The 72089-nt window shown below is 35.2% G+C and overlaps 2 protein-coding genes across 2 annotated transcripts; both read right to left on the bottom strand.

Annotated features, from left to right (window-relative positions):
• Nucleotides 1-39640: 39640 nt before the first annotated feature.
• LOC127138616 (homeobox-leucine zipper protein HAT22) lies at nucleotides 39641-40790 on the bottom strand. The gene is made up of 2 exons (XM_051065095.1): nucleotides 40284-40790; nucleotides 39641-40125 (listed from the first exon to the last, which is right to left on the bottom strand). Exons 1-2 carry the CDS (start codon nucleotides 40614-40616, stop codon nucleotides 39841-39843), a joined length of 618 nt encoding a protein of 205 aa, XP_050921052.1. The 5' UTR covers nucleotides 40617-40790; the 3' UTR covers nucleotides 39641-39840.
• Nucleotides 40791-57809: 17019 nt separating this feature from the next.
• LOC127135847 (proline-rich receptor-like protein kinase PERK9) lies at nucleotides 57810-58853 on the bottom strand. Its single transcript, XM_051062478.1, has one exon. The coding sequence runs from the start codon at nucleotides 58851-58853 to the stop codon at nucleotides 57810-57812; it is 1044 nt and encodes a 347-aa protein (XP_050918435.1).
• Between the last annotated feature and the right edge of the window lie 13236 nt (nucleotides 58854-72089).

Genomic DNA, 72089 nt, shown 5'->3' with positions numbered 1-72089 from the left:
TCTCGTTTCATTGCTATTGTGTGGGTAATAACAATCTTGTTCATCAAGATTGATTGAAATTTTCTATAGATTTTGGTGGATTTCCAACATCTGGTATCAGGAGCTTCGGTTTAATCGATTTGTGGGAAGAAAATCACCATGGCAACGAATCATCCAAACAGGAATTTTCCAGCAAATCTTCTGATTCTCAAGAACAACAATTATGAGAATTGGTGCAAGCAGATAAAGGTTGTGTTCTGTTATCATGACCTTTGGGATCTTGTGAAAAAATGAGTAGCAACGCTTGCAGAAAATGCGACAGATCAAGAAAAGGCTGCACATAAAGAATTGAAGAAGAAAGATTATAAAGCTCTCTGTATAATCCATCAATGTGTTGATGCAAATAACTTTGAAAAGGTTAGTGATGCAGAGTCAGCGAAAGAAGCATGGGAAATTCTGGAGAAATCGTTTAGAGTCGCAGAGAAGGTGAAAGATGTGAGGTTACAAACTCACAAAAGGACGCATGAATTGCTTCAGATGGAAGACAATGAAAACATAACTGATTTTTCACCAAGGTTACGAAACTGGTGAATCAAATCAAGGTATGTGGAGAAGTGTTGACATCAAGATCTATTGTTGGAAAGATCTTGAGGTCGTTGGCTCCAAAGTTCAACCACGTGGTAGTAGTCATAGAAGAGTCAAAAGATTGTCAAAACTGACAAAGGAAGAGCTTCAAGAGACACTTGAGTCTCATGAACAAAGAATGGCTGAAAGAGCTGCAGGAAAGTCAAAGAGTGATATGACTTTGTAGACTCAATCAACAAAAGAAAGAAAAGGCAAAGGAAACTGGAACGGAAACAAAGGAAGAGGAGGTTACAACAATTCGACTGGTCGAAATCAGCAAGAAGGAAACTAGTCAAATCAGAGAAAACCCTGGAACCAAGGCAACCATATAGGTGGTATTGCAGGTAGAGGAAGAGGTGGTGGTCAAAAGCCAGACAAGAGTCACATTCAGTGTTACAATTGTCAGAAGTATGGTCAATATTCTAGTGATTGTCCAGAAAAGAAGAAGAATCAAGAAACTTATGCAAAGCTAGCGAAACATGAAGAAGAAGAGACGTTGTTGATGGTTACAACAAGAGAACAAGAGAGATTCAAGGACCAGTAGTACTTGGACTCAGGATGCTCATCACACATGTCTGGAAGAAAAGATTGATTTGTCAACATAAATCCCTCAATGAAGAACATGGTGAAATTTGTAAATGACAACACTCTAGCAGCTAAAGGCGTTGGTGATGTTCTGATTATGAGGAAAGGTGGCAAGGAGTTAGTAATTTCAAATGTGTTGTACATACCAGGCATGAAGAGTAATTTGCTCAGCATAGGGCAGTTGGTTGAAAAGAACTACAAGGTGTCAATTAAAGACAAGATGATGAGAGTTCTCAACTCAAATGGAAGGTTGATCTTGAAGGCTCCAATGTCTCAGAATAGAACCTTCAAGATTGAACTAAATGTGATGGAGCATAAGTGCCTTGCAACAACAACCAGCAGAGATGAATGTATATGGCATTACAGACTTGGTCATCTCAATTTCAAAGACATCAGAGATTTGAAGAGAAGAAATATGGTTCCAGGATTACCAGAAATCGACATTCCAAACGAAGTGTGTGAAGAATGTGTGAAGGAAAAGCAGCATAAGAATAACTTCAGTAAGGATGCAGGAAGCAGGTTGAAGACAATTCTTGAAGTCATATACTATGATGTATGTGGTCCTCTCCAGGTGGATTCGATTGGAGGTAACAAATACTTTGTTACATTCATAAATGATTTCAGTCGAAAACTGTGGTTTTACCTGATCCAGAAGAAAAGTGAAGTGATCGAGGTATTTTCCAAGTTTAAATCTATGGTCAAAAGACAGAGCGGTCGCAAGATCAAGATTTTGAGAACTGATGGTGGTGGAGAATATGTGTCTAAATACTTCAATGCATTATGTATGAAAGAAGGGATTGTGCATGAGGTGGTGCCACCCTACACTCCACAGAAGAATTGAGTCGCAGAGAGAAAGAATATAACCATTATGAATATGGTTAGAAGTATGTCGAAAGGCAAGCATCTACCTAAAGGATTATAGGGAGAAGCTGTGTTGACTGCGACATATATCCTGAACAGATGTCCGACGAAGAAGCTAGAAGGAATCACGCCAGAAGAATTTTGGTCTGGTGTCAAGCCTAGCTTGAGTCGTCTGAGGGTGTTTGGATCTATAACACATAGACATGTGCCAAATTAGTTGAGAAGAAAACTTGATGACAAGTCGAGTCAGATGATCCTGATAGGATATCATTCGACTAGAGGATACAAGTTATTCGATCCAGTGAATAAGCAAGTGGTGATCAACAGGGACGTGATCATAGATGAGCTTAAGGAATGGGATTGGACTGAGAATGTCAAGAAAGATTCAGTGAGAATCTTTTATGATGAACCAGCTAGTGAAGTCGAAAGAGAAGTTCGACAGGAAGAAGTCAGAGGTGAAGCAGGCCCAAGCAAACCTCAAAGAAAAATACACATGCCTGTAAGGTTGCAAGAATGTGTGATTACATCAGATGATATGGTCAATGAAGAAGGTTAGCTAGTACATTATGCTTTCTACGCAGATGTCAAACCTCTCAATGCAGCTGAGGCATTAAAAGATTCGAAGTGGATGAAAGCAATGGACGAAGAGCTGAAGTTAATCGAAGTCAACAACAATTGGTCACTTGTCTAATTGCCCCAAGACAAGAAGGAGTAGCCAAAGGAGAAGTGACTCGACACAAGGCGAGACTTGTGGCAAAAGGATTTCTTCAGAAAGAAGGAATCGACTTCGATGAGGTTTTTGCACCTGTTGCTAGGATCGAAACAATCAGGTTGGTTATTGGTCTAGCAAACATGAACAACTGACAGATGTTTAAGATGGATGTGAAATGTGAATTCCTTAATGACCCCTTAGAAGAAGAAGTTTATATTGCACAACCAGTTGGGTTTGTGAAACAAGCCGAAGAAAGAAAGGTGTACAGGCTGCATAAAGCCCTGTACGGACTTAAACAAGCTCCAAGAGCTTGAAACAAGAAGATAGATGGCTTTCTAAGGGAAAAGGAATTTGTAAAGTGAAAATCTGAACATGGAGTTTATGTAACAAGAAGCAAGAGTGAATTGCTTATACTATGTCTCTATGTCGATGACTTGTTGATAACAGGTAGTTGCAAGAAGGAGATCGAAGACTTCAAAGGTGATCTCAACAAGGAATTTGAAATGTCAGATCTGGGTGACATTTCATACTTCCTTGGCATCGAATTCTACAAGAGTGGTAGAGGTTTGATGATACACCAAAGAAGGTATGCAGGCTAAATACTTAAGAGATTTGAGATGCAAGAATTCAACCTAACGTTGACTCCAACTGAGCCCAGATTACAACTGTCGAAAGATTTAGATTCAGATGATGTCGATCCAACCCAATACAGAAGACTTATTGGGTCACTTCGATACCTTTTTAATACAAGGTCTGGCTTAGCATACAGTGTAGGTATGGTGAGTAGGTTCATGCAGAAGCCAAAGGTATCACATATAGCAGCGGCGAAGAGGATACTAAGGTATCTGAAAGGAACTCTCGACTATGGCATTTTGTTTCCTACAACTTATGAAGTAAAAGAATGCAAATTAGTGGGATACACCGACTCAAGTTGTTGTAGTGATGCTGAGGATCAAAAATCCACAGTTGGCTATGTGTTTATGTTAGGTGGTGCACCAGTTGCTTGAAGTTAGAGAAAGGAGCCAGTAGTGGCATTATCATCATGCGAAGTAGAATACATAGCTGCTTTTCTTTGTGCACGTCAAGCAACATGGATGGTGAATCTGGTCGAAGAGATAACAACGAAGAGTCATGGAACAATTACCATGAAGATCGACAACATGTCAGCTGTCAATTTGGTGAAGAATCCGATAGCACATGGTCGAAGAAAGCACATCAAAATGAGGTTCCATTATCTTCGAGAGAAGGTAGCAGATGGGAAGATGAATGTGGAACACTGCAAAATTGAGAATCAGATTGCAGACATCATGACAAAGGGAGTCTATGTTGAAGTGTTCAGAAGATTAAGAGCTATGATGAATGTAGATAGCTTAAACATAATGAATTAGGTGGTGTGTTGAATTTTAATTCCTTGTGTCTAAGCAGGTTTCTCGACAGAACAAGGAAGTGTCGAACCACCTAGTATGTTAAGTTGTGTTAGTGTGTCGAAGCATGTTGCTTCACACAGGATTTCGAGCCTATTTTAGTAATGTTAGCTATTTTGGGCTTTGGCTTGAGGTCCAAGTTAGCCTAAATCTATAAATAGAGGGAGTAACCCTTATTTTTGTAATGAAATGAATAGAGTATTCATAACATTGTAATTCACTGTATTTTGTAGTTGCAAAATGAATAACAAGTTTTCCACAGTTTGTGGGCAAAGAGAAACTCTACAGAATTATATTACTCTTCTCCTTCATCGTTCTTTTTTTTATTTCTCCATTGTTCTTCTCGTTTCATTGCTTTTGTATAGGTAATAACAATCTTGTTCATCAAGATTGATTGAAATTCTCCATAGGTTTTGGTGGATTTCCAACATATATCATAGAAAATATGTCTCAAATTGTTTGTTGTTAAATGAGCAATTTCATAGCATATGAAAGTATATGATCATCTAAGTGAACTCAAAAGTATTTTCTTTAAAATAAAAACTATTGGAGTCATGAATGACGGTGAAGATAATATTGGATAGTGGTCGTAAGAGTATCTAAGTAAATGAGTATTAGAATAGAATTGGAATTTCTCATTTCACTTGGCCGAAACTGGGAATCTATCTAGCCTAGCATGTATAAAGTTTTTCCAGGTTTGGTTGTTAGCCAAGTAAAGGTTTCTCCGTATATCCTATGTCGTTTAAATTACAGCTATCTACAGTGTCATTGAATCTATTGGTAATACTATAATCTATAGGTTTACCCCCTTCTTTTTCATAAGCATGAAAAACAATATTTAAATCTCCACACAAGATCCAGTTATCAAAATTGTTAGCATTATAAAGATCCTTTATAAGCGAGCATATCATCAATTTTTTTCCATGATTAGAAAAGTCGTAAAGGCCAGTAATTCTGCATGTGTTAGTAAAATTATTGAAATTCTGGTATTCAGATATCAGATGTCGTATGTGATTGTCACGACACTAATATAAGGACTTCACACAACAATAATAGTAAGCAGATAACAAATGTCGTATATGATGTCATGACACCAGTTTCAGAACATGTTACACCAGAAATAGTTATGCAGATAACTGATGTCGTATATGATGCCACGACACTAGGTTCAAGACATGTCCCACCAGAAACAATTATAGTGTAAAAAGCAGAAAGGAAATAAATAACATAGGTCAATTGTTAACCCAGTTCGGTGCAACTTCACCTACATCTAGGGGAATCCAAGCCAGGAAGGAAATCCACTATAACAGTATTAGTTTGAAGTTCTAAATAACCTCTAGTTTTATAAACTTCTCACCTAATCACTACCGTGGAATTTCTATCTAAGACTCTCCTAGATATGAGACCCTTCTCACTTTCATTCAATCACACAACAATGATAACAACTCAAAAACAATCAGAAAAAAAAAGACACACTTCCAATGAAACATACTGCACTCTTGCTTAAAAGCTCAAGAGTGATTCACAATTATAACTCAATAAACTAAGTCAAGTTCAAGTATCAAAGAGATACTAGAATGGATCCCAAATAACAATGACAACTAAACCCTAACAAAGATAATTTCCAGCGTTGCTTCTTCTGTCAATTAGGTTTAGTAACGTCCTCTTTAAATAGCCTTTGCTAAGCATGGGATTTGGGCTAAAAAAACAGCAGACCAAAACAAACTAAATCAAATCAGATGTCTCATTAAATCTTTTGACATCCGTTCTTCATAATATTTGATCAAATCAAATATGATGTCTCCTTAAATGTTTTGACATTTGTTCTGCATAATAATTGATCAAATCAAATCTGATGTTGCCTTAAATATTTTGACATCCATTCTGCAGAATCACATTTGATGTTTCCTTAAATGTTTTGACATCCATTATGTAGAATCAAATCTGATGTCTCCATAAATGTTTCGACATCCAATTTGCATAATATTCTGCAGAATCAAATATGATGTATCGATAAATATTCCGACGTCCAGTCTGCAAAATCAAATGTTTCGACATCTGTTCTGCAAAATCAAATCTGATGTCTTCAAAAAATGTTTCGACATCCAATCTGCAAAATTTTCTGCAGAATCAAATCAAATCAGATCTAATGTTTCCTTAAAATGTCTCAACATCCCTTTTTATGAAACAAGTGCACAGCTGGAAACGAAACAAGAGTTCCTAAAATAAACCTTCTTGGACAACCAGATATGATAGCTAAATATTCAGAGAATCTTCAGATATCTCATAATAAAATAAGTCTTCCAAGAAGTAAAACAAAACATTCAAAGATGTCTGACCAACATTTCACGGCATCTTGCTCAACATCTTGCTGTGATACATGTTTTAACAAAATTGTTGCCAATCATAAAAAAACAGAACTAACAATCTCCCCCTTTGGCAAATTTTGGTTAAAACAACATTTGCATCATATAGTTGGAGAAAATATAAAACAACAACATTAATCACAAGCACAGAAACCAAACACTTGGTATAACACCAAGACATATCAGAGGCACATGCAACATATATAAGTAGTAGAAATCCAGCCTCACAGAAAAGACATAAAAAGAAATAAACTCTCACACTTCAAGCCTCCTTCATAAACAAAATGTCAAGGCATTCTGTCTGACATCATAACAAGCACACAACAACCTAAGCACAAACATAATTCTCTGAAACAAAATGTCAGGATATTCTGTCTGATGTAACACCCCGATAAAAATAAGATAACTATTTAATTTAAGTTAATATTATATTTATTAATTTAATTAAATAATTGGAATTATTGGATTATTATTATTATTATTATTATTGGAATAATAATTATTGGAAAATATATATAAGTTGGAAATAAGAAAAAGAGTCCATTTTTGGTAAAGAAAGGGTTTTACGTGAAAAGCAGAGAAGCGGCTGAAAAGAGGAAAAGGGAAAAGAGACAGAGCAAGAGGAAGAAGGTTGGAGAAGAGAAAAGCTTGAAGCTTAAAGATTCGCCGGATTAACTCAGGTAAGGGGGGTTTATCGTCGTTTAATGGGTATTATGGGTTAACATGTAATGGGTAGTGATGAACCGTTGATTTGACCCTAATTGGGATGTTGAATGCTGAAAAATTGTGTTGGATAAGTTGTGTTAAAGCTGTGATTGAATCTGTGATTGTGTGAGTTGTGAATTCCCGAACGTATAGCTTTTTACGGAATTGGAATCGGAGGTCCGGAAGTCCTCCAACGGCGGAAAATGCGGAGAATTCTGCATTCTGCTTCGTGTTAGCGCAGGAACAGCTTTCTGTCTTGCGTTAACCGGTTAACCCAGGGTGTTAACCGGTTAACACTGTTCTGAATGAGGAAATATTGCTGTCTGTCTTGCGTTAACCGGTTAACCCAGGGTGTTAACCGGTTAACACTGTTGTGATTTATGTAAAATTGTTGTTCTGTTTGCGTTAACCGGTTAACCCAGGGCGTTAACCGGTTAACACTGTTGAGTTTTGCCAGAAAGCGTGTTCTGTGTTGCGTTAACCGGTTAACCCAGGGCGTTAACCGGTTAACACTGTTGGAAAAGTGAAAAATTAATATTTGAATAATGTGTACGTAATTGGTGTTTGGCCTATATTGGCGTATGATGTAATAGGGATTAATTCCCGCTGTTTTGAGCAGTATAGGTATTAGTGGAGTGTGCTAATACTGTGATTAATTATTTGACATGATATGATGTTTTGATACGTGTGTTGATGAATGTATGATGGTATGCATAATGCTGTGAATGTATATGTTATGTATGCAAAGTGTGAATGGACTGTTTATGGCTTAGAGTGTGAGCATATGTCCATTGTGGATTATTGTTGATGATTTTGCATTACTAGGTGATTTAGCATGCATATTGTGGCCTTTATGGTGGTAGCTAATTCCCATAGTGAGGAATTAGTGAGTTAGTCATTATGGACTGTTGTTGATGTTTGCATGCTAGGTGAATTAGCGTGCATAGCATGGCCCTTGGGGTGGTAGCTAATTCCCGTGGTGAGGAATTAGTGAGTGAGTTACTAGGTCTCAAATGAGTGGGACTAGTAGGACTTGGTAGCCGTATCCGGATTTGATCGGTGAGGTGAACTATATGTTCACGAATAGTCGGTACCGCATGCATGGAGTCTCATTGCATAATGTACGTATTGTGTATAATATGAATGGATGTGTTCCAATATTATACGTGTGTTTTGATGTTTATGTTGAGCATGATTATGATGTTTGAGTGGAGGTTGCCGTTACCGAATGTGTGATATGATTAGGGTGATTAATGTGTTATTTACTTAGCATTACATGATATTTTATAATGCTTATTATATCGATTGAGGAACTCACCCTTACAACTATGTTTTCAGGTAACGAGCAGTGATTGAGTAGAAGCTAGTGCTTGGAGTCTAGTGTAGTCTCCTTAGTGGGTCATGCTCTGATAGATGTAACATCGGGACGGGATGTTTTACCTTGTTGAATAATTTTACATGTAATGTGTTACATGTTTTGCATGATTGATTTGATTTCTATCTGCTGCGTATTGTGCAAATGCTTTATGTTTTGAATTAATGAAAGAGCATGACAGTTATTATGGTGAATGGTGTGTAATGATTTGTGTGACACCCTTAATTGCATATCTACTCTGATTGAGATATTGTTATTTTAATTAAATATTTGGGGTGTTTTAGAAGGGTGTTACATTAGTGGTATCAGAGCATAGTCGGTCGAGTCGAGTCGTAATTATTCTGTTTCCCTGTACGGGATAGGTGTTGTGTAACCCTATCAGTACTTATTGTTCTAGCTTGTTGGGTTTTCAGAATAGAGATGGCTGGAAGAGGTAGAGACGATGCGGCGATTGCTGAGGCTCTGGGTATGCTAGCTGGAGTACTTGGAGGGAATCCGAATGTTGTGGGAATGGGAGCTGCTCGTCAACTGAGTGAGTTCCAGAAGAACAATCCTCCAATGTTCAAAGGAGCATACGATCCAGATGGTGCTCAGAAGTGGTTGAAGGAAATCGAGAGAATCTTCCGAGTGACTGAGTGTGCCGATAACCAGAAGGTCAGGTTCGGTACGCATATGCTGTCAGAGGAAGCTGATGATTGGTGGGTTGCTACCCGCACTGAGTTGGAAGCTGCTGGGAATGCTGAGATCACTTGGGCTGTGTTCAAAGAGAGATTCCTAAAGAAGTATTTTCCAGAGGATGTCAGAGGAAAGAAAGAGATAGAGTTCTTAGAATTGAAGCAGGGTAACAGGTCTGTTACTGAGTATGCTGCTAAGTTCACAGAGCTGTCAAAGTATTACACTCCCTATGATGAGGCTGCTGGAGAATTTTCAAAATGTGTGAAGTTTGAGAACGGGTTACGTCCCGAGATCAAGCAGGCTATTGGGTATCAGCGGATTAGAGTGTTTTCTGACTTGGTTGACTATTGCAGAATTTTTGAACAGGATACCAAGGCCAGAGCAGAGAGCTATCAGCAGAGGGTTGATAGGAAAGGCAAGAATCAGAATGATCGTGGAAAACCGTATGCAGTTGGCAAAGGTTTCCAGAGGCAGAGTGGGATGAAGAGGCCTAGTGGGGGAGACTCTAGTGCCCCTGCTAAGTGTTACAGATGTGGTCAGGCTGGACATCGTGTCCATGAGTGTACCAGTGCTGAGAGGAAGTGTTTCAAGTGTGGAAAAGGTGGTCATTTGGCTGCAGAGTGCCGGTCGAAGACTGTGACTTGTTTCAACTGTGGAGAAGTGGGTCATATCAGTCCACAGTGTCCTAAGCCGAAGAAAGAGAACCAGTCGGGAGGCAAGGTTTTTGCTTTATCGGGTTCGGAGACTTCTGCAGATGATCGTTTGATCCGAGGTACGTGTTATATTAATGGCTTTCCTCTTGTGGCTATTATTGACACAGGTGCGACTCATTCCTTTATATCTTTGGATTGTGCTGTGAAACTTAGATTAGAGATATCTGAGATGCATGGGAGTATGGTGATTGATACTCCTGCGAAGGGTTCAGTTACTACTACTTCAGTTTGTTTAAATTGTCCTTTGAGTATTTTTGGTAGAGACTTTGGGATAGACCTCGTGTGTCTTCCACTAGTGCAGATTGATGTTATCTTGGGTATGAACTGGTTGGTGTTTAACCGAGTTTCTATCAACTGTTTTGATAAGACTGTGATTTTTCCTGAGATTGAGGGAGGGAAGAGGTTGTTTCTATCTGCAAGGCAGGTGAATGAGGCAGTAGCAGATGGGGCGGAGTTGTTTATGCTGTTAGCGACTTTGGAGGCTAAAGATAAACTGGTGATTTGCGATCTAGCTGTGGTGTGTGATTTTCCTGATGTGTTTCCTGAAGAAGTGAATGAATTACCGCCAGAGCGTGAAGTTGAGTTTTCGATTGATTTGGTACCTGGTACTAGGCCGATATCGATGGCTCCGTACCGTATGTCTGCTGTTGAGTTAACTGAATTGAAGAGTCAGTTGGAAGATTTGTTGGATAAGAAGTTTATTCGTCCGAGTGTGTCACCGTGGGGCGCACCAGTGTTATTGGTTAAGAAGAAAGAAGGTACTATGAGGTTGTGTGTGGACTACAGGCAACTGAATAAAGTGACGATCAAGAATCGGTATCCTTTGCCGAGGATTGATGATTTGATGGATCAGTTGGTTGGTGCGAGTGTGTTCAGCAAAATAGACTTGAGATCTGGGTATCATCAGATACGTGTGAAAACTGAGGATATTCAGAAGACTGCTTTCAGAACAAGGTATGGACATTATGAGTATTCTGTAATGCCTTTTGGTGTGACTAATGCGCCTGGGGTATTTATGGAGTATATGAATAGGATTTTCCATCCGTATCTCGACAAGTTTGTTGTGGTGTTTATTGACGATATTTTGGTGTATTCGAAATCTGAAGAAGAGCATGCTGAACATTTGAGAGTGGTTTTAGGAGTTCTACGAGATAAAAAGTTGTTTGCTAAACTGTCTAAGTGTGAATTTTGGTTAGAAGAGGTTAGTTTTCTTGGTCATGTGATTTCAAGAGGTGGTGTTGCTGTTGATCCTTCTAAGATAGAAGCGGTATCTAAGTGGGAAGCTCCGAAGTCAGTTTCTGAGATAAGGAGTTTCCTTGGTTTGGCTGGTTATTATAGGAAATTCATTGAGGGATTTTCTAAGTTGGCATTACCGTTGACGATGTTGACTAGAAAAGGGCAAGCGTTTGTTTGGGACTCAAAATGTGAAGAAGGTTTCCAAGAGTTAAAGAGAAGGTTAACTACTGCTCCTATTCTGATATTACCGAGTCCGTCAGAACTATTTGAGGTTTTCTGTGATGCGTCATTGTTGGGCTTGGGTGGTGTGTTGATGCAGAATAAGCAGGTTATAGCTTATGCTTCGAGACAGCTGAGGGTTCATGAGAGGAACTATCCGACACACGATTTAGAGTTGGCAGCTGTGGTATTTGTTCTGAAGTTATGGAGGCATTACTTGTACGGGTCAAGATTTGAGGTTTTCAGTGACCATAAAAGTTTAAAGTATTTGTTTGATCAGAAAGAGTTGAATATGAGGCAGAGGAGATGGTTAGAGCTTCTGAAGGATTATGACTTTGGTTTGAATTACCATCCGGGTAAAGCAAACGTAGTGGCTGATGCATTGAGTCGGAAATCATTGCATATGTCTATGTTAATGGTTAAGGAATTGGATTTAATTGAGCAGTTTAGAGACTTGAGTTTGGTGTGTGAGAGTACTCACAATAGTGTTAAATTGGGAATGTTGAAGTTAACGAGTGGTATTCTGGATGAGATTAGAGAGGGTCAGAAATCCGATGTGCTTTTGGTTGATAAGTTGACTCTAGTGAATCAAGGTCAAGGTGGTGAATTCAGAGTTGATGAGAATGGTGTTTTGAAATTTGGTAATCGGGTGTGTATTCCGGATGTTACCGAACTTAAGAAGAGTATTCTTGAGGAAGGACATCGTAGTGGCCTGAGTATTCATCCTGGGGCTACGAAGATGTACCATGATTTGAAAAAGTTATTTTGGTGGCCGGGAATGAAAAGAGAAATTGCGAGTTTTGTTTATTCTTGTTTGACTTGTCAGAAGTCAAAGATTGAGCATCAGAAGCCGTCTGGGCTAATGCAACCGTTGGCTATTCCAGAGTGGAAGTGGGATAGTATCAGTATGGATTTTGTTTCTGGTTTACCGAGGACGATTAAGAATTTTGAAGCTATTTGGGTGATTGTTGACAGATTGACAAAATCGGCTCATTTCATTCCGATCAGAATGGACTATTCGTTAGAGAGATTAGCTGAGTTGTATATTGAGAAGATTGTAAGTTTGCATGGTATTCCGTCTAGTATTGTTTCGGACAGAGATCCTAGATTTACATCGAAGTTCTGGGAAGGTTTGCAGAGGGCTTTGGGAACTAAGCTGAGATTGAGTTCTGCATATCATCCGCAGACTGATGGTCAGACTGAGAGGACGATTCAGTCACTAGAGGATCTTTTGAGGGCTTGTGTTTTGGAAAAGGGAGGTGCTTGGGATTGTTACTTACCTTTGATTGAGTTTACCTACAACAATAGTTTTCATTCGAGCATTGGTATGGCACCGTTTGAAGCTTTGTATGGTAGGAGATGTCGGACGCCTTTATGTTGGTATGAGTCCGGTGAGAGTGCTGTGGTTGGACCGGAGATTGTTCAACAAACTACGGAAAAGATTAAGATGATTCAGGAGAAGATGAGGATTGCTCGGAGTCGTCAGAAGAGTTATCACGACAAGAGGAGGAAGTCACTTGAATTTCAAGAGGGAGATCATGTGTTTCTTCGTGTTACTCCGATAACTGGTGTTGGTCGAGCTTTGAAGTCGAAGAAGTTGACACCTCGATTTATTGGTCCTTATCAGATTTTGGAGAGGATATGGGAGGTAGCCTATCGTATCGCTTTACCGCCGTCGCTTGCGAATTTGCATGAGGTTTTTCATGTGTCTCAGTTGAGGAGGTACATTCATGATCCGTCGCATGTAGTCCAAGTAGATGATGTACAGGTGAGAGATAACCTGACTGTTGAAACATCACCTATGAGGATCGAGGATCGAGAGTTGAAGCAGTTGCGGGGTAAAGAGATTGCCTTGGTGAAGGTAGCTTGGGGAGGACCAGCAGGTGGCAATGTGACTTGGGAACTTGAGAGTCAGATGAAGGAGTCTTATCCGGAGTTATTCGCTTGAGGTATGTTTTCGAGGACGAAAACTCTTTTAGTGGGGGAGAGTTGTAACACCCCGATAAAAATAAGATAATTATTTAATTTAAGTTAATATTATATTTATTAATTTAATTAAATAATTGGAATTATTGGATTATTATTATTATTATTATTGGAATAATAATTATTGGAAAATATATATAAGTTGGAAATAAGAAAAAGAGTCCATTTTTGGTAAAGAAAGGGTTTTACGTGAAAAGCAGAGAAGCGGCTGAAAAGAGGAAAAGGGCAAAGAGACAGAGCAAGAGGAAGAAGGTTGGAGAAGAGAAAAGCTTAAAGCTTAAAGATTCGCCGGATTAACTCAGGTAAGGGGGGTTTATCGTCGTTTAATGGGTATTATGGGTTAACATGTAATGGGTAGTGATGAACCGTTGATTTGACCCTAATTGGGATGTTGAATGCTGAAAAATTGTGTTGGATAAGTTGTGTTAAAGCTGTGATTGAATCTGTGATTGTGTGAGTTGTGAATTCCCGAACGTATAGCTTTTTACGGAATTGGAATCGGAGGTCCGGAAGTCCTCCAACGGCGGAAAATGCGGAGAATTCTGCATTCTGCTTCGTGTTAGCGCAGGAACAACTTTCTGTCTTGCGTTAACCGGTTAACCCAGGGTGTTAACCGGTTAACACTGTTCTGAATGAGGAAATATTGCTGTCTGTCTTGCGTTAACCGGTTAACCCAGGGTGTTAACTGGTTAACACTGTTGTGATTTATGTAAAATTGCTGTTATGTTTGCGTTAACCGGTTAACCCAGGGCGTTAACCGGTTAACACTGTTGAGTTTTGCCAGAAAGCGTGTTCTGTGTTGCGTTAACCGGTTAACCCAGGGCGTTAACCGGTTAACACTGTTGGAAAAGTGAAAAATTAATATTTGAATAATGTGTACGTAATTGGTGTTTGGCCTATATTGGCGTATGATGTAATAGGAATTAATTCCCGCTGTTTTGAGCAGTATAGGTATTAGTGGAGTGTGCTAATACTGTGATTAATTATTTGACATGATATGATGTTTTGATACGTGTGTTGATGAATGTATGATGGTATGCATAATGCTGTGAATGTATATGTTATGTATGCAAAGTGTGAATGGACTGTTTATGGCTTAGAGTGTGAGCATATGTCCATTGTGGATTATTGTTGATGATTTTGCATTGCTAGGTGATTTAGCATGCATATTGTGGCCTTTATGGTGGTAGCTAATTCCCATAGTGAGGAATTAGTGAGTTAGTCATTATGGACTGTTGTTGATGTTTGCATGCTAGGTGAATTAGCGTGCATAGCATGGCCCTTGGGGTGGTAGCTAATTCCCGTGGTGAGGAATTAGTGAGTGAGTCACTAGGTCTCAAATGAGTGGGACTAGTAGGACTTGGTAGCCGTATCCGGATTTGATCGGTGAGGTGAACTATATGTTCACGAATAGTCGGTACCGCATGCATGGAGTCTCATTGCATAATGTACGTATTGTGTATAATATGAATGGATGTGTTCCAATATTATACGTGTGTTTTGATGTTTATGTTGAGCATGATTATGATGTTTGAGTGGAGGTTGCCGTTACCGAATGTGTGATATGATTAGGGTGATTAATGTGTTATTTACTTAGCATTACATGATATTTTATAATGCTTATTATATCGATTGAGGAACTCACCCTTACAACTATGTTTTCAGGTAACGAGCAGTGATTGAGTAGAAGCTAGTGCTTGGAGTCTAGTGTAGTCTCCTTAGTGGGCCATGCTCTGATAGATGTAACATCGGGACGGGATGTTTTACCTTGTTGAATAATTTTACATGTAATGTGTTACATGTTTTGCATGATTGATTTGATTTCTATCTGCTGCGTATTGTGCAAATGCTTTATGTTTTGAATTAATGAAAGAGCATGACAGTTATTATGGTGAATGGTGTGTAATGATTTGTGTGACACCCTTAATTGCATATCTACTCTGATTGAGATATTGTTATTTTAATTAAATATTTGGGGTATTTTAGAAGGGTGTTACATCTGACATCACAACAAGTACACAACAGCCTAAGCACAAACAGAATTCTCTGAAACAAAATGTTAAGATATTATGTTTGATATCACAGTAAGTATACAACAACCTTGGTACAAACAAATCAAACTCCCTCTGAATGTCATGATCAACAACACATAAATAACTCCCTCTGTCACACAGGAAACATACTCCCCCTCAAAGAAACAACCTTCACATAGATAATAAAATAAATCAAGAGCACAACTAGCACAACTCTTCACTATCTACTCCCCCTTTTTAGCCAGAATATGACAAACCAAATAGACATTCATCATTGGCAATAAAACAATAGAGAAAATCAGTAGCAAAACATGTGAATTAGAGGTACAAACCATGGCACACAGAGGAGAAATACTTAGGGAAAATGACCACAAAAAACATGCAAAATCAAAGAGAAAAACAAACAGCTCAGGTGTCAGCAGAAGCATCTGATTCATTCCTTGATGGCTCAATGTTTGACTCAATATTTTCCATATTTTCTGAAGCATGAGTCTGCTGAGATAATGTTCCAACATCTTCATCGACATTAATCCATATTACAATAATTGAATCATCAACCACAACATTAGTGGATTTCATAACGCCCTTGGTTATGACGTTAAATACTCTGTAAGCTCTACTATTTGCAGAGTAACCAAGAGATATCCCTTTGAGATTCAGATGTCCAAGCTTCTGGTGCCATAACTTGACTTTATCTTCTTTACACATTAGGCATATGGAAGAACCAGTAGTTTCATGTGGAACAACCATAGGCTTCCACTCCTTTCTAGTTTTAATCATTACATGATTATCCCTAGGATGTGTTGGATGTTTTCGATAACCATGCAGTATGTAGTAGAAAGGCTTTATATGTCCATATTTACCATAATAATGACATTTCCAAGGTAAAAACTTGACTTTAGTTTGAGTTTCCTGATGTCTAGCAAGATGTTGTAACATTTGGTCGAACATCATGGGCTCATACTTCCTTTCTGGAATAATAAATTTTGTCACAGGGGTTTTTCCTTGTTTATTTTAATATTGGTAATTAAAACCTATACCTTTTAAGTTTAGAGCCTTTTTTCCAACTTGAAGAATTTCATCTAGCATATCAGACCCATTGTTCAACATTCTTATGGATTTGGTCATGTTTTCAAGTTTAGAAGACAATAGAGTTACCTCATTTTCAAGATCAGTTACAGTAGATAAAAGTTTCTATTTTTCATCTTGTAGTTGAGCTATGATTCTCTCTTGCTCTTCTCATGTCTTACATACGTCTTCACTTCTGACACAAAGCTATTTATAGGAAGCAACCAATTCTTCATAAGAGACATCCTCATCACAAGAATCTTCATCAGATTCATATCTACCAGTGAAAGTTGTAACATGCTTAGCAGTTTCATCATCAGTTTCACCTTCAGAATCATCAGACGAAGAAACAGACAAGCCCTTCTTTTGTTTCTTGAGATACGTGGGACATTCTAACTAATGTGACCAAAACCCTCACATTCATGACACTTAATACCTTTTCCTTGAATTGGCTTTTCTTTTGTTCTTGGTTTTCTATGGGAAACACTATTTTTGCTAATGTCATATGAGATATTCTTGACATTTGGTCTTGACTTCCTGTCCATTCCCTTCAGCACCTTATTGAATTGTTTCTTAAGCAATACAATAGCATTATACATTCCTTCATCAATATCCAAGTCACATTGGTCCTCTTCATCTTCAATGTTCGATACAAAAGCTATGCTCTTATTCTTCTTTTCAAATCTGTCACTAATACCCAATTCAAAAGTTTGGAGTGGCCCAACAAGTTTATCTACTCTCATGTTACTGATGTCTTGGGCTTCTTTAATGGTTGTGACCTTCATGTCAAATTTCTTAGGTAGGGACCATCAAATTTTTCTAACAAGCTTTTCTTCTGACATCTTCTCTCCCAAGGCACTAAATGAATTTGCAATTTCAAGAACATTCATGTGAAAATCATGAATACTCTCATAATATTTCATCTTTAGATTCTAAAATCTGGTAGTGAGAAGCTGAAGTCTAGACATATTCACTTTAGATGTTCCTTCATGGATGGTTCTGAGAATTTCTCATGCCTCTTTGGCCATAGTACAGGTGTTTATTAACCTGCGTATATTTTTGTCAACTCCATTGAATAGAGCATTCAAAGCTTTGGAGTTTCCAAGAGCCAGTTCATCTTCTTCCTTATACCAGTCCTCTTCAGGCTTAAAGTCAGTAGTAGTCTTCCCATCTTAGTCCTTCAAAACAAGATGCTCCCAACCCTTGTTGTCAGCTTTCCAAGTCTTGCTATCCATAGATTTTAAGAATGCCATCATATGTGTCTTCCAATAGTCATAGTTGGTGCAATCTAAGATGGGTGGTCTGTTAACAAATCCTCCTTCCATGGTACTAGAAAGTATCTTCCCCGAATCTCACTCAGAAACAGAGCATGATGCATGTTCTGATACCAATTGAAATTATGGCATTTAGATATCAAATATCGTATGCGATGCCACGACACTAATATCAGGACTTCACACAACAATAATAGTAAGCAGATAGCAGATGTTGTATAAGATGTCACGGCACCAGTTTCAAGACATGTCACACTAGAAACAATTATGGAGATAACAGATGTCGTATACGATGTCACGACACTAGGTTCATGACATGTCACACCAGAAACAATTACAGTGTAAAAAGCAGGAAATAAATAACATAGGTCAATTGTTAACCCAGTTCGGTGCAACTTCACCTACATCTAGGGGCATCCACGCAAGGAAGGAAACCCACTATAACAGTATTAGTTTGAAGTTCTAAATAACCTCTGGTTTTACAAACTTCTCACATAATCACTACCCATGGAATTTCTATCTAAGACTCTCCTAGATATGACACCCTTCTCACTTCCATTCAATCATATAACAATGATAACAACTGAAAAACAATCAAAGAACATAAGACACACTTCCAATGAAACAAAATGCACTCTTGCTTAAAAGCTCATGAGTGATTCATAATTACAACTCAATAAACTCAATCCAATTCAAGTATCAAAGAGATACTAGAATGACTCACAAATAACATTGACAACTAAACCTACCAAAGACAATTTCCAATGCTGCTTCTTCTGTCAATTAGGTTTAGTAACGTCCTCTTTAAATAGCCTCTGGTAAGCATGGGTTTTGGGCTAAAAAACAGCAGATCAAAATAAACCAAATCAAATCAAATATGATGTCTCATTAAATATATTGACATCTGTTCTGGATAACATTTGATCAAATCAAATTTGATGTCTCCTTAAATGTTTTGACATCTGTTCTGCATAATATTTGATCAAAACAAATATGATGTCTCCTTAAATGTTTCGACATCCATTTTGCAAAATCACATCTGATGTTTCCTTAAATGTTTTGACATCTGTTATGCAGAATCAAATATGACGTCTCCATAAATGTTTCGACATCCATTCTGCAGAATCAAATCTGATGTCTCGATAAATGTTTCGACATCCAGTCTGCATAATCAAATGTTTCCTTAAATGTTTTAACATTTGTTCTGCAGAATCAAATCTGATGTCTCCATAAATGTTTCGACATCCAGTCTGCAAAATTTTCTGCAGAATCAAATCAAATATGATCTAATGGTTCCTTAAAATGTCTCAACATCCCTTTTTATGAAACAAGTGCATAGCTGGAAATAAAACAAGACTTCCTAAAATAACCTTATTGGATGGTCATATATGATAGCTAAATATTCAGAGAATCTTCAAATATCTCATAATAAAATAAGTCTTCCAAGAAGTAAAACAAAACATGCAAAGATGTCTGATCAGAATGTCACGACATCTTGCTCAACATCTTGATGTGATACATGTTTTAACAAAATTGTTGTTGATCATAAAAACACATAACTAACAACTATCAAAACGAAAAGTCTCATGAATTTTTAGTGTTAATTTCTTGCTAGGTTTTAATTTTTCCCCATACTCGTTATATCTTAACCATACCCCATATTGGTTTGTTTCTTTAGTAGCTCCTTTGTGTAAGACCTCTACATAGCAAAACTCCTTGTTATGTCCAATTTTCCCACATGTGAAATAAAACATAGGGAGTTTCTCAAACCAAAAATTTATCAACAAACGATGTTAGAGTATAGTATTAGATGGTTAACTATTGTTGTTACTATTTTGTTAGTAATTGCAGTTAGGAGTTAGTTTTAACAATTTCTGTTAACTCAATTGTATTTAAGCTAGCTCCAAGAATATTGTAACTGTGCAACTATTCATTTTCTGCATAATCTACTTCATCTTCTCCATTATGCATTCTTTGGTTTGTGCATTATTTCACAAGGGAAGAATGAACATTGAAGTTCATCTCTAATATGGTATCATTTGTGGTTCTGATCCTCTGCACTTCCTCAATTGCTCATCTCTGATCTGCCACAACTAGCCCATTGCATCATCAGGGTCCAACAATGAAGGATCTAGAAAATCAAGAATCAGAAAAAAAATGTTCAATCGCAAGAAATTTCCACCATGTTTACTTCAACAAAATCCACCAATTACTTTGGACCGAAGCTCTCGATCAAACTACAAGAAAATAATTATCTGTTATGGAATCAACATGTGGAAGGAGTAATTCTGACACAAAAGATGCATAAACTGGTTGTTAATCCTCAGATCCCGTTGAAGTACAAATCTGGTAAAGATTGCATCGAAGGTACGATTTATAAGGAGTACAAAGCTTGGATTGTGCAAGACCAAGCTGTCTTCATCTGGCAATTATCCATAGTTTCTGAAATTGTTCTTCCTAGGGTTCGTACGTGCAAGTAAGCGTTTGAAGTTTGGGATAAGATTCATCAATTCTTCAATGCTCAAATGAAAGCTAGGGTTCGCCAACTTTGTGTACAACTAAAATCGACTAAGAAAGGGAACAAGTCGATTTCTGAATTTGTCCTAAGGATCAAGGAAATTGCAAACTCTCTACTAGCGATTGGTGACTCTATCACTGAGCAAGACCAAGTTGATTCTATTCTTGAAGGTTTACCTGAAGAATATAATCCCTTTGTCATACAAATGTATAGTTTCCCTACACCTCCCACTCTATGTGATGTTGAAGCTCTATTATATGTGCAAGAAGCACAACTTGACAAGTTTTATCAAGAATTGGCCACTTCAAATGTCGCTGCCAATGTTGCTCACACAAGCCAAGAAGAGAATAGCTCCAAATGGGCATACTTTTTCCATCATGGTAGAGTAACATTCAGTCGTGGGCACAGTCGTGGACGAGGTAGAAACACAATTGGAAATAAGCCAACATGTCAACTATGTGGGAAGTATGGGAACTCAGTCACCACATGCTAGCATAGGTTTGATGAAAATTTCATACCTTCTTCCATACCTAGTGCTCTGGATAATCTTGCAAAGAGATTAACTTCCCCTTGTCATTCTACCCAAGATGCTGCACATGGCACTCAAACCATGGCAATAATGGCTACAACAAGTCGACCAAATACCTACACACAAGAATACTCATTCCCTTTCGAGTTGGAATCTCAAGCTTGGTTTGCATATTCAGGTGCTTCTCACCACTTAACTCCGTATGCTTCTCTATTATAAAACAAAATAAATTATGTAGGTTACAACAAGGTTTATATAGGAAATGGTCAAACCCTTAGCATACACTTTGTAGGCTCCACACAGTTTTACTCTAAGGTCAATCCCAAACATAAGTTAATTCTTACCAATATCCTACATGTGCCCTCTATCACTAGGAACTTGTTATCTGTTTCAAAATTCTCTAGTGATAACCTTACAAATGTTATATAAATCTCAGGATTCTAATAAATTCATTGTTAAAGGAGTTCTAGATGCTAATGGTCTTTATTACTTTCCTCAGCTATCTCTGGAGCTCACAAGCTCCCAGCCTTTGAATAATAACTTGAGTTCCACAACTGGTATTCAAAGTGACATTTTCTCTCATTCTAATTCAGATTTCTCAAATAATTGTAACACTAGTGTTCTTTGGCATAATAGGCTAGGTTGTGCGAACTTTACCTCTGTTGCTCATATACTCAAATTGTGTAATATTTTTTGCACCTCTTGTAGTCTTGGTAAAACACATAGGTTACATGTTCTATTATCTGATACAATTTATCACAAACCTTTTGACATAATTTACACTGACTTGTAGGGTCCATCCCCTAATCCCTCTAGTTCAGGCTATAAATATTACATAGATTTTGTAGATGGACACTCTAGATATACATGGTTATATTTTTCAAGCAAAAATCTGAAGCATTGCAAGCTTTTAAACTCTTTCATACATTTGTTCAAACTCAGTTTCATGTAACTATTAAATTTGTCCAAACTAATTTTTATGGAGAATTTAGACCCTTTACCCGATTTCTCACTGAACTAGGAATAACTCATAGACTTACTTTTTCACATACCTCTCATCAAAATGGATATGTTGAGAGAAAGCATAGACACATAGTTGAAATGGGTCTCACCCTTTTAGCACATGCTTCCTTACCTCTAACATACTGGGAGCATATTTTTTCTACGTCTGTTTATGTCATTAATAGGCTACCTATTGCATCCTTGACAAAGGACACTTCACCTTTTCATGCCCTCTATGGCAAGCAGCCTAACTACACCTCATTAAAAGTTTTTGGGTGTTCATGATTTCCCCTAATTAGACCATATAGTAAATACAAATTTCAATTGAGGATTCAAGAATGTGTTTACTTATGAGTGTCATATTAACATAGAGGTTTTAAGTGTCTAAGTAAAGACAGAAAAATATTTATATCTAAGGATGTTACATTCAATGAAAGATTTTTTCCTTTTCCCAAATTATTTGTTAAAGAGACTATGCCTAGCAACTCTCATAAGGCATGCTACATTTCTGGTCCTATTAGTGCTCCTTATGTTCCTATAGTTGCCTCTCATATGCCTATTCCACCCATTTCTCATATTCCTCTACCAGTCAACAATGGAACAATGTCTAGTCACAACATAACACCTAACTCAACTAATAATTCTACTTCTTCAACTAGGCCTGCTCACTCAGCTACTACACCTTCTATTGTAGCCCAAACAGTTAACAAACCCAGTCATGTCAATGTACCTATGTACAACCCACCTCATGGGTTATCTAATATCTCTAGTATAAGACCCACCACACCCAGTTTTCCTAAGGCCAATGACCATGTTGAGGTATCTACCCAAAATAACATCTCTGAAGGTCATATTTCTGGTCCTGCTTGTGGAATCTCCAATTATCCTGAGGATAATAACCAACTTAAGGACTTAGTTGGCTCAACACATAATCCTGAAGCCTATATGGAACACACAGAATCAGAACCCACTAGTGTAAAATAAGACCTTCTCCAACCTGAATGGGCTAAAGTCATGAGAGATGAGTTTAGTGTTTTACAGGCCAACAAAACTTGGACCCTTACCATACTACATCCTAACAGAAAAGTTGTAGGATGTAGATGGGTTTTTAAACTCAAAGAGAATGTTGATGGAACCATCCAAAAACACAAAGCCAGACTTGTTGCCAAGGGATTTCATCAAGAATAAGGCTTTGACTATGCTGAAACATTCCCCCTTAGAGTCATTTTAACTCTTGCTATAACTAACATATGGGATATTCAACAAATAAATATGAAAAATGCCTTCTTGAATGACAGTCTTCATGATGAAGTGTATAGGACACAACCCCCTGGATTTGTTAGCATTGATAAAACACTTATTTGCAAGCTTAACAAAGCTATTTATGGTCTCAAAAAAGCCCCAAGTATTTGGTATGAGAAATTGAATCAGACTCTTCTTTAATTTGGCTTCACTATTTCTAAGTGTGATCATTCTCTCTTTGTCTATAGCAAACAAGGTATTTCTATATATGCTATTGTATATGTAGATGATATACTTATCACTGGTTCTAATTTTTCCCTTATACATGATCTAATCAACAAATCGAACACTACATTTGCTCTAAAGAAGCTGGGTCGACCTAGTTACTTTCTAGGTATTGAAGTCAAGTTTTGCAGCAATGGGGAATTACTTCTCACTCAGTCAAAATATATTCAAGATATGCTAGCAAGAACCAAGACGAGTAATTCTAATGGAGTTCCAACTCCTATGATGAGCACTTGTAAACTCAGCAAACATGGCAACAACCATTTTTCTTATCCTCAGTTGTACAGGACAATTGTAGGGGCACTTCAGATGTGACTTTGACTAGTCCAAATATTGTGTTTAGTGTCAACAAAGCTTGTATGTTTATGGTTTGTCCTCTTGACACTCATTGGTCAGCTGTTAAAAGACTGCTAAGATATCTAAGTGGTACTACTCAATATGGCCTCCTTCTATCTCCCTTCATCTTAGTATCCAAGTTCTCTCTTCGTGCTTACAGGGATTCTGTCTGGGCAAGTGACCCAGATGATCAAAGATAAACTTCTGGTTCCTGTATATTCTTTGGCCTAAATCTGGTATCTTGAAGTTCTAAGAAGCAATCTCTCGTTGCTTTCTCAAGTACGGAAGCTGAAAATAGAGCTCTTGCCCATACCACCTCTAAAATGCTCTATTTAGAATCATTACTTTTTGAACTCAAAGTTCCTTTTCACATACCAATACTATTGTGTGATAACCTCAATGTTGTTATGTTGTCTCACAACCTGGGAGCATTTCATGCCAATCTTTGTATGTCACAACCATCTTCTGAATGATTTTCTTGATATTCTTGTTTGCAGCTTCAACAACCTCATTCATCTTGGGTCTGTAGGGAGAAGAATTAGGATGTGCAATCTTGAAGTCTTTGCAAAGAGTTTACACCATATTATTGTTCAAGTTCGATCCATTATCAGTAATGATCTTGCTTGGCACACCATAACGGCATATAATCTGATTTTTGATAAACCTAACCACAACTTGCTTGGTCACATTCGCATACGGTGTCGCTTCAACCCACTTTGTGAAGTAGTCAATAGCCACCAAAATGAAACGATGTCCGTTTGAAGCTTTGGGCTCAATCATGTCAATCATATCAATTCTCCACATGGAGAAGGACCATGGAGAGGAAATGACATTCAACAGTGTCGGAGGAACGAGTTGTGGCTGGCACAATGTACATTCAACATATTCTTGGTGCTGCACAAATTGCTGATGTGCTTACCAAGCCGCTGAGTACAACTGCATTTCATGAGCTGCGTGGCGAACTCAAGGTCGTATATGAAAGCCAACATCCTTCAATTTGAGAGGGGGAGAGGGGTGTTAGAGTATAGTATTAGATGGTTAACTATTGTTGTTACTATTCAGTTAGTGAATGTAGTTAGGAGTTTGTTTTAACAGTTTCTGTTAACTCAATTGTATTTAAGTTAGCTCCAAGAATATTGTAAGTGTGCAACTATTCATTTTCTGCATAATCTACTTCATCTTCTCCACTCTGCATTCTCTGGTTTGTGCATTGTTTCACAAGAGAAGAATGAACATTGAAGTTCATCTCTAATAAACACTTCCTGCTTTACGTCCTATGTGAATGCCCATTTTGAGAGGTTTATAACATCTAACATAATCTTGGTTTTTATGATTGTGGTATTTTGGAAAAAAAAGTATATGTGCGAATTCAAGGACCTGCCCTATTTTTATGTCTCTCTTTTCTCTCATATGTTCTGTTTTAATTTTCAGAGGTAGTCCCTAAAACTACGTCAATATGGGGATTTTGTAGAATAAAAAAACGTGTTCAACATAGTCTTGAAACCACTGTTTGATCGAGAGCCAAGTGTTCCTAAATATTCATGAGTTTCCATCGAGGATCTTCTTGAAATCAGTGAGATTTTCCATCATGATATGCAAGAAACCGGACTCCAATTCCTTTATTTTGAGCATTTTTTGCTCACACGAGATAGTTACCAAATCTGAGTTGATAGAGCTTTTATGCATCGTTTTTTTGATAAAAAAATTCCAATAATTGCTTGCTATTTGACTATAAATTCTTCTTTGATATTTTTTTTCCATACACAAAAATCTTCATCTTCATCTTTTTTATGTAGACATTCTTCGAGTTGGATTTTCTATGTTGCACCAATTTTTTCTAAAGAGTACTATTAATTTCTTAAATATGTTGCACCAATTTTTTCTAAAGAGTACTATTAATTTCTTAAATATGATTCAAATAGTAGTTCATTTTTTATCGACACTAGGAACACTCTCTTCCAAAAAAACACGCTATAAAGTTTCTTCTAATCATTTTGCACCATGTAATGTGAATTTAATATTCCCATCATAAGTATATTCATAAATAAAAAAGACATCATAAGCGCACTCATTAGTCCTTGGTAATGATATTAAGAATTAAAAACATTTGCACTTGCTAGGATGGTGTTAGGACTTATCAATCATCCCATGCATTTCCTTTCAATGGGTGGTTGCCCTAGAGCTATTTTGACTTGCAAACCGACTTGTGGGTTGGTAATAGTCAATGGCCAAATTACTAGAGAGACAGATATAGTTTGAAACATGGGAGGGTTTTGAACAATCTATCCCACACTCCATGACATGCATATATGGATGAGAATAGGAAGAGACATGTTATACTTGCTTAACAACCTATAACCCTTCTGTTTTTCTTTAAATATTTTTTATAGTGTTATAGTATATATATTTTGTAACAAAATTATAATTTTTTTAATATAAATTTTAAATAAAAATATAATTTGAATAGTTATTCTTAAATTATTATTTTATCATAATTTTTAAATTAAAATTAAAAAAATATCATTTTAAGGTATTTTCAAATGATTTTTCACAAAACAATATTTTTAAGATTAAACTTTATAAAAAATTACGATTTCAACTATGTTTCGAGTATGTTAAAATTTATCTTTTAATTTATAAAAATAAATATATTTTTTTTAAAAAAATTAAAAAAAATGTTTATAAAAATATAAATATATTTTTTTAAATTAAAAGAAACATTCCCTAGATTAAATAGGAATTTAAAATTTTGGACCAGGTTTATTGCCAATCAAAACTTGTTTTTTTTTTAAATAACCATTTTTTTCAAGAATAATACAAAAATAACTAAAATTTCAAAATATTTATCAATATAATTACTTTTTTTTAAAAGAACCAAAACGTCATTTACTATGGCGAATGCATGGATCAATTTGTACTCAAACGTCACTGTAATTGACGTATGCATGTAAAATGTAGGAGCTTGTGTCACTGCAATTGACGCATGCATGTAAAATGTAGGACCATGCGTTATTGCAATTGGCGCAGGCATGTGATTACTCTTTTTTATTTTACATGCATGTGTCAATTGCAGTGGTGCATGTTTCTACATTTTACATGCATGCGTCAATTGCAGTGGTGCATGTTTCTACATTTTACATGCTTTTACATGCATGCGCCAATCGTAATGGCGTATGCTCCAACATTTTATATGCATGTGCCAATTATAGTGGCGCATACTCTTATATTTTACAAGCATGTCTCAATTGTAGTGATGCATGCTCCCACAAACATGGTTATTTAGGTAAATAAATTAAAAATAGGATTATTTTAATATATAATTTTAAAAAGTTGATTATTTCAAAAAAAAATCCTTATTTTTATGTCTGTCCTCATTTTTAAAAAGTTTGGTTTGATACTTAATTAACTTATTTAAAAATTTATTTTAATTAAAAGCTTAGGACCTGTTTATTTTGTTTTTTTTAAAATAATTTTTATAATGTTACCTATTTTGATGTAAAAAAGATTTATAAAAAAACTTTTCATAGAACCTTCAAATAAAATTTTTGTTTGAATAGTTATTCTTAAAATATTATTTTAAGTATTTTATTATTTTATCGATTTTTTTAAAATTTTAAAATTTTAAAAAATCATTTAATTTTGAATCTATTTCAAAAAAAAATTATAAAACTTATTTTGAAACACAACTTTTTTTAAAAATTGTGATTTTGACTATAAAATATCAAAACTAATCTTTTAATTTATAAAAAACAAATTTTGAAAAACTTACACTATTTTAAAAAACATATTTATAAAATTTATTTTTTTAAAGTTAAAACTTACCCTTAATTTATTGGTGGAATTAATCACAAAAATTGATAAATATAATTATTGTAACAAACTCAATGCTAAAATATCAAGTTAATATACTTAATCTAATAAGTTAATTAATATAAAAAATTCTTAAAAGAAGAAATATCAAAAGTTCAATACTTAAAAAAATCAAAAAGTTATATATATATATATATATATATATATATATATATATATATATATATATATATATATATATATATATATATATATATATATATATATATATATATATATATATATATAAAATATCGGTTTATCTAATTTAAAAAATTTAAGTTTATGTTAGGGAGTCCGGAGAACATCGAAAATATTAATAGAATAAATATTCATAGTTTTAGAGACTATGATATTACATATCTATTAAAGTAGTAAGGGTACGAGTCCCCCTTTTTATAAACCAAATATTTTTTTTATTTTTAATTGACGTAAGATTTTTTATGCTTTCATATTTGAAATCCAACAATTATCTTTATAAGTACAAGTCATTTACATAACTAGCCTTAATCTACACTAAGATCCACTTTTGTTCTTTTATTGAACCAATAAGATTCTAATATCATTTGCTGGAAAGTTTAAAAAGTGTGATTCGAAAATATTAATAGGTTAAACGTATGAGATTTATTCCTAACTGATGTATAACTTTAATATTTTCACACTCGAAACATAACCCAAAATATAACCGTGTAATATATTTAAATAAATAAAATATATAAGTAGAGAGTTTACATTTTATACAAAACATATCAAATTAACCTAGATTTTAAATAGAACAGATCATAAACTCAAAAATTGCTCATAAAATTCGTCATTAATTAAAAAAAACTTGATATTATAAATTGTAAAGAATTAAAAGATCAATATATGTTTTTTTCAAATTAAGAAACTAAAATAAACCCCAAAATTAATGAGATAAAAAAATGATATTAAACACTTAAGAGATACATACATACTTTTTTTCATACTTTTATGTAAATTTAACAAATTTTAATATTTAGCCAAGATGAAACTTTGGCTAAGCCACTATAAAAAAAATGCTTGGATTTTCTTCATTCAGTTTACGTGTGTTTTTAATTTTGCAAATTAATTTTTACATATTAAGTATATACGGTAAGAAGACGTAGCTTAGAAAAATATGAATGCAAATTTTTTTTCATATAAATATACAGAATTACAAAGAAAAAGGTTGGTGCTATGCTACCTTTTTTTGTGAATAAAGAAGGTAAACCTCCAAAAGAAAGAAAAGCACAAAAACTCATTAACAGTTATGCAAGTGTTAGACATGACATCGAAGAGGAGATTGTGAGCTTCCTAGGAGAAGTCTCCAATTCTTTTATATCAATGAGATTATGAAAACGACGAAGCAAGATAGAGTCGTTTCTTTTAAGCTTACAACTCTATGTTATCATTTCAATTAAAAGTTTGGAGTCACTTTATATTATGAGATCAGCATAACCATGTCTTCTGCATAAATGCATTTCCAACATACATTTTTCATATTTTTCCAGAGGCATCACAAACACTAATATTTTTGGATTAGGTTTTGTGCTTATTCTAAGGTCTTAGAATTGAATTTCGTGCAAACAATTTTCTTTAGTCAAGTTTAAATACAACCTTTTTTAGATTTAAACGAAATTTGTGTAAATAAATGGTGAGATTAATCCCCTTAGATTATAGTCGGTCACAAAGCTAAATACCAAAATATAAATAAAAAAAAGTACATCTTTTAAAAATAAGTGTGTAATATAAGTCGGTGATGACAGTATGGGTGAGATAAATTGGTGGGAGGATGGAAATCTAACTTGAGATTTCAGGTGAAGGATACATTTCGTTATTCATGAGGTTGTGTCCAATTTTCTTCCGGCTCTATAAGGCCATATTTTTTCTTTGGATAGAAATTTATGCAATTTGAAGCATGTTAGAAATGGTATTTGTTTGAGTCGGTTGTATTGACCCGACCGACCACCCTAACGGAATAATAATCCTCACAGAATCTTCTCAGTAGACGAGGATTTTTCTCATAAAATTTACGAAGATCTCAACTACAAGTATATCCAACGGCTCTCTACAATCCACTTCTAACGAATAGCAAAATTCATTACTTCATATATATATATATATAATATTATATATATATATATATATATATATATATATATATATATATATATATATATATATATATATAATATATATATATATATATATATATATATATATATATATATATATATATATATATATATATATATATATATATATATATATATATATATATATATATATATATATATATATATATATATATATATATATATATATATATATATATATATATATAATGTGTCAAATTGAGATAACAAGTTTCAAATACAATTTCAATTTACTTTTCTTTCTCATATACTAAGTTAAGCGTCATAATGCTAATATTGCAGGTCTGTTCTCTCCATCGTGTCGGAAGTTCAGATTCACCACCACTTCTGATTATCATTCCATTTTTGGTTCCATAATGGAACCGTTTAGCCATATGTAGAAATCGACTACTCATTCCTACGATTTCCACGATCTCACATTCGCTCTCTGATTCATCAGTCCACAACCTCCCCAGGTTACCGAATCAAGAGCATTCAGAACCTAACACAAAGATCTTTCACATTTGATCCAATCAAGCATCGCTTCAAATTCAATTCCTTCGAACTTCCAGATCTCTAATTCCTATTAGTACAATTGATGGTTGGAACTAAATCTACTCGATTTGCCGTTGCACGTGAAGCTTTCGTTGTTGCTCAAGCAACACATCAACCACCTCTACCTACACCTCCTCAATAAAGCGTCGTGAATCCAGAAGAGGTGATTCCATTACATCGAGATCTAATTCAAACATCTCAGGTGGCTGGATTTGTCCAATTTCCTCCAACTGACACCATATTCCACCCCCAATTGCGCCACTAGAGGTCTTTCTTGGTTTTCAATTGTTGCAAGCTAACCTTGGAGTTCAAGGCACTAACGAGCTGCTGAACAACATGTACCATATTATTCAATAGTAGAACTTGCTTGCGTTCAAAGAAAGGATACTACATCTAGATTAAATCCTCCATGACGCTCCTCCGCGAGGAAATACCGTCCAAGAGGCTATGTCAAGAAAACTCACATTATTATCCTGGAGACGACTGGAACTAAGAGGGACGAGGCTCATAAATAAATAAAATCAGCATAGGATTATAAAGCACCAAATTCCTTCCCAAAGCCCCGAAGAAGATCGAGGCAGCCACACTCCTTCCTCGGATCATGCAGAAAACTTACCATAAAAGAGTCTGACGAATCATCCTTTGTGTGCCCAAATTTTGGATATCGAGATACCAAAATATATGGAAAAACCTCCCAAGCTAGGGGCCTATGAAGAGAAGGGAGATCCATACGAGTATCTGAAGCTCGTCAATGAGCGGATGAAGCACTCCTGCATTTACGAATCATCTAAAGGCAAGTTGTTTTCCTTAACCCTGGCCGGATCTTCCATACTATGGATTAATAATCTTCCCAATGGGAACGTCAGATCTTGGGCTGATTTTAGTAAGCGGTTCTTTATGCATTTCACTGTCTATAAGCGATAGCTGGTAATCGAAGTTGCTTTGAGCGGGATTGTCCAAGGAAAGAAGGAAACCTTGTGGCCTTACATCAACCAGTTTACACACGTTTCTATTAATGTCGAATGAGCTGAAGAAGGCCTTAAGTGTTGGATCTTCGAAAATTGTCTTATGAAGGACCATCCTTTCAGTTTAAATACTTCCATTTTCATAAAGGTCACGACCATAACATTGACGATTGCATCCAGATGAAGGATGTCATCAAAGGTCTGATTAAGAGGGGTCGATTTACCGAGTAAGTGAATATGGGAAAAAAGATAAAGAAGAGTCATCTAAAGGAAATCTCCATCAAAGACTACAGATTTTGGGACCAGAAGCGAGAGAAAAGAAGCCAACAAAGGTAAGTAATCATACATCGCCGCCATTATAGGGGGCGTTTGAGGAAAATTTCCTCTCCAAAGGGACCATGAAGGGTAAAATCATTGAGATGATGGCAGTCTACAAAAAGAATACAGGTACGTTGGTGAAGATTCCTGATTGACCTATGTTAGGGTTCCAGGACTTCGAGAAGGTGGGAGGGATCCCCGAAGAAATCTTTTCCTTGGTGATCATAGCAACCGTCAGGCAGTTTAATGTCTCCCAATTCTTGATTGACGGTGGCAACTTCTATGATATAATGCATTCAGATCTGTTTTAAAAGATGATCCTTAGGAGAAGAAGCTTACTGCTATATGAAGGCTCTGACTTGAAGTCATTTAATGGGACAACCACCCATTCATGGAGCTATGTCGAGATGGTGGTATCATTAGGCGATGGAAACGACATTTGAGCAGTCAACTCGCAATTCTTCTTCCTTTGCAAGAGAGTCTACAATTGAATCATAGGAAATCCCTTTACCGTTATGTTGAATGTCATAGCCTCTCTAGTGCATTCACAACTTCCAAGAAGATCCGACCACCATCAATGTTAACCTCGAGGGAGAAAAAATAATCTATCAAGCGCTCAAGAATGACCAAGGACAAGGTGTAGCCATTCAAATTAATGTAGATTCCCTCACTAGGCAAATTTGCATGATGGGTCTCCATCCTCTACGAAGTGGCTAGACCAATAAAGTAAGAAGGATGAATAAGTGGTGGTTGGCCCACCTATTTATGTGTCCCTTTTTCCATTCATATTAAAATATGGTAATTATATCACCATCTTCCTTATGTACATGAGTACCTCACAATTATAAATGAAATATAATATTTTCTGAAATATTCATTTCTTTGTGATTGTGCATAGTGACAACAAGTCTAGGGTACGACCGGCGAGATTGAGGGTCTTGCCAGAGATGATTTGCGAGTTCATCTATAACAATAACTTCCCCACCTAAAGTCACAGGTGTTGTCAGAGACACTTTGCACATCCTACTACATCAATCAATTCCCATAGGCAATAACGGTCCACCCCCTCTAGCAGTTAGCCACTCTATAGTCCATGGTGAGTTGGCCACATGTCTACCCTTGATCGGGTTTTGATCTGGTGGGGGGAAAAGGAACCGACCCTTGGCCAGAAAAGGACCCAGGGACATCCAATAAACTTCTAGGGAAGACCCAATAATTTCACATAGAATCTGAAGCCTTACACTCATGATCATATAGATATACATCTAGAGCCTTGCACTCAGGATCACACGAATATACCTTACACATGTAAAAAAAAACATTTCATTCTAACGATGACAATATTTGCATACACGTGTGTCCATTACATGGTACTCTACATGAAGTACATAAAAAAAATACAAAATGTCCTCCAGGGTCACTTCTGCAAAGAAATAATGTCTCCATCTTTAAGCATTTAATTTGCCCAAATTTCCCCCTCGAGACAACCAAAGGACGGTGAAAATGATCCACTTGTTGCAAAGCATTCTCAAATAAATGTAAGACTGGCTTAAGGGTAGCACTCATGCAGTCAGCCACCTGTTGAGTCATAGAAGCAGTCTGAAGGTGCAAAGACTCTAATTCCCTCTGAGCATACGACAAACTTTCCCAAGTAGAAACCAGAGCTTGGTTCTTCCTCACTACCATCCTGACTAGATAGGTCACCTGGTTGGAAATAGAAAGAGATCCGGTATGATTAAGGAGGAGAAAAACATCCCTCTCCTCGGTAAGATAGGTATAAGCCTTCTCTATTTCCTGCAGGTATTTATATCGCTAAAGATTTAGATCACGAAAGCTCTCGTCCAGCTGTTGTTTCTCAGCAATGTGGCCAACTCAGATCATAGATCGTAGATGCTTTTTTTCTCTACCTCGATCATGTTTGTTGAAAAACCAAAAACATTTTCAGAAAGAAAGAAACTTGAACAAGCACCTCGCACACATTCAAAACATCAAGTTCATTCTCTCTTATAATACTCCAACGACAAATCCAAGTATGTCACTTTACCCACTCTTCTTGCATGTAATTAAAGGTATCAATGTATGCTCTTACCATTTACATGTATTTAATAGAAATCATCTATTCATGTTGACAAATTTCATATTAAGTTAAAAAATAGAGGATGCATGTATGACTAGACCATTCTTTCATACTAAACTCATAAAAAAAAATACTATTTTGAAACAGTATGTTGCACTAAGCAGGCTCGAAGCCTCGCCTAGAGAAAAAGCATGAAATCAATCAGAATGTTACAAATGGGATAAAGCTTCTAAATTTCATGTATATTTTTGTAAATCTATAACATAACTTGTCAAAATATATGTTATTTAATAACTCTTGCATATGGCTCCAAAGAAATCAATCATTGGGAGAAAAAGTTAGCCAGACATTGAATCGTATCAAGTACCATATAATCGTAACCAGTTTAAGTGTCATGATCAAGAGGATATTTATAATCATATAGGAAGTATACAATTAATCATTGAAAGAAAGTTGCAATTGGAAGACCCGGGGGAACTTTCAAGTTTTGTATAAGAACTTGATAACCAAGGATTAAATTAATTGACAGACCCACCTGAAGAAATTAATCTTGATATCAATCAAAGAATTTTACGCTAATTCCAAACCTTCTGATGATGATACTTTGATACCAAGAGTGTCCTAGGTCAAGGGGAGACTAGTTCCTTATGATAGGGATGCTATTAATGAATACTTAGAAGACTTTCATGGATAACCCGGATAATATAGACCCCTTCATAAGGTTAGTCGTAAGAAATAAATGGGATTATGATAGGATCAATGACATGTCTGTATTGGATTCAAAACCTATTAGATAGGAAGATCCAACTGATATATATTATTCAAAAGGACCAAACTCACCATGGAAGCACAAATGTGGTTGACCTTTATCTCATCTCAACATCACCCCTAAACTAAACACTACCTTAACAACCCTAAAATTAGCCCAACTCATCTGGTTCATTCTAACCAAGTATGAGATAGATATATCCAAAATCATATTAGATAGAGTTTGAGAAATTGTCCACTCTATTTTCAAATCCCAATTAGCCTTTCCTGGATTGATTATTGGATTGTGTTGAGTGTTTGAAGTACACATACCTGAGTACTACCACTTTTCTTATATACAAAAATGGATGAAAACTTTGTTCAACAATATTGTATGGCAAGAAATATTAGAAGACAAAGTCGTTCAATTATTTCACCTTCAACACAACAACAAAACCAACAAGAGCCTTTGAGTTTGGACAATGTGAATCATAACTTGCAAACCTATTTTAATTATGAGTGGGATATTAGTTATGCATACTATAGATGTTTGTTTTCATTGCAAGAATCCATGAATAGATTAGAACTAAAAATAAAAAAACCAAACTATCCTTTTGGTCATATGTCATCCCGAGAAGAATTTGACAATGAGCTTCAATGGCCTAAAATAGGTCACTCTATATTGAAGAAATGGTACCAAGTCATTTGCATGATGATGCAAGTGGCAGTGGATAGAACAATGCAAACCAAGAAGAGGAGGAAGAGAATCCTGAGAAGTGTGAATCTGATGATCACAACTTCAACGTAATCATTGTGAATTTCTTAACACTTTTAATTTATTTATGTTTCGAACAATTTATGATTGTTGTTTTTATGTTGTATGTTGTTACTACCAATTGCAATGCATAATGGACTTGGATGTGTTGATCATTTTGTACCAAGTACATTAGCACATCCAAGTTTCAACTACATTTGAGTATTTTGAAGCTAAATATTTTTCTTCCCTTGAATTATGATGTGTCTATGATGAGAAAATTGAACAATCAAAATAGGTATATGAGTTATAACGAAAAACTCCTTGGGCAGGCCTTTGAGAGTTCCTAGTACACTTTTCTACAAATTTGGGCTAGGCAAGAAATCCCTACAAATCTAGGATATGCAAGAAACCCTTACAGAAGTCATCATTTATCTGTTGCTTGAGGATATGCTTATTTTGTCTACATGGAGTGGAATGCAAGGATAATAAAAAATTTATACCTGTGAAATTTACAATATTTTAATGATTAAAATACTTATTAAAATTTTAAAATATTTAAAAAAAATTGCTTTAAAAAGGTTTGTCTGCAAATGGTTCAGCCGATGATCTGAAAATTCAAATGCATAGGAATCATAAAATTTAGGTTAATGACAAGTATAAAAAAATGAAATAAATAATTTTTTTATTCTTTTACATGCTTCATTAATGATCAATGGTTGACTATATGTGAATTATATAATTACTACGAATTAGTTTCTTATAGAAAGTTTGATTTTACTACTGCCTAATGGAAACATATTAATGTGAGTCAAGAATCTTAAGTCTGTCAAAGTGAGATGGGTTCAACCTCATGCTTTACATAAATAATGATACTAAAAATGCATGTTAACTATGTAGATTTTACACCAGTCTTGTTATTGTCTTATAGGTTTGAAGTCATGAATATGATCAAGGCATTATTTGATTTAGAGTGAAAAACTACTTGACTTAAAAAACATGTCTAGTGAGAATATGATCCTTTGACAATCCCTTTGAGTCTAAAGTGAATTTTTTTTGTTCTTTTAACGTTATAACCCTTAGCCAATTTTAAAAAAAAAACAATGTTCACCACTTTGTCTTAAGGATAGGATAACACTTAAAAAAGAAAGCGTATTTCAAAAAAAAGTTTAAGGATAAAAGAAAATGAATGAAAGATAAAATCACGTAGTAATAGTGAAAAGAAAAAAGAAAAGAATATGTTTTTGACAAAACAAAAAGAAAGATTTCAAAAGTCAAAACATACAAAAGAAAATCACCAAAAAATGGTTGTAAAAAGTAGAAGCAAAGAAATAGACTTTTTGAAAAATAATGATTTACCAATAAAATTTCTCTCTCTTATCTTTAGACTTTTTGAACCAAAGAAACAAATTTTGTTGTAAGCCTAACTATGTTACAACCAAAAGAAGACCTTAGTGATTCATGGCTAATAATGTATATCATAATATTGCTTATATGAAATGCAAAATGTTTCTATAGTTCGTGTGTTGTCCAAATTATGAGAGAAACACTAATCATTGAGAGATACTTAGTGAGATCATGATTCTGACAAATAATTGACTATTGATCTAGACATGTTTAAAAATGGTACCTTAGTCAAACAAGTAGTTTATCTTCATGCTATGGTTTGTGGATATTTATGATGTTGATCATGAATATGCATTCGAAATAATATCATGCCATCTAATACTTTTCAAAAACTCTTGACCCAGTTATTCAACATTCTCAAGAAATACGTAAGCACTTATTGACTTATTTTACAAGTAATCAATATGAAAAAAAAAACTAATTTATCAATAAAAAGTGATAAAATACTTGATGGATTTTTTAATGGAATATTTATCAAAAATAGGTGAAAATAACTGAAAAACCACCAAGCAACACATAAAGATCTTGCCAATACCACTTTCATACAAGTAAGGCTCACTAAGCCATGTCCATGGGTGCGCTAGGCGAACACATGAGGGAGAAGACTTCAAAGCTAATTTACTTCATGGTGAAGAAAGGGTTTGTGCGCTAGTCAAAGATGGAAAGTGAAACTAGCGAGCTAGGGCAGCTAGGTCTAGTTGTAGGATGAGATGTCATTACTTAACATGGAAGAAAGTATGTGCGCTAGGAGAAGATCGATTTGCACATAACGAGCCTACCTTTTTCAAGCACATAAATAAGGGTGCCATGTTCAACTCAAATGGATTTTCGGTGGATTCAAGGTAGTACAAAAAGGTAGTAGGTTCACCTTGAATCTTAACAAGAGAGAATAAGGAGAAGACGATCGAAGGAGGAAGCTATGTTCGAAGGATCGTTGCAGATGCTACTCAACCTCTTTCTTCTTGGGTTTAACTATAAAGCTACAATGAGTAAGCGTAGTTAATTCTCTTTTGTTAGGCGTCAGATGTAATCATCTTTATACTCGTGTATTAATTATGGTCATGGCGTTTTATGTAATTCTAATTAAACTTTAATATTGATGATATTTCGTTCTTAATACTTGTTTTAGATTAGCTACCTAAAACATGTTCTCATGATACGACTTGACATGCGAGAGGTGTTAGTCGTTACTAGATCCAAGTTTCCATCTTTTGGATGTTTATGTCTAAAGATAGAGTTAAGTTTAATATTTGCATAATATTGATAATTGATATCAATATCTTTATTCACTGTTGGAACTTAATGTTGTTGTATTTAATAAAGCGAGAGATCGACAATTAGGTAATACAAATGATATATGTCATTGATATCAAAGATGAGTTGCGATGAGAACAACTTGTATGCGTACTAATAACTTAGTAGAAGAGAATATTTCTGACCAATGATAATACATGAGGATAAAGATGATGAAATCTAATTCCAACAAATTTTCTTACATTTAACACCGAAATCTCAATTTATTTTCTACCATTTTTTTAAACCAAACAACTATAAACAACTATAGCTTAGAATCGTAAAAAAAATGTTGAACCAGACATTAAAATACAACCAGACTCTATGGATACTATAGTATTTCACTTTTTATTTGCATTACTACATCCCACCCTCTTAGTGATTTCTTTCACAAACTAATATAAGGGATCATCTTCTTTATACCCGAGAATAGACACTTTTATCCATAAGCATACACATAACGCAAACTTGAAGGCATACCCCTTTTAAAGAGAAAATAATTGAAGTACCATATCTATCTAAAAGAATATCAAACTAAAAAACCAGAAGCATCAGAAATCAATCTTCGTGTCTATTTGACCAAAAGAGTCAAATTAACCAAACTGAGATCACTAATCACCAATAGAAACATTTACCAACTAACTCTAAAACGATAGAATCTATATTAAGTCCTATCAAACTACTCTTAGAAAATTAACTTGAAAGCTCAATGTTATCTCAAAACCCTTAAAAATAAATTTTATGCTTCACAAATTATATGGAACAATCAAAATAAGGGCACCATCTGCAGACTAAAAGCGGATAACAATCAAATTAGAAGATCCTACCATAAAATCGTAGATAAGATATAACTCAAGAACTATACTTAACAAACTGCTAAACCCCTCTACAATAAAAAGAAAAAGAAAAAACGCTAGAGGATCACCTTATTAAAAATATAATAAGAATATGGTCGTATCATATCTATCTCTCTCTCTCTCTATCTATCTATCTATCTATCTATCTATCTATCTATCTATCTATCTATCTATATATATATATATATATATATATATATATATATATATATATATATATATATATATATATATATATATATATATATATATATATATATATATATATATATATATATATATATATATATATATATATATATATATATATATATATATATATACTTCATTCCTATACTTTATTTTGAAGAAAAAATACGTAAATATCCGGGCCATTGAAAAGCTTAAATAATTACTTGTCAAAAAAGTAGTTTATTAAGTAAATAATCCGTTTTATAAACGCGTAAGTTTTTTCTTCTATTTAATGTTTAATTATACGTTATAGCTAGACTATACCTCCATGAAGAGAAGCACTAGTATACTACTACTATAAGTTAAAAATAAATATAAAATAAAAAACACGAAGTTTATTACCAAATTTAGGTAGAACTTTCTTAGGACCACACACCATATTAACAATAGATATAAAGAACCTAGTTTTTATAGTGGTTCATAGTTGTTCATATGGGTATATAATATATATATGTAGGACATGGATTAATTGAATAAAATCGTTGACAAAATCCAATCTACATAGCTAAGATTCATATTATTCCAAACTTTAATCATCCTTACTAATTAGTGGACTAACTTAACGAATTAGTATTTGATCAATCTCTTTGAATTTCAACCATTCAAACACTTATTCCTTATCTGAACTAACTAAATATGAATGGCATCCATTAAACCAAACAACTAAATATTTAATCTAAATTTTGATATATTAAACCAATAAAAGAGAGAAAGACACGTAATAATAAATAAATAAATAAATCAAAGTACACGTGTCTAAGAAAAACCTAATGCGAAGACTTTTGAATACACGTGTTTTTTTCTTTAGAAATTATTTGCTAGAAAAAAAATCTAGTTTCTAAAATTTTTCATATAGTAATAATTAAGATCATGCCAATGAAAAAATTGAACTATTAATATATTAATTAATTGTTGTTGTCTTCATTGCGCTTCAAGAGTTTCTGGTCGCAGGAAGAACAAACAGGTTTTGATAAACGTTGAGGGCATAATGGAGATTGTCTTACTTTCAGTTCCTGCAACTCTTTCTTCAATCTCTTATTCTCATCACTTAGATTTTGACATTGTTTTTTCAACAACTCGCAATCTATCTCTGTTTGCTTCAGCTTCGTCCTCGCTCTCCTGTTCTGAAACCAAACTTCTATTTGCCTGGTCTTTAATTTCAATTGATCAGCAAGTAACTTTTTCTGCACCTGCAGAGTCGAAATGATAATAACTATTAGAAATTCATAAATAGAACTGAATCCTGAAAATAGAATCAGGATTCATTCGGCAACTCTGAACCCTGAGTTAAACTCAGGGTTCAGGGTTGGAGATTGAAGATGTTAGTGGATGAGATTGGAGGACGTACCGGATTAAGAGTGTTATGGAGCTTGAAGGTGTTTTCAAGCATGGCGGATTGTTCCTTTGTCAGCCGGAGCTTCTTTCTCCGATCGGCGTTGTTGTTATCGGAATCGGTGCTGCATGTTGTTGCATTGGGATAATACTCCAAACTGAATCTCTCACCTTTGTTGTTGTTATTGATATGACTATTGTGTACTTTGATGGCTTCATTTTTTGGACAAAGCTCGAAAGCTAGGTCGAAACAAGGCTTATTCACTAATTTCTGCTTCTTCTTCTCCTTTTTGATTCCCAATCCAAGATATAAACCTGTGTTGCATTCTTCATCGCTGATATCTTCCATGGCTATAGATAGTTTTGTGAAGAGAATGAAAAAAGAGAGAGAAAAAAAGAGAAAGAGAGGTAGAAAAGAAGGAATTGAAGTTTTGTATGATATATAGTCAAATAAATAATAATATTATTGGGAAAGTTTGTGGTTTTATTACGATGGGAAGAGGTGGAATTAATACAGATTTTATTGTTGGGTTTGGTCTTGGTCTTGGAGATTATTCAATTTCAATCAGTTATTATTTGACGATGTGTAGTTTTCATCACAAACAAATTTAATTATTACTTAATACTTTATGTTACTAATTAAACTAGTATTAATCATAATGGTATTAATAAAATGGGGGAGAAGAGAAGTAAAACCATATGCGTTAGACTTGACTAATGACTCCGTTTGGGAAACCTTAACTTTTTATTATCATAATATTAGTATTTCATAATTTATTTTATTTAATTAATATTTGATTTCATATCATAAATTTTCTTATGGTTTTTATAGTAAAATAGTCTCTCTTTTTTATGATATTAAAAATGGAAAATAGGAATGTTTTTAATATAGGTCTTTGAAAAAAGGTTCAATGATGTACCTTTATATTTTTTAGTAAAGTAATTAATTTTATAATAATAGAAAAGTGAAATAGATATTATATTTTATTAATATCAATTTAAAATGGTGGTCTACGTTTGACCAATTTTAAAATATTTATATTATATATACATTGAGAATAGTAATATTATTTTATTAAAATTTGTTTAAAAATAAATATACTTCAAAATATTTTTTAGAAGGGCAATACTATGGCCCACAAATAAAACTAGTGTAGCTACTAGCGTATGCATGTAAATAGATTTGGGAAATTTTGTTTAGGACGTAATCGACTCGATTTAACTGATGATATCTCTTTTATTGATTTGATTTAATTTTTATTGTTTTTTAAAAATGGAATTGAATTAAACTAATTTGATTGGTTCGTTCCGATTGATCGGTTTATAATATTTTTTAAATATTATATTTATTTGCGTATTTTTCAACATCATATTTTTAATGTATTTTATGTTATTATTTTTTAAATAATATAATGTATTTCATGTTTTACTTTTCAAACAACTTACAATTAAGTTGCTCTAAATCCATACAAAGTACTAACATAATTTCTATTGCACCGTGAAATAAGTTTACTATCAAACATAAAAGTTGACATTTGGCATCAGAAGGTTGAGAAGGCGTTTGAAAGCTTAACAAATAAAATATAATAATAACAACAAAAAGTTTCAATACACATGAATTAACATGTTTCACACCTCAAACATATATTAAAACTATTTTGTAACAAGATTAAAAGAAATTTTGTTAAAAAAGAAGAAACAAAAAAGATAAAGAAAAATAGATGAAAAGTAACAAATGGAACTTGAATACGAAAAAGACGACAAGAACATATAAGAATGATGGTGACGAGAGCAAAAATGGTGAGTGGTGGCAACCAGAGAGAGTAGCATATCGAAGAGAGCAAGTTTTTGTGACTTATGATTTTTACTTTTTGTTGATGTAAGCCCTAAAGACCATAGTTTTATTAGAACTTGATATTTATATCGAATTATTTATTAATAATTAAAAAACATTTCTTTATTATGTTTTTTTCCAAATAAAGTTCATATAATAGATAGTTCGTTTAATGAAATATTATGTGTGACTTAATCATGAGATCAAATTAAACATAAAAACATTATTCTTAAAGTATATGTAATCGAATTTTATTGTAAAGTTTGATAGCATTAAAACATTACGTGGATAGACTAATTATCACATCTCATGGATTATGGACAATGAGTTATCAAGTTTTAACATAAGTATGAATATTATAAGTAATATTTTTATTGGATTGACCCGTTATGAGAATATCACATAGAATGTAATGCAAAGTGTCATAAGTTAATCTCATAGTAATAATGGTGTATATCACCCTTCGAATACTGTTTGTAACTGAATGACCATAAAGACAGTTGAAGGCTACTCCAAAAAATCATGTTGAGGGACATGAGTGACCTAGATGGAATTTGTCCATCATGTGTAACAGGATAAAAGTCTAAAGATCAAATATTGAACTGGATGAGGGTGACACGGTCTATGTATTGTGTTCAATATTAGACATGAAGGAAAAAGGATAATTTTACACACAAGTATTATCACAGAAAGATTTTGTCAGATGACACTACGCCAAACAAGACCTTAGACAGCGCTTTTTTTAGCCTTAGACAGCGCTTTAAAGCGCTGTCTAAGCCTCCGCTGCTAAAGGTTTAGACAGCGCTTGTTTAAATCTTAAAAGCGTTGTCTAAGCCCCCCCCCCCCCCCCTTAGACAGCGCTTTGGCCAAAAGCGCTTTCTAAGACCCTCCTATTTTAATTTTTTTAGGTATACCTTAGACAGCGCTTTTGGCAAAAGCGCTGTCTAAAGGGGGGGGGGGGCTTAGACAGCGCTTTTCAAAAAGCGCTGTCTAAGCCCCCCCTATTTTAATTTTTTTAGGTATACCTTAGACAGCGCTTTTGTAAAAAGCGCTGTCTAAGGGGGGGATTAGAAAGCGCTTTAGGCAAAAGCGCTGTCTAAGCCCCCCCCCTTAGACAGCGCTTTTGCCTAAAGCGCTTTCTAATCCCCCCCTTAGACAGCGCTTTTTACAAAAGCGCTGTCTAATGTATACGAAAATTTTTGAAGCTTTTGTTTTAAACCACATTTTTTTCCAGGTTTATAAACCAGAATTTCTACCTGTTTTCAACCAGATTTTGACAGACAGTAATCACATTTTATACATGCCATTTTGGCCTTTTTTCTACCCATTTTTGGCTAACAAATATATATATATATACCAATTCAAACCAATTTTGCCTTAAATGTATCAAAATATATACAAATTTATGTACACATTTACAAGTCATTACATATACTACAAATGTACACATTAATTACACAAATTTATGAAAAAACTTTGAGCTCTATCATGAATTGACACCACTCCTCTTTGATTTCGTCCACTTGATCCTTTGTATAAAATGCACACTTGAATTCCTCAAAGTACTACATAATAATATAACATATTTTGAATTAATTCCAACTATTTAATTATATGAGATATGTGTAAATATAAAAATAACTCATAAGTTAGAAATACATACATCGGTGGGAATCACTAATCGGCCCAAAGCAAGAGTATCCCGCATAAACTTCAACACGAAATACCCGCAATCTATTTGATTACGTTGTTGAGGACACTACATGAAAAAAAAATATGGATTATAAATCCTAAGTTTTATCAAGTGTCATCACTAATATAATAAAAAATGTGGTAATTAAAAATATACCGCCACTTTAATCCATGTAATGCGGTTGGCGCCCCTCCTTGAGGTTTGGATATCTCGTTGGGCCCGAAAAGCTTGTAGGATGCTAATAAAATAAAAATGAAGCAATTAGAACAATTCACATAAACTAAGAAAAATTTTGAACATTCTCACTTACGTGTCAATTAGGAACTTCATATTCGGGTATGTTGTCCAATCATTTCCTAACGAGTCAAGATAATACACAATTTCTCGGATAGGATTGATTGCGAGCAACAACCAATGTCCACTGTAATGATTAGGCAAATGTTAGATGGTAACTTGGAAAATAATTATAATAGATGAATTTAGAATGAAATGCTAACCCGGTATTAAACGGTATAAAAAACAACTTCTCCGCATCTTTATTGTCATTGAGGATCTGAAGAACGTACTCCGTCACGGTATCCGGTATATTTAAGATTAAACCTAAGTTGATGCTCGCGGGTGCTAAGAATCCGAATGACTCGTCCAAATCATTGGGGCGCATCATTTTGTCATACAAAAACCTAATAAAAACATCATTAACACCTCTTTTGAAACATAAAGTAAACCGGATTAACATAAAGTAAACATCATTAACATAAGTTGTTTAATTAATAAAACAAAGTAGACCGGATTTACCTAATATATGTATTGACAACGTTGACGCCGATTTCTTCATGACCAAAAACTTGCATGAAGTCTTCATTACCAATCATTTGGTCGTGATCAAAGCCGAAAATCCCTTCCTCCATATGTATAGTCCGAACACCTCCGGTCGGTATATCGGTCATCTCTATAAATGTCCTGAGGCACGACCTATACTTGGTGGTAGGTTTTTTCCTAGCTACGGTCTTCTTAGCACCAGAACTTTTTACCCGTGCGGAGGCGTTCCTAACCTCCTTTATTTGTTGTGCGGAGGCATTGCTAACCTCATTTTCTTGAACCTACATGTCATATAAATAGTTAGATCAAATTAAGAATGTAACAACTTCCATGAATATATGTCATATAATTGTATATTACCTCTTTTCTTGATTTGGATTTTGTGGGAGTCTATTTAACATAATCAAGGAAAATATGTAAGTAAAATTTTAAGCATAAATTTTAAACTTTGAATATACACATTAAAGTTAACATAAGTTTTAAGCATACCTCATATCCTACGCATATGAGGTTTGTCGGTCATGCAACAAACGAACCTACTGCTTCGTGCACAGTTGTTGCATCCGAATCATCGCTAGGATATGGTAATGCTGCATTCGGGTCAACTGCAATATCAACTGATACCTTCAAACATCCAGCAGGGAGCTCTCTAGTGTGGAGTAATACTCCGCTAACGTTATGCACTTTTCCCTTGCCAACCATCCGATAGTATGGTGACGACAAATACAGCTGACAATGGGAAATGCCCTAAAACCAATAATAACAAGAAATCGTTAATGTGTATATATGTCAAATACATAATTTAAGCAAATAGTTCAATTTAAGACAATTATATGTAATTACCTCTGGAATGTTCGGTTGAAAGGTACAGTTGATACTGTTTTTGTCCGAAGCATCTCTGTATACCGTTGAGGCGCTAGCATCTCTTTCTCTCCTCAATGCATCAAGCTCAGCTTGCATGGCTTCCAATCTTGCATGAAGCTCCCGATTACTAGGAGCATTTCCTTTTTTAACACTGAGGGAGGTCGGAGTGACTCCAAATCCCTTACCCCTCACCCGACCAGAATACTCAGGGACATCTAATGCCCGACTAAGTATGCTCTTAGTATCATCGGGAGATAGAGACTGAGATAGCTCCTCCTGAAAAATCAGATGAATACCGTATACTTGTCAAATATTTGTGTATAAAAATGTTATTCAATTAATGAAAAAATGTTATACTTACACATTTCTGGTATACGTTTAAAACGTCTTCTTGAGGAACTCCAGATTTGCCCACACGGGCTTCCTTCCACAAAACATGTGCAGGAAGAGATGTTTCTGAACTTTCCTCCTTCTGCAGCTACACATTAAGTCATACATTTTGATCAGATAAAACTAATATATGATGAACAAATTTGTTTTCGCAATTTATAAATACTTACCATGGATTGTTCTAAGCGTCCATATCCGACACGTCCTTTTCGGTACGGATATGCGGGACTTGATGCTCTTTCCCGATTTGTAGCACTTATTCTTTGAAAAGTCGGGTCTTGTCTTTTGGATTTGAAAGCTTCCCATTCTTCAGCCGATATCAAACTTTCATATTTTCTAGGAAGCTCCGCATCCACAAAATTACCATCCGCATCCTTAAGGAACTTGGATGATAAAAATGTCCGAAACCCTCTAAGAAGCTTTCCGGCCAATTTCATACAAAACCCTCTTCTTTCTTCTTCGATGTTAAAACATCGCTAAGAAAAACATACAGATTGATAGTTAGTATCGGTAATTGAAAAAACATAATTGATACCGTATAATTAAGGGCCAAATGATTGTACCTTTATCTCACTCCAAATTTTTTCTTTGGACTCTTTCAACTCTTTATTTCTCCAATCATCACATGTAATGGGAATTTCATTCCTTACTAGTGCACCGATGAAACTAGTTAAGGTATGCCCATTAGGTTCTATAAGTTGTCCCTGGTTGTTCCAAGAGACATCTAGTATGATGCCTCGAGATCTTCCTTGGACCACCCTTCGCATTACTGTGATGCCTCTTCGAATTTCTTCTTCCGCGGATACTTTACTAACTTCCTCATGTTGGTCATCAGCCATGTCTAACCTGTAATAAACCAAGGAAACCATCAAATATCAAATATAACTTATAATCAAAACAATTGAAAACAAAAAAATAAAGAAATCATGCATTATCAGATATAACTTATAATCAAAGCAATTGAATACAAAAATATAATGAAATCATGCATTACCACATATAACTTATAATCAAAACAAATGAAAACAAAAAATAAAGAAACCATGGATAATTTACCTACTAAGTCACTAACATCTCTTTCTTTTCTTTGTTGGAATATTAATCACTTGTTTCTTAGCAATGCGTACGGATGAATTGATCCAAATTCCCTCATTATGATCGTTTCTTATATATGACTCATCCGGTATAAGATCCTCAACTTCATCATTTCTATTCAACTCATTCCGTCTAATGCGTGACTCATTCTCAACATCAATATCACATTGATCGACACCGCTATCATCAGTCACTTTGTTAGAGAAAAGCACTATAGACCATTTTGTACTCTTCGGGTCATTCACATAGAACACTTGTTTAGCTTGAGATGCTAGAATAAAAGGTTCATCTTTGTACCCCACCCTAGTAAGATCAACTTGCAAAAATCCAGACTTATCCATTCGTATGCCACTACTATTCACCCACTTGCAACCAAAGATGGGAATCTGAAACTTCTCGTAATCAAACACCCAAATGTGCTCAATAACTCCAAAATATGACAAATTTGCATATTTGGGGTTTAAGTCCTTCATACTTGATATATGCATTGCTTCAGCTAGCACGGTGACACCACTATTTTGCATAGTACTCTTATCATCTTGTTCTTTGGTATAAAATGTGTATCCATTAATTGAATATGCGCTATGAGAAAACACATGCAAACTTGGACCATATGCCAAACATCTCAACCTTTCTGTTACCGAAGAAGGATCTGAAGAGCGCTTCAAATAAATATGATCCTTCAACCATTGTATGAAACTTTGATTGTGCTCTATAACTATCCAATTTTCATTTCTGTTCGGATTTAACCTTCGGAGTACATCCTTGTGCATTTCAACATATGGCTCAACCTCATTATTATTGTGCAGAACATACAAATGAACTTGATCCCGTTCATCCCTTGATATTGTCACAATTTTATTCCCAATTAATTTTTTACCTTCCATTTTGTCGAAAATCTGAGCTCTGGGGAGTCCAATCGATTGAACGTTAGACAAATATTCAGTACAAAACTCAACAGCTTCTTCAACAATGTATCGTTCAACAATACAACCCTCTGGTCGACTTCGGGATTTCACGTACCCTTTTAATATTTTCATATACCGTTCAGCAGGGTACATCCATCTCATATAAGCTGGTCCACACAACTGTGTCTCTTTCACAAGATGAACAACTAAATGAACCATTATGTCAAAAAAAGACGGAGGAAAATACATTTCAAGCTCACACAAGGTAATTACAATCTCTTTTTGTAGTGTTGGTAAGATCTCGGGATCGATCACCTTACTACAAATTGACCTAAAGAAAAAACACAATTTAGTTATGGCACTTCTTACTTTTTCTGGCAAAATAGAACGTATACCTATCGGTAGAAAATGTTCCATTATAACATGGCAATCATGTGTCTTCAAATTCTTCAACTTGAGGTCTTTCATAGAAACAAGTCTTCTGATATCAGATGAGTATCCTTCTGGAACCTTAACTTCACTCAGAGACTTACACAAATTTTTTTTCTCCTTTCTAGATAAAGTAAAAGCAGCAGGTGGTAGATATGTTCGTCTTCCTTTCTTCACGGGTGCTAATTCAGTTCTCATTCCCATTTTTAACATGTCCTCCCTTGCTTTAAGGCCATCCTTAGACTTGCCTTTTATATTGAGTAATGTACCGATAACACTTTCAAATACGTTTTTTTCAATATGCATAACATCGAGAAAATGTCTCACGTACAAAGACTTCCAATATGGCAATTCAAAAAATATCGACCTTTTCTTCCACCCACCTTTCACAATCTTATGTGCAAAAGGCTTGCCAAACTCAGTACGCACATCTTTCACCTTTTCAAAAACTTGTTCACCTGACAATGCGGGTGGAGCTCTACGATGTTCGGTGTCTCCATTGAATGCTTTTCTCCACCCACGGTAGTGATGTTTAGAATGTAAGAATCTACGATGACCGAGAAACACATTCTTCTGGCAAAGTTCCAATCGAATCGTATCGGTTCCGTCTTCACAAACAGGACACGCACGTTGACCTTTAATGCTATACCCAGATAGATTCCCGTATGCTGGAAAATCATTAATTGTGCCAAACAACATCGCCCTCAAATTGAAACTTTCTTTCCTATATCCATCATAAACCTCCACACCGTTCTCCCACAAAATCTTTAAATCTTCGATCAGAGGTGTCAAGTATACGTCTATGTCATTCCCTGGTTGTTTAGGCCCAGAGATTAACATAGATAACATCATGTACTTACACTTCATACATAGACACGGAGGTAGGTTATAAATCATAAGAATCACAGGCCATGTGGTATGTGAGATACTTTGAAGACCATGTGGGTTCATTCCATCAGTAGATAATGCCAATCGAAGGTTTCTTGCTTCTGATCCAAACTCAGGATAATCATTATCAATCTTCGACCACTGTGGTGAATCAGCCGGATGCCGATACATTCCATCAATAATTCTTTCATCTGCATGCCAAGTAAGATGTCTTGCATCGGTTTCACTACGAAACATGCGCCTAAATCTCGGAATTATCGGAAAATACCATAAGACTTTTGCGGGAGATAATCTTTTCTTATATCGAGACAAACCGCATTTAGGGCACTCAGTTAACATTGCATATTCGTTACGAAACAAAATGCAATCGTTAGGACAAGCATGTATCTTATCATAGCTCATGCCAATAGAGCACAACATTTTTTTTGCCTCATAGGTTCGATTAGGAAGAACATTATCATCCGGTAGCATTTCTCTCATAAGGGCCAACAACTCTGTGAAACTTTTATCCGACCATCCATTGCCCGCCTTTAAGTTGTACAACTTTAATACCGCAGAAAGTCTTGAGAATTTAGTGCAACCTTTGTACAACGGTTTCTCAGCATCGCTTACCATCCTCTCAAACATTTCAGGACAATCATGAAGATCTTCTTCCAGTGCTTCTACAATCTCTTCAACTCGATCACAATCGTTTGTTTCCGTGTCTTTGTCGTATGAAGCATAGGTCGTACTACTTTTTCCACTCGATTCAACATTCTCGTTAATTTTCTCACCATGAAATATCCAACACTGATAACTTTGATCAATTCCATGCCTCAGCAAATGCGATTTCAATCCATGTGCGTCAACCTTACCAATATAACAACAACGCAAGCAAGGACAATGCATTCGTCTGGGGTTTTCAGCGTGTTGAACAGCATACTTAACGAATTCCAAAACCCCACTCTCGTACTCTTTGGTCATTCGATCGACACAGATCCATGTTTTATCCATGGTTTTCCTACTTATTTAAGTAAACAATTAATCCAGACGAAAATACATAACTAAGGTAGTATCTTTGAACATTCAACTGGTCAAAACTATTATTCCATAGTAGTTTCAATGAACATTCAAATTGATTTCAAAATACATTCACCAAAATCCATTTAACATCCTAACTAGTATTCACCTGTCACCAAACTTTGTAGCTTGTTCTTTTCAGACTAGCATGAGTTACTAAATTGATACACTAACTACTACTTTAACTCCTATTAGCATTTCAATAACTGATTTCAAAATACACTAATAAACCTTGTCCATTCAATATTAACTAACTTACTAACTTTATTTGCCAATTCAAACATGACTAACCAACTTTCCTAAATAACTAACTGAATCACATTTCAAATTTCATAACAGTCCTACTAACAAAACTGTTCTAATTAATCTCTAACAGTCTCTGACACATAATTAAAAGTTTCATAGCTAACTATCGAATCAACTCAACTAACAATCATATTATCAATAACCAACTAACTACTTTTCACTAACTTACTAACTTAACTAACATTTCAAACTAACACTTTAATTCCCTAAACACTAACTGATTCAACTTCAAAACCAACATTCAACCCTAAGGCAACAGAATAAACTTCAAAATCTCAAAATTTGGGTCATTTTATATGACTGAGTTTTCACACATAATACAGAACCAACATTGGTGATACAGAAAAATATGACTGAGTTTTCAACAGAACCAACATTGGTGATACAGAAAAATACAGAAAAATATAAAATGGGGCAAGAGTTTTCACACATAATGTTCAACATGCATGTGGTACCAAAGTTATTTAGGGTTTGAGAAAGAGACTTACCAAGGTGTGGTTATGGTGAGAAGTACGTGAGCACCGCCGGTACAGTGAGAAGGAAGGGTTTGTTTCGCTGCCGGTATAGTGAGAAGAAATACGCGCCGCCGGTACCAAAGAAATACGCGCCGCCGGTTTGTTTCCAGAGAGAAATACGTGAGCACGGCCGCCGAGAGTGAGAAGGTAGGGCTTTTGTGAAAATGGCGTAAGTTTTTGAGGTGAGTGAAGAAGAGGGAAAACAAAAGAACAGAACACGAAAGCGCTTTTGTGGTCTGAAATTTTATTTTAATAAGACCTTAGACAGCGCTTTTGTGTAAAGCGCTTTCTAAGGTATGCCTTAGACAGCGCTTTCCAAAAGCGCTTTCTAAACCCCCCCTTAGACAGCGCTTTTGGTTTTAATTTTTTTTTTGATTTAAAGACTTTAGACAGCGCTTTATCAAAAGCGCTGTCTAAGGTCTATATTTAAAAGCGCTTCCTAAAAGCGCTGTCTAAGGGGGGGTCTTAGACAGCGCTTTTAAAAAGCGCTGTCTAAGACCCCCCCTTAGACAGCGCTTTTAGTATTTTCTTGGAACATTTTCAGCGCTTTATTTTAATTTTAACCTTAGACAGCGCTTTCTGTTAAAAGCGCTGTCTAAGATGCGCTGTTAAAAGCGCTTTTTGGCGTAGTGTGACATGACATTTTTGTGACTTAGGTAGCAGTTATGTGTTGCTAAATACCGCTAATTATTTATTATATTAAATGTGTGATTTAATATAATTTTCAACGTCACAAAAACTTACAGGGTCAAACACATAAGGAAAGAATGATGAGAGATATAATAAACAAGTGACATAAGGAACACCATAAGGTACACTGTACTTCAGAAAATTACAGAACATCGTAAGGTACGGTTTACATAAGTGAATTGTATAACACTTTAAGGTACGATGCACTTAAGTGGAATCCGGCAAGTTATTGTGCGCTTAAGTGAAATACAGTACACCATGAGGTACGATGTACTTAAGTGGGATTTTTAGCTTGCATCACTCACAAGTTGTTTTATAAATAATACCCTTATGTAGAAGCTTTCACACTTGATGAAATTCGATTTTGAACTATAGTCGTATTCTCTCTCTTTCACAAGATGTTCATTTGTAGCAGTTAGTAATAAGATTGAAGGCACTTTATTTGTGTGAACTGGGTAGAAGCAGTGTTCTTCGTTTAAAGCTTATGATGTTCATCTGATTATGCATTAAAAGTTTTAATTGCACATGAGATAATTGTTTTTATCATTGATCACTATCATTCATAAGGAGAAAAAAAATTATGTTGCATTCATATCGTGATTTCCCTTAACTTTCTATGTTTAGAGTTTGATTGTGCATGTGTGTTTTGTTGAAAATAAGGAAGCGTAAACAAAAAGGGATAAAGGTTTGACCGATACAAAAAATTTGGGCTTAATAATGGGTTGAATAAAATATTAAGTGAGTAACTATAACCCTCGATTTGGTTCATCCATTCGTAAAATCTAAAATTGAAAACTGAATCAAATCACCTCAATTTTTATTGGTTTGGTTCGATTTTTGAACTAAACCAAAAAAATCATTTTTTGTATGATTTAATTTAGTTTAAATTATGGGTTTAGTCAATCTTTTATCCGCTTATACTCCTAATCTTGGCACCGCAAAGCAAAAAAAATTAATTAATACTAATATTTTAAGAATTTTTACTCTGCTACCTAAAATAATAAACTATTTAAACATTATGTTTTTAGATAAAATTGACATTAATTTAAATAATATTTTTTTTAGACTTCTTTTAATTTTTAGCTCATATGATTTATTGTAGAAATTGTTTTATGAACTTTTTTATATTTAAAGTGGTGTATTTTGTAAAAATTTAGAATATTTATTTAAAAGAATATGAAAGTTTTTTTTTCTTTCAAAATATTTTTTTTAGTGTAGCACCATATATAAATTGTTTTCTCACTATTAAATTAATAAATTTCATTATATCTTATTTAATTTATTTAAGTGATTAATCTAAAAAAAATTATTAATAGGATTTATTGACTTAATCTTGAAAATAAAATTGTGCAAATTGCAAACCTATTTCATATGATATCAATGGGTCATCAAATTTTGAAGTTCATCGTGAGAAAATATTTTTATTTGTTATGAGCAATATATTTTGTGAAAGACACATCACATACTCATTCAAAATCTTAAGATGATTGATGTGTGGATTCTCTCACTTATAAATGCTCAAGTCTCCACTTTTTTTAATCATTGTGGGACTTTCACACACAACACTTTCAATTTACACTTGTTTTTCTCAACACTCCCCCTCAATTGTTATTCTATCCACAATGCTCCCCTTCAAGCGTAAGCTCTTTTCATCCACATACACTTGTATCGTCGTTGACACTTTTTCAACGAGGCATGCCTCCTATCCACCACCATGTAGGAAGGACTTTCGATACAAATGAGTCGATCTTTCACTTGAATCAATGGTTCATGATACCACTCTTAGATCATCAAATTTTGGGGGTCACCATGAAGGAACACTTTTATATTATAGACTTTCTTATGAACAACACATCTTGTGAGAGACACACCACAACCTCAACCAAAACCTTAAAGTGATATGTGTGAGTTCTCTCACTTATAAATACTCAAATCTTCATATTTTTAATCAATGTGGGATTTTCCCACACAACAGTTTCAACTCACACTTGTTTTACTCATCATCATAAACTTGTCAACTTTTAAAATATGTCATGTTTTATCTTATAATCGGCTCAAAAAAAGAAGTTTATCTAACTCATTTTATTATTATTATTATTATTATTATATATATATATATATATATATATATATATATATATATATATATATATATATATATATATATATATATATATATATATATATATATATATGACATAAAAATCTAAAATAAAGAAGTTACAAAAGATCATAATGAAGACACCAAAGATATAAGGTGAGCCTAACAATACAAAATGATATAAGTAAAGTAAAATTTAAAAAATGAAACTTTAAATAAAAATAACTAGTTCAAACCACCACTCAATAAAGAAGCGGGTTATAGCTTAGCACTATGAATCACTATCAAACTCTCAAGTCACTAATGGCTCAATCTTTTAGACAATCATATAAAAATATATGAATATGACAAAAATCTTTCAAGATGTCTTTTCTATGAAGTGAAAATACTCTTATCTTTCGAATTCTTCACGTTTATAATTGTTTCTGAAAATAATGTGTTTTATTCATTAAAAAATAACGTCTTCATTCTATTTTTATTTTAATATTAAATTAAATTAAAAAAATTCCCGGATATCCTTATCAACTGAGTGGAAACATAACTCAATCTTATCTATAAAAGTATTACGTTCATTAACTTTTTCATAAACCTAACTCATCTCCAAAATATCATTTGTAATGACAAGTAATGTTGGTATTGCTAAATAAATTTGTTTGAATATTAATATCAAGTTTCACTTTACTCGTTTAATGAATATGTTTGAAAATTAACATTAATATTCAAAGCCAAAACTTTAAAGATATTAAAATATTGAGAAGGCATTGCAACCCACAAATAAATCGGTAAGTGGTAAAAAAAATTAAAAAAGGAAATAATAAATATTCTTGATTTTTTTGTAACATAAGTCAACTATTACATTGATTGGTTTATCCACCGAGGAAAAATATCCTTAATTTATTTTATTTTTCATTTAAAAAATAAATAACCTATTAGCTCGGTGATCATAAAAATGTTACGGAAAAAATAATTCAATTTCATCTATAAATGAGTCTTTACTATCCACTTATAAAGTAACAATGATTAGGATTTGTTAAGAGATCAATCCATATTAAATATGAGTGATATGTGTGAAACTCTCACTAGTCAATCATAATGTAAATGCACAAGGATGTATCTGATGGGAAATTAAGACACAATAAAAGATCAATACGCAGTGGATATAAAATTCTTCAGACTTGTAGGAACCCTGAGGATCAACAACAAATAAAAGTCGGCAAATCGAACGAATAAAGGCACAAAAGATCACCGATATTTTTAATGTGGAAAATCCCTCAATATGAGATTAAAAACCATGAGTCGTCCAGACCAAAGAAATAACTCCACTTAAATCAATTAAGGATACCAGAGAGTCTTAAAGTGATTCACAAACTAGTACTAACAACCGCAAATCACAAAGTAAACTAGCTTACAAATAAGAATCAAAAAGCTAAAAAAATTCTCAAATCTGCAGCTTCAGTGCGAAGTAGATTACTCTCACCTCATACGTTTTTTTGAATTCTGAACAGTCAATAGTTAGATATATATGTGATACAAACTTTCCCTCTAAATTTGAGCTCGATCCAACGGTTAACGAAATAGGGATCATTGATTTAGTGAGGCTAGTTGCAGAAAAACGGGAATGAGTTTCTCTCATCTTTTCTCTCTTTTGAATCCTTATTTTCTCTCTATCTCTCTCAATCCTAAATTGATCTTGTCCACTTAAATAAGTGAGACAAATGGGTTAATCATATTTGATTTTTTTTTTCCACATAGGAAGGTGAAGGTGTGAAAAACACAAGAAATGGGGGGTTTGAATTGGGTTTTACAAGCAAAAGCTTTTTCCAAAATAAAAACACAACTAACAAGTTTAACAATGAAGAGATAAAAACACATAGATTTTTATCCTGGTTCGCTCGAAACTCAAAGTTAATCCAGTCCACCGCCAAGATGATTTGCCTTATACACAAGGACTTAATCTACTATAATCAACAAATTACAATAAACACAAAGAGTACCCTTCTTTGTCTTCTCAAGGATCCAACTAAATCTTAGTCTCCTCAAGGACTCACAAAAAAAACTTTCTTTATCTTCTCAAGGATAACCTCCTTAAGGAATCAAACAAATAGTTTGAATAATAGTTTGTGTGTTATTAGATGCTTCTACACAAGCAGATTTTATACAAATGAATAACAAACACTTAAAGAACACTGTATAGGAAAGATGATAGCTTTTCACAAAGAAAAATAGCTTGTCAAAATACTTGTGCAGATCGGCATTTTCTTCAAGTCTCCAATGCATGCTTATATAGAGAAGCATGTGACCGTTGGAGGGGAAAATGGGGAAAGATCCTTGAGCGAATGACCACTATTGGATGAGAAAGGAATGATACCATGTACTGTCCTTTCACCCACAAATTCAGTGACATGTGTGATGAACAGTACAGTCCTTACCCACGAAATCAGGTAGTGGAAAGGTTGTTCAATTTGTACTATATATTATTTGATCACGTTCCCATTTGATCTTATATTCAGATTCATTAGCTTCTAATAAAAGATGATTGAAGCATGAAGTGAAGAAATAGAGAGCTAGATTCAGAAACTTCATAACCTTGGGTCAGAACCTTGACAATGTTAGTAGTCTGGCTTGAGTTCTTCAGTATCTTCATAATCTTCAGAGTCTTCAGAATCCTCAGTCATAACCTTAATAACTTCAATCGTCTGTCTTGAGATCTTCAAAATCTTCATCTACATAACACAACTTCATAAGCTTGCCATTCTTCAGAAGTTTGGTGATCAGAGTCACGTCCAGAAGCAAAAACTGAGAGAATATTTCAGCAGCAATATAGAGTCTCCTCAAAAGCTTATGATGGGTGAAATAACACAAAAGCGGAAAGAATATTACAGTAGCAATATTGACGTCATTTGGAACTTCTAATTGCAGCGCAGAAGCGGATTTGGAACGCAAAGTTCAGAAATTGATGATGTTGCACATCATATAATCAGAACCAGAACTGGTTGTTAAAGCTACATAATAACAAACTATTAAGGTACCCAAAAAAAATCACACAAATACAACATTGTCATCATCAAAACTCAAGGTATAGGTGCATCACCAAATCTTGTTCTAACAATCTCCCCCTTTTTGATGATGACAAAACATGTATTTTGATGAACATTTTTGTACAGGGTAATCACAGAAGAATACATCTTACAGAAGCACAAAGCTCCCCCTGAGATGTATAGTCCTATAAAGATAAACTCATAATGAAAGAACACTTCCTAACTTACCTTTTGAAGTACCAGAATGAATATTAGTCAGAATCTAGTTTATCTTCAGAAGTTAATTGATGTTGTCCAGAGCACTGGTTGATAACATCATCATTTTGATAGGCTTTACTTCAGAATCTTTTCTTCAGAAACTTCTTTTCCTTGAAGGATAAGGTTTTCAGAACCTTAATTTTAAGAAGTAGTACCCTTAAAACCATTCTGATTCTTGAGAGTTAACCCTGCAAAAACACTTAACAAACTTTTCTCGAAGTATTTGTTAACAGAAACATTCAAGAAATGTTTGGGTCTTTTAATTAGGAAATTAGATATCAAAATAAACACTTAACTTTTCCCCTTTAGAACTTTATGTTTTCTCCCCTTTTATCATTAATAAAAAAGATAAAAGACAAAAATAAATAAAGAGAAGCAAAACAAATTTCATTGATTAAAAAAATGCCAACAGGAAGTGCACAGTACAACGAAAATAAAGAAAGAAAAAAATGTAAGAAAGTTAAAGTAAAATTTAGGGGTCCTGGGGAGGAGGTGGAAGAGGAGGAGGAGGAAGTCTTGACAGAATCAGTTGAAACATGAGATCTTGCTTATCCAGATGCTCATTGACCTTTGCATTATCATCCTTAATCTGCTCAATTGTTCTCAAAAGAGAAACTGGAATAAGCTGGAAAAAAAAAGCTTCTGAGATGACTATCTAGTTTGGAGCTTTTTCCATAGCAGAGTCTTGAGGTTCATGAGCAGAAGGTTCTAGAGCAGCAGATTCAATGTGTTGAACAATTTCTGTTTCCGGAGCTTCTTCTTTTTCCGTAGCTTCTGGAGAGGCTTCCTTGATTTTAGGTGCAGGAAGGCATAATTGGGAATTCCTCAGCTTCCACAGTTCCATTAAGGGCACGAACTCATAATAACATTTACTTTCAGCCAGAGTGTACTCAAGATCCTTCATCTTGGAAATCTCGGAGTTCATCCAACTTCTATAGGCTTCCCAAGTTGAATCACTTGTAGAAGGGTTTATAGAAGAATGACTGGAAATCATTGCTTTCTCCAAACGCCTCTTAGATTCATAATAAAAATCATTTAGAACCTTACCAAGGTCAGGAGAGGATTGTGTTGGCATTTTTGGATATTTAATAGTGAGGTTAATTCTGGACTCGTTAAAGTCAGGACCAAAAACAGAGGGATGTGAGGGTTGAATAATGGGGGATGATTCTGGTGAGGTGATTGTTGGTTCAAAGTTAAAAATTCCTTCAGGAGTGCCTTCGGAAATATGTTCGTCAGAAACACTTCTAGCAGGAGATGTTCTAGGTGTTGTAACATTTGGATTATTTGGTTGGGGAGCAGAAATAGTTGGTGGTGGTGAGATGGGTGTAGTTTGTAACTGTGGAGGAGATAATGGTGGTGGTATTGATTGTTGTTCCAAAACAAGAGAAGAAGTTAGAGGAGTTTCTATGACAGATGTTGCTAAAGTGGGAGTAGATATTGGTGGTGGAATTTCTATGATAGGTGTTAATATTTGTGGATTTATTTCTGGTGGTGGAGTTTCTATGATAGGTGTTGATATTTGTGGATTTATTTTTGGTGGTGGTATTGGAATTGGTTCAGAAATGGTAGATTGAGATGGAGGTGTAAGTGGTAAGATTCTAGACGACATTGAAACATAATCTAAAGAAGTGTCAGCAGAAGGAAACTTACCAGAAGCTCTTGAAGACTGGATGACCCCATATGTATCCTTCAGAATCATGGCCTTCTGGTGCTCACTTAGAGGCACCTCATCTTTGTCCTGAAAGATAGCAATATTCTTCTTCTTTTGATCTCTGGAAGATCCTTCTCCTCTGAACTCTTTCTTCCTTTTTCCATGGACATTTGGGTAAGTTTATGGAAGGTTAAAAGGATCCACCAATGGGTCAATTCCATCCTTCAGATAACTTTCCAAATAAGCCATCAGGACATGTGGAGGATAAACTTTGGTGAAGATAGGGTAGTCATCAATTGGATTTCTTATATCGCATATATCATCCTTGGTCAGAGTGATTTCTGGTCTTCGAAATTTGGAGATAAGACCCATACTCTTCAGATTCTTCCCCTAGAAGACTTTCCTAACATCCTTTACCAATTCTTCCTTCAGGGCACTAACTAGAAGATCCTCCACCACATCTCTTTCTACCAGAATATTTGAAATCAATCTGCCATTGGGAATGCACTTGCTTCTGGCCTTCTTGGATGATCATCAGTTCTGGATTCTCTAATAGAATCCCTTATGAACTTGAACAGAAGTGATGGCAGTCCCAGCTTAACACCCTTTTCCAGAAGAAATAACATGATTTTATGAGGAGTATTTATGTAGTCAGAGCTATTTGTACTTTGCCTGTGATTGATGCACCACAAAATGATCCTGAACCACACCCTTAAGTTACTTGTTAAATCCTTGGCACTAGGACCCTTTTCATCGGTAAAGTTTGTCCTTTCTTTGAATATGACAGGAGATATATCAGCATCTCTCTTAGCAGTGATGGTTGCACTATGAACCCTTTTTCCTTTGCCATCGTGACCAATAAGATATGCAATGGACTTCTCAGTGATGATAATATTCATATTCATGACATAGGAGGTTATGGTTTCCCTTTCAGCAGTAGCATGAACCCAGAACTGTTTTACCAACACATGGTAAACTTGGCCTATGATTCTCTCAAAGAAGGTGTTCCATCCTTGAACGTTCAACGTCTTTGTGAAATCAAAATTGTTATCCTTTAGGTTTTTTAAATCTACTAAAGTTTCACACAGAACAGTTAGTTCATTAACCGGAGTGTAGAGAGTTAATTCAGGAATTCCTTCTGGAACGTTGCCTTTGAAGTTTGTTCATCCATTGATGATTGTTGTTGTTCAGCCATTGAGAGAGGAGGATGAAGATGACGAAGAAGAACAGTTGAAGATATATATATATATATATATATATATATATATATATATATATATATATATATATATATATATATATATATATATATATATATATATATATAGAGAGAGAGAGAGAGAGAGAGAAAATAGATAGGTTGTTTGAGGTTTGAAAAAACTTGAAAGTGTGGGAGAATTGTGCGCGTAGTGTGAAAATGTGAGTGAAGTGGGTTTAAATAGATTTTTTTTGCAATGATAACAAAACGGAGTGTGTTATCATGAGGGGAATTGTAAAGGCATAGACCTAATTCCAAGAATTGTTGAACCCAATGTGTTACGCTTTAATCACGCATGCTCAGAAAGTGGGACAACTATCTCCACTAAGAACAACACGAAACCAAACGGCAAGACAACCATTAAATGCAGCAACTGTTCAGAATCAGGAAAACAAATCGATAAGATTGCTTCTAATCAGTACCTTTATGATTCATGAAAAATTCCTTACTTCAGAAAGCTTCATGTTTCAGAGTCAGAAAGTAAAACAATCTCAGAATCTAATCTAGAGTTCTAAAGACTTTCCATTCTAAAATACATTTTCTCATTCTGGACACAGTTTCATAAATAAATTTTTGAGAATGAATATGAATCTATCTTCAGCAAGGGGTTTTGTAAATATATCAGCCCATTGATGGTATGTAACAACAAATGTTATGTAAAAAAATCCCTTCTGAACATAGTCACGTAAAAAGTGATGTTTTATTTCAATATGCTTATCCCTAGAATGCAAGATAGGGTTCTTAGATAAACAAATAGCAGAAGTATTATCACAGAGAATAGAAATGTTACTCTCAAATATCTGATAATCTTCCAGTTGACTCTTCATCTAGAGTATATGAATGTTGCATCCAGAAGTTGTGATGTATTCAGCTTCAGTTGTTGATAGCGTAATTGTTGATTGTCTCTTGCTGGACCATGAGATTAAGTTATCTCTCAGAAATTGGCAACTTCCAGAAGTACTTTTTCTTTCAATTTTATCTCCAACATAGTCAGCATCACAATAGCATACTAATTTATACTCACTTGATTTTCTATAAAATAAACCAATATTAGTAGTACCTTTCAGATACCTAAAGATTCTCGGAACAACAGTTAAGTGAGTTTACCCAGGATCTGATTGGAAGCGAGCACATAAGCAAACACTAAATAAGATATCAGGTCTAGAAGCTGTTAGATATAGAAGAGAACCTATCATACCTCTGAAAAGCTTTTGATTTACCTTACTACTTACCTCTTCTTTCTCCGGAATCCATGTAGGATGCATTGGAGTCTTTGCTAGCTTACATTCTGATAAGTTAAATTTCTTCAGAAGTTCCTTTGTATATTTGCTTTGATGAATATATATGCCTTTTGGTCTTTGATCAATCTGGATTCCCAGAAAGAACTTTAGTTCTCCCATCAGACTCATTTCAAATTTTGCCTGCATATACTCAGCAAAATCCTTGCACAACGATGCATTAGCAGAACCAAAAATAATATCATAAACATATATTTGCACAACTAGACACTACGCCAAAAACTGGAATAGACAGCGCACCTTAGAGGGCGCTTTATTACAAAAGCGCACTCTAAAGTGAAGCGAAAAAATAAGGAGCGAACAACTGGAATAGACAGCGCACTTTAGAGGGCGCTTTTGTAATAAAGCGCCCTCTAAGGTGAAGCGAAAAAATAAGGAGGAGATAGAGGGACAACAATACAGGGCGCTTTTTAGAAAGCGCCCTCTAAGGTTACCCTTAGAGGGCGCTTTTAAAAAAGCGCTCTATAAGTCCATGTGCATTTCCAGTTTATAAAGCGCTTTTGGAAAGCCTTAGAGAGCGCTTTCATAAGCGCCCTCTTAGGCCCCCTTTAGAGGGCGCTTTTTTTCCACAAGCGCCCTCTAAGGTCCCCTTTAGTAAACATTAAAATTATAACATACTGCGCGTTTTGTTATTTCACTCTCTGTTATTTTCGTTCTTTTTCACGTTAGGGTTCTCACTGCTACGATTTTCGCTACTTCTAAGGCGTTCTCCTTCCACCTCTGTTAGATCTATGATGTTTCCTCCTTCTATTAATTCGTTGTTAGCTGTTCGATTTTGACACCATAGGTATTTTTCTAATCTTCATATTACTTGGTTTCTCTTCTGACGTTCGCTATTGTTCATTTTTGGTTTCATTTTTCTTGGTTCATACATTTATTGAGTATTCTCAACAATAATTATTGTGTTGCAATGCTAGCAATGGAGACTAGGCATTATGGGTTAAATTTCACCAACTGTTCCATTTGTTTCTCGATGTAGAAAAAGGAGGCAGCAATATCTAAAACACCTTCTACCAATCAAAGGTACACTATGCAGCTTATGAGTGTATTTATTCTAGCATACATAGCGTAGCTAGTAACTTAAGAAGTTTAGGTATGGATGTTATTTGATAGAGTAAATTAGAGTAGACTATTCTTCTGTTAGCTTTCAGTTAGACCATTATACAATTCTACATATATATTTTCTAGTCAATGTTTATCTTTTATAAAAACTATATGATGATATATAACTATGCTACAAATTAGTGCATACCACTAATGCTTAATGCATGGTTCATACATTCTCATGCTATTGAAGTCAGAGATATCTGAAAATGTTGAGAAACTAACTCAATAAACCAAAATTGTTTTGGTTTTGGGTTGTTGTTGGAGACATGAATGCCCTGCACAGAGACTAACTTAATAAAGCGAAATTGTTTTGTCTCATCCCATTTTTGGTTTCTCTTCTGAAATTGTTTTTTGTTTATTCTAATTAGTAATGGATAATACATGGATGTCTTCCAATCGATTGTCGAGAGAGTACGAGAATGGGGTATCAGAATTCGTTAAGTTTGTCGTTGCGCACGCCGAAGACCCCAGTAGAATGATATGTCCTTGCTTGGGTTGTTGTTATGGGAAACAGGTTGACGCAGTTCAGTTGACATCGCATCTAATGAGCCATGGAATTGATCAAAGTTATACATGTTGGAATTTGCATGGTGAGAAAAGTAACGAGAATGTTGAACCGGGGGATAGTACGACCTATGCCTCAAACTATAGTGGCGCAGATACATACGATTGTGATCGAGTTGAAGAGATTGCAGAAGCACTTGAAGGAGATCTTAAGGATTGTCCCGAAATGTTTGAGAGGTTGGTAAGTGATGCAGAGAAACCTTTGTATGATGGTTGCACTAAATTCACAAAATTGTCTGCGGTATTAAAATTGTACAACTTAAAGGCGGGCAATGGATGGTCGGATAAAAGTTTCACAAAGTTATTAGCCCTTTTGAAAGATATGCTTCCTGAGGATAATGTTCTTCCCAATCGAACATATGAGACCAAAAAGATGTTGTGCTCTATTGGCATGAGCTATGATAAGATACATGCATGTCCAAACGATTGCGTTTTGTTTCAAAATTAGTATGCATCGTTAAATGAGTGTCCTAAATGCGGTGTCTCGCGATATAAGAACAAGTTGTCTCCAGCAAAAGTCTTGTGGTATTTTCCTGTTATTCCGAGATTTAGACGCATGTTTCGTAGTGAAACCGATTCAAGACACTTGACCTGGCATGCAGATGAAAGAATTATAGATGGAAAGTATCGACATCCGGCAGATTCACCACAGTGGTTGAAAATTGATAATGATTATCCTGAATTTGGAGAAGAATCAAGAAACCTTCGCTTGGCATTATCTACTGATGCAGAATAGTGGTGTCACCGTGGTAGCTGAAGCAATGCACATATCAAGTGTGAAGGACTTAAACCCCAAATTTGCAAATCTGTCGTATTTTGGTGTTATCGAGCGCATTTGGGTGTTTGATTATGAGAAGTTTCAGATTCCTATATTTGGTTGCAAGTGGGTTGAAAATAATAACGGCATTCGAATGGATAAGTCAGGATTTTTGCAAGTGGATCTTAATAGGATGGGATACAAAGATGAGTCTTTTATTCTAGCCTCTCAAGCTAGACAAGTGTTCTATGTCAATGATCCGAAAAGTACGAAATGGTCTATAGTTCTTTTTTCCAACAAAGTAATTGATGAAAACACTGGAGATCAAGGTGATATTGATGTTGAGATTGAATCGTTTACCAGAAATGATCAAGATGAGAATATTATATCAAATGATTCATATGTTAGAAATGATCATAATGAGGGTATTTGGATCAATCCAACCGTCCGTGTTGTTAAGAGACATGTAGAACATATTCCAACCAAGAAAAGAAAGAGAACTTAGTGAAAAAGGTACAGATCAAATGATTTTAATTGTTTTCTTTATTACAGGTAAAATGGCTTTTATTACAGCAAATCGAGTCAGTTGCATCAAAAAAAAAGGTATAAACACAATTATATGATATTTATGCATAGAAAATGTTAATTCTTGATCTTATACTTCACCTAACTAATTTTATGATATTTTAGGTTCATGCTATTGATATTGAACAAAAAGAGGTTGTTGTTAAGAAGACTGCGGCTAGCAAAAAAAACATACATCTCAGAGATGCTTTTGCTACTTAGTTTTATTTCTTTTTAAGTTATGAATTGGTTGTATATTTAGAATCTTTAGAAGTTAAACGATTATGTATCAGTGGATTGTTGTATATGTATGGATTGTTGTATATAAGGCTTGTTGAATGCAATGTGTGAAAAAGGGCTTCAAATTATACAGTTTTAGGTGTACTGCTTCAATATACAGGTTGTCTAAAATAAATATAGCGCTTTTTAAAAAAAATAATTTAAATAACCACCCACTTTAGAGGGCGCTTTCCAAAATAAGCGCCCTCTAAACCCTTTAAATTTCCACTTTAGAGGGCGCTTTCCAATAAAAGCGTCGTCTAAACCCTTAAAAGTTTCCACTTTAGAGGGCGCTTTCCAGTAAAAGCGCCCTCTAAACCCTTAAAAGTTTCCACTTTAGAGGGTGTTTTCTTTAAAAAGCGCCCTCTAAAGTGGCCCTTAAAGGGCTTAAAGAGCCACTTTAGAGAGCGCTTTCACCAGGAAAAAAAGCGTTGTCTTTACCTATGCCAGCGCCAGATTAGAGGGCGCTTTAAAGCGCTGTTATAGGCCAAAAAAAGTGCCCTCTTTTCCCTTATTTGGCGTAGTGAGAATGACATTCTTGAAGGTTTTGCAAAAGAGAGTTGTTTCCACTTTTCCTCTGGTAAAATTATTTTCCAACAAAAAGTTACTTAGTCTATCATACCAAGCTTTTGGAGCTTGCTTTAGACCATACAGATGTTGGTGTAACCCCTAGAGGCCAATACTTTTGGTACTTGTATCGAATTATTTATTAATAATAAAAGGCTTTTTCTTTATTACGTTTGTTTAATAAAGTCCCTAGAATAGCTAGTCTGTTTAATGTATCAAGTATGACTTAATCATGAGATCACATTAAACATAAGGACACTATTCTTAAAGTATCCGTAGTCGAGCTTTAGTGTGAAGTGGGATAACATTAAAGCATTAAGACTATTATGTTTGTAGACTGATGATCACATCTCATGGATCATGGATAAAGAGTTATCAAGTCTTAAACATAGGTATGAATATTAGGAGTAATATTTATACCGGATTGACCCGCTATGAGAATATTATATAGAAAGTTATGCAAAGTGTCATAAGTTATTCTCATGGTGATAATGGTGTATACCACTCTTCGACCTGAAACCACTATGGACCCTAGATGTAGAGTCGAGTGCTTTATTGCTGATCAAACGTTGTCTGTAACTGGATAACCATAAAGACAGTTGATGGGTACTCCACGAAGCATGCTGAGGGACATGAGTGACCTAGATGGAATTTGCCCATCCTGTATAACAGGATAAATGTCTATGGACCCAATATTGAACTGGACAAGGATGACACGGTCTATGCCTTGTTCAATATAGACATAAGGGCAAAAGGGTAATTATACACATAAGTATTATCACAGAAGGAATTGTCAGATCACATGACATTTTCGTGTCTTGGGTAGCAGTGATGTGTTGCTAGATACCGCTCACTGTTTATTATGTTAAATACATGATTTAATATAATTGCCAATGCCGCGAAAACCTACAGGGTCACACATAAAGGACGGATTGATGAGAGATAGAGTAACTAAGGAACACCGTAAGGTACGGTGCCCTTAAGTGAATTGTAGAACATCGTAAAGGTACGGTGTACTTAAGTAGAATACGAAATATGGTAAGGTACCATGAGCTTAAGTGATTTTGGGCATATTATAAGATATGGGCCAAAATACACTTAAGTGGGCTTTTTAGCTTGAAGTCCACACAAGTGGTTCTATAAATAGAACCCTGGTGCAGAAGCATTGATTGCGATTACATTATTTTCGTTTTCTCTCTCTCTCTCTCTCTCACTCAAAGCCTTCATTCGTACCAGCTAGCACTGAGATTGAAGGAATCCGTTCGTGTGGACTGAGTAGAGACGTTGTCATCGTTCAACGTTCGTGATCGCTCCGTGGATCTGCATCAAAGGTTTTGATCGTCACAAGAGATCTGCACCAAAGGTTTCAATCGTCACAAGAGGTAAATATTCTATCACTGATCATGACCATTCGTAAGGATCTCTAAAGGAGAAAATTTTAATTTCCGCTGCGTTTTGGATCGCAATTCTCCTTCAGTGGTATCAGAGCCACTTACGAAACCATGACTCGGATAGCTGTTTATTTTCTGTATTAATATGATTAAAAGACAGAATTAATCAATTAATTAAACGAGTAATTAAATTTGGCATCATGAGTGTACGAGTTGGATGATTGATGTTGACTATGCTTCGGAACCGACATTAGTATGGTGAAGCAGCGATACATTGATCGTCCATAGGTTACACAATTAAGACCAATCAACTTATATATGATATAAGTAATCCTAATGCAAAGTACGGTATATATGATATACTGTTTCTGTTTCGTTCATTCAAACACTAAATGGTTGTTTTCCTTTGAGCGATCAATGGTCATTTGCTTCGGAATCCGACATTAGTATGGTGAAGCAATGACCTGTTGATCAATCATACTGAATCAACAATCGAGGTGTGTTTGACTGTCTGAAATTGGTGCATTAGGGTTAGTGACGGCGCAAGGGTTGTGCCGTCAAGGAGTTGTGAATTGAGGGCTTGTTGGAACACATCTGCTGACTGTTTCAAAGTGCTGGTTTTTGGCCGCGTGACGATCGACATGGACTTGCGACGATCGTAACAAGCTGGACGTGACGGTCGTCATGGACTTGTGACGATCGTAACAAGCTGGACGTGACGGTCGTCACATGCTTTGTGACGGTCGTCACACTCACAAATCCAAAATTCTAGGCGTTTCTGTTTTTGGCCGCGTGACGTTCGTCATGGGCATGTGACGGTCGTAACATGCCTGTGACGGTCGTCACACTCACAGAGACAGAATTCTCGGGGTTTCTGTTTTGTGACTGCGCAAGGGTTGTGTTGATGCAAAACAATGTCCATTTCAAATGAATTGTTCATTAAAATTTTTGGACAGGGGCGCTGCCCCATTGACCCCCGTCCGCTGATCGGTAAGCGGAACCACCGTCCGCTGACCGGGCAGCGGAACCCCCGGCTAACTCTGCGTAGTATGATCGGTCGTCGAAATTTAATTTGGTTTTAATAAATTAAAGGAATTAAAATTAATAATAATAATAATGTGTTTATCATTATTGCCTTATGGTGATCAGTTATGGCCTTAGTCTTCCTTCATTGTGTTTTGGGTTTTTAAATACGACCTGTGTGTCGTGCCTCTCCTTTTAATCTCTTAATGTAACTTCTTTTCTCATCTCAATCCCTCGTATGTAAAACGAGTTTCTTCTGTAATGTAATGTTATGAAGAAAGAGAAGAATTCAATATCAAAGGAGGGCAATGTTATGAAGAAAGAGAAGAATTCAATATCAAAGGAGGACAATGTTATGAAGAAAGAGAAGAATTCAATATCAAAGGAGGACAATGTTATGAAGAAAGAGAAGAATTCAATATCAAAGGAGGACAATGTTATGAAGAAAGAGAAGAATTCAATATCAAAGGAGGACAACCTTGAAGATCTTGCTTGGAGAAGCTTAGATCGTTATTAGGTTAGCTTAGGTTCTCTCATTGGCTTGGGAGAACAATTGCGCTAGGGGCCATAACTGTTTCATTATGTATGTTGATGTATGTGAATGTATGTTGATGCATGTGAATGTATGTTGATGTATGTTGTTGCATGTGAGAGACGATTTATATGATATATAAGCCGGTGAGATCATAACGATTACAATTCCCTCAAATTAAATATTAAGTTTATGCTTTCCAAGTTTTAGCACTCATCAAGACTAGTATCGGATAATGTAGGTTTCGCCTACGCGAGGTGCATGTTCTATATTAGTAAGGTGCGATGGGATAATTGTAATATCCAACTGCTAAGACAATGGGTCAAACTTAACTAAACAAATTATAATAATATTATATATGTTTGCTTTCCAAGTTTTAGCACTCATCAAGACTAGTATCGGATAAAGTAGGTTTCGCCTACGCGGGGTGCATGTTCTATATTGGTAAGGTGCGACGGGATAATTGTAATATCCAACTGCTAAAACGATGGGTCAAACTTAATTATAATAATATTATATATGTTTAGAAGCAAGAGTTGGGAAATATCCATATGATGGATTGGAATTAGGAGTTATTCACCCAACTGAAATTTTCGAGAGTTGTATGAGATACAATTGGAAGGAGTTCCTACCTAAATGACCTAGTTTTGTGTAATCCGCCTACGCGGACTTAGAACGAAGTGAAACATGGATCTCGACCCACTAGAAAATCTTCCAACGGGATTTTCCGAATCAAATGATGAGGGTCATTTATTTTGAGTAAAATAGTGGGAGCATATTTAATTAAAGGCCTAATTAAATATGTCAATGATACTTATATTTTCATTAATCTCAACAAACACCTCTAACAAACATTTTGCGATCAATCCTTGACAAAGATAAATTGTCTGGGACAAATTTTCTGGATTGACACCGAAACCTGAGGATTGTCCTCAAACATAATAGAAAGCTGTATGTCTTGGAGACACCTGTTCCTAAAGAGGAACCTCCTAGTTCTGCACCTAAGGCAGAAAGAGATGCTTATAACAAGCATGTCGATGATGCCAATGAAACTGCTTGTCTCATGCTAGCTACCATGAACTCAGAATTGCAAAAGCAACATGAGAACATGACATCGTTCGATATGATCGAACACCTGAAGATGCTCTATCAAGAGCAAGAAAGGCATGAAAGGTTTAAAGTTTCAAAAGCCCTTTTTCAAGGCAAGTTAGCTGAGGGAGCCCTTGTAGGTCCCCATGTGTTCAAGATGATTGGGTACGTGGAAAACCTTGAAAGGTTGGGTTTTCCCCTCGGAAAGGAACTTGCGACTGATGTGATCTTGCAATCGTTGCCAGATGGATTTAGTCAATTTGTCCTAAATTTCAATATGAATGATATGGACAAATCTCTTCCTGAACTGCTAGCCATGTTAAGAACAGCTGTGCAGAATCTGAAGACAAAACGGAAGTCCATTCTGATTATCGAGAATGGAAAGAGACAGAACATAAGGCCCGCCAAGCAGGGTGATAAAGGGAAAGGCAAGGAAGTTGCCAAACTCAGACCCACTGTTGCTGCTTTGAAGCCTAGTGGAGGCATAGCAAAGGCAGACACCTGCTTCCATTGCGGTAAGACCGGACACTGGAAGAGAAACTGCCCAAATTACTTGGAAGATGAAAAAATCTCCATTCACAGGAAAAGGTGAAAGAGCGAATGATCTTTTGGGCCTAATACATACTGATGTATGTGGACCACTGAACATACCAGCCAGAGGAGGTTTTCAGTACTACATCACATTCACTGATGATTTCAGTAGATATGGTTATGTGTATTTAATGAAACACAAATCAGAGTCCTCTGAAAAGTTCAAGGAATTCAAGAATGAAGTACAAAACCAACTAGGTAAGAATATTAAAACTCTTCGATCAGATCGAGGTGGTGAGTATTTAAGCCTAGAGTTTGATGACCATCTGAAAGAGTGTGGGATCCTATCCCAACTTACTCCTCCTGGAACACCCCAATGGAATGGTGTATCTGAGAGAAGAAATCGAACCCTGTTAGACATGGTCCGATGCATGATGAGTCACGCCGATCTTCCAGACTCCTTTTGGGGATATGCACTATTGACAGCAGCTTACACACTTAACCGTGTTCCATCCAAAAAGGTTGAGAAGACACCATATGAGATATGGAGTGGTAAGAAACCACATATGTCTTACATAAAGATTTGGGGTTGCGAGGTTTATGTGAAACGACAAATTTCAACTAAGCTTGAGCCCAAATCTGACAAATGCTTATTTGTGGGGTATCCTAAAGAAACAAGAGGGTATTACTTCTACAATCCTTCTGAGGGCAAAGTGTTTGTCGCTCGAACTGGAGTTTTCCTAGAAAAGGATTTTATTTCCAAAGGAACCAGTGGGAGGAAAGTAGAGCTTGAAGAAATTCAAGAATCACAAAGCATAGATACACCTATGGAGGAATTAGAGCAGGAAACACAAGAAGTTGTGGAAGAGCAACCTGCTCAAGTAGAACAAGACCATCGTAGGTCAAGCAGGATACGTCAACTACCTGAGAGATATGGATATCTCATAACTGATCAAGGTGATGAATTACTCATGGATCAAGATGAGCCTGTGACCTACCAAGAGGCCATAACTGGTCCCGAGTCTGAGAAGTGGCTAGAAGCCATGAAATCTGAAATGGTTTCCATGTACACAAACCAAGTTTGGACCTTGGTAGAGCCTCCTGTAGGAGTTAACCATATAGGATGCAAGTGGGTCTTCAAAAAGAAGACTGACATGGATGGTAAGGTACATACCTATAAGGCAAGACTGGTTGCAGAAGGATATAAACAAATTCATGGGATTGACTATGATGAAACCTTTTCACCAGTTGCAATGCTTAAATCTGTTCGGATTTTACTTGCTATCGCTGCATATCATGATTATGAAATATGGCAGATGGGTGTCAAAACTGCTTTCCTTAATGGAAATCTTCTTGAGGATGTGTACATGACACAGCCTGAAGGATTTGACATACCAGAGGAAGCCCAAAAGATATGTAAGTTACGAAGATCAATCTATGGATTGAAGCAAGCTTCCAGAAGCTGGAATCTTCGTTTTGATGAAACAGTAAAACAATATGGATTCATCAAGAACGAAGATGAGCCTTGTGTCTACAAGAAGGTTAATGGGAGCATGATTATTTTCCTGGTATTATATGTAGATGACATATTACTCATTGGAAACGATATCCCTACCCTACAACAAGTAAAGTCTTGGTTGGGGAAATGTTTTTCTATGAAGGACCTAGGTGAAGCAGCCTATATATTAGGAATCAGAATCTATAGAGATAGATCACAAAAACTGCTTGGCCTAAGTCAGAGTACATACATAGACAAAGTGTTGAGACACTTTAATATGCGTGATTCCAAGAAAGGATTCATACCTATGCAACATGGCATGTGTCTATCAAAAACACAATCCCTTTTAACTAAGGAAGAAAGGGATCGCATGAATAAGATTCCATATGCATCTGCAATAGGATCTATCATGTATGCCATGTTATGTACTCGACCAGATGTCTCGTATGCTTTAAGTGCAACGAGTAGGTACCAATCTGATCCTGGTGATGCTCACTGGGTAGCTGTCAAGAATATCCTTAAGTATTTAAGAAGGACTAACGACTCATTCTTGATATATGGAGGTCAGGAAGAGTTGGCTGTAATTGGATACACCGATGCTAGCTTCCAGACAGATAAGGATGACTTTAGATCGCAATCTGGTTATGTATTTTGCTTAACTGGTGGCGCTGTGAGCTAGAAAAGTTCAAAGCAAGATACAGATGCTGATTCTACAACCGAGGCCGAGTATATTGCTGCCTAAAGTGAAGAAAAGGAAGTTGTTTGGATCAAAAAGTTCATTAGTGAACTTGGCAAAGTTCCTAGCATTGTGGATCCCATTGGTCTC

The sequence above is a fragment of the Lathyrus oleraceus genome, chromosome 4 (assembly GCF_024323335.1).
Source record: "Lathyrus oleraceus cultivar Zhongwan6 chromosome 4, CAAS_Psat_ZW6_1.0, whole genome shotgun sequence".
Classification (NCBI taxonomy): Eukaryota; Viridiplantae; Streptophyta; class Magnoliopsida; order Fabales; family Fabaceae; genus Lathyrus; species Lathyrus oleraceus.
The sequence above is the reverse complement of the archived record's forward strand: the minus strand, read 5'-3'. Positions and strand labels throughout refer to the sequence as shown.

Excerpts from the sequence above, each read along its gene's own strand:
- LOC127135847 (XM_051062478.1), bottom strand. The coding sequence starts at position 58,853 with ATGATTCTGAAGGATACATATGGGGTCATCCAGTCTTCAAGAGCTTCT.
- LOC127138616 (XM_051065095.1), bottom strand. The coding sequence starts at position 40,616 with ATGGAAGATATCAGCGATGAAGAATGCAACACAGGTTTATATCTTGGA. Across the intron at positions 40,126-40,283 it reads TCCATAACACTCTTAATCCG|GTGCAGAAAAAGTTACTTGC; the intron begins GTACGTCCTCCA and ends TCGACTCTGCAG.